This window comes from Mercenaria mercenaria, chromosome 4 (genome assembly GCF_021730395.1).
Source record: "Mercenaria mercenaria strain notata chromosome 4, MADL_Memer_1, whole genome shotgun sequence".
Taxonomy (NCBI): domain Eukaryota; kingdom Metazoa; phylum Mollusca; class Bivalvia; order Venerida; family Veneridae; genus Mercenaria; species Mercenaria mercenaria.
The window spans coordinates 95,008,692-95,080,780 of record NC_069364.1 but is presented as its reverse complement, the minus strand read 5'-3'; the positions used below and the strand labels follow the sequence as shown (position 1 = coordinate 95,080,780).

Below are 72,089 nucleotides of genomic sequence, written 5' to 3'. Positions count from 1 at the left end.
ATGGCCAGCTAAAAGACACCGAAAGTGCTAAAGAACACTTGAAATGTACCCATGTTCTCGCTGCCGCATTATTTTCCACTATTGTAGTGGGGAAAAAACTTGCACTGAATAATGTCTGACCTCCAGGGGGTCGTACTGTGGGAAAATAAATCATCTTGTACAGTAACAACTAAATCATAGGTTATTTCCTTAACTATTATCAGCATATATTTCAAGTTGCCTTGTTTTTGTAGCTTCTGGATTATAATCAAATGTGCCTTCAGAATAATTTTATGTACACATGACATTTTTGGTACTAAAATGTCTTTATTTTGGCTGTAATTGTTATGTATCTAAAAAGGTATTGGAACGAACTGCCAATTGTTTTTCACAGAAATGTTATAAAGCATTCTGTATGCAAGTGGATTAAAATGACAATGTTCTGTAGAAGTCCTAACCCTCTCTATTCACGGGCTCCTTTGTTTTTAAAGCCAAATATGTATGTAAAACATGCTAAGTGCCTTAGCTTCAAAACAAATAACAACTGAAAAATAAACTAAAAACGGAAAAAAGTAATAGTTTTCGTAAACCCTCCCCTTTTTTAGTGGGTTTAACGTCGCACCGACACAAAGATAGTTCATATGGCGACTTTCCAGCTTTGATGGTGGAGGAAGACCCCAGGTGCCCCTCCGTGCATTATTTCATTACGAGTGGGCACCTGGATAGATCCACCGACCTTTCGTAAGTCAGCTGGATGGCTTCCTCACATGACGAATTCAACGCTCCGAGTGAGGCTCGAACCCACATCGATGAGGGGCAAGTGATTTGAAGTCAGTGACCTTAACCACTCGGCAACGGAGGCCCCAAAATACTCCACTCACACTACGTAAGTGATTCATTCAGAATATAGCATTACAAGTATTATATCTCATTTACCAATTACTACGTTTTCTTAACTACCCTAAGGCAAGCAATGTATGTATATAACATCTAGATCCGATTTCCTTACTGAGTTTACGGATTGCGTTTCAATAATTTTGTACATGAACTTATTGCAGAGACTTTGCCATTTTTCTTTCGGATTTTGGTGATAGTACATGAAATACAATAAGTGTAACGGAGCGAAAAAAATCTCTTATAATTTATGCCCAATCCCGCATTCTGAATGCGAGTCATATCAAGTGCATTAAAAATGATAGTGATTATAACAGTGTCAATTGAATTCTAACACGGTATTTACAGCTGGAGCATACAATGATTTATCATGGACTTCTCGTGCTGCCTGTGCAGATATTAAGTATTTTAAGAATAGTCCGTACATGTGTATTATGTTTTAGTTGTTTTTGTCTTTGTAGGACCATTTTTTTGAAAAACTAAATGAAATACTCGCTTTAAATCTTTATATCACCAAAAGATGAAATAAAACCTTATAAAGACATGTGCAAGTGATACTAAAGTTCAACAAGACGTTTGATAATCGTCCCACTTAAAACCCATACATTTCTTTCTTGTTTACGGTATGTGCCCATTTCTGCGTAGGTCTGAGACTTTGGGTGGTTCATTGTCTAATTCCTTTCGAAGAGTGTATCTCACAAAAGATGAACGCATTTATAGCAATGTTGTTTTCTGTAATTAAACATCTTCTACACTTCATCTATGTGACAAGATACAAATACAGCATAAATACAATTCATGAAAAATCTCGAACTGTTTATAGGCATTTGGAACGAAAACCTATAAATCACTACGTTGGAGCCTCTTCAATATTATTAAATAAAATTGTTACAGTGCAAATCAGATGTTTTTACAAAACAATTTATTCTAAAGACGCTATTTGTTTAGACAGACAGTAAAATCCTGCTATAAAGAAGCCTATCGACGTGTACGGATCGATTGTATTTTTGATCGTTTTATGACCAATTGTATCTACGGCGAAGAAAAACATATTTCAAAAGATCTATGTAATACAGAATATCTTCGTGTTAAGTAAGACTGGAATTTCTATCAGACGAATGAAATTTGCATTGATTTAACGATAGGAAAATAAATGTGAAAGCATTTTAATACCTTATATTGGCACTGGAGATTTATTAGAAATAGTGGAATTGAAGTATAATGCAATTAATGCCCCTTTAGCCTTGGATATGATGTGCTATTTACCATAAAGCTAACTTTCCGAGGCGATAATTTTTTTTAGGTACAGAGTAGGAACCAGTATATTGTAACATTAATAAATATGTGGAAACAGTCATAAGCAGCTCACGTTTAAACAAATCAAACAAATATCTGTAATAACATAAAAGAAATAAAATTTTAAAGTGTTTATTTGAAATATCACATATATTCTTTTTCGAAATGAACTTTATATAGTTCCAGTTTGCTTCACTACCAGCGAAAGCTGAACATTATAACAACGACCTTTCCTAAGCTTGAATAAAACTGGCGGCGGTGAACATAAAATAAATATTTTTCAATCACAGCTACAACGTTTTGCTTAGTTATTGTGAAACCCTCTGCTCCATTTTAAGCCTCATATTCCACAGGAAAATGCCAAAATTAAGTAACTGTAGCATTTGTTTATGTTAAAGATTATCGTAGCAGTTTTAACCAAACGAATGGATTTTATCTATAGCAATGATATATTAAACGTTACATGATTTATATACTATTTGAAAAAGTATGTAAATCGTTGTTTCAGGGTAAAGGAAATAATCATAAAGGCATTTTGCTTCGAACTCAGGTATCTTATTATTTGCATTATCACTCAGGTAACAGATTTCAAGAAATATTTTCAAAACAGTAATTTAACAGAAAAGAAGCAATTTATTCGGAAAGATTGACTGCTTCTGTTTTCTAATATTTTTTTAAAACTGAAACTGAAACTGGTTTATTTGCTTAAACGCCTATTTCTACATTTAAAACATATTCAATGGCGTTTTACAATACAAGTTGAAATAAAATATTAAATATAAAATATTTTAAATAAGATTAATTAAAACGAATCAAAATAGCAATTATTAATTTAAAGTCAATGATAATACTATATTTTAAAATACTACTAACATACAATTATCACAGACAAACATTAAATTTCTATCACTGTCACCAGCATCATTGTTTAAAACTCAGTCAAAACTTAGAATAATGCAAAGTAGTCTCTGAAGAAATGCGTTTTCAACCTTTTCCTAAAGCAGTCAATTGAAGAACTTTGTCTGATGTTCAACGGCAAATTGTTCCACAACTTTGGCCCTATAGTACTAAAGCTTCTATCACTAAAAGTTTTTCGCTTGTTGAAAGGGACGATGTAACAGTCAACTGATGACTCCGAGGATCTGAGGGAGCGCTGGGGATTTTCGGTGTTAAAGAGTTCAATCAAATATGCAGGCGCATTTCCAACATGGCAATTGAACATGTACGTCAAGATCTTAAAGTTTATTCTGGCTTTGATCGGCAGCCATGGCAAATCGTAGAGTGCCTGCTTAGAACTGTCTCTTCTTCTACGATTCAGAACTAACTTCGCACACATATTTTGAATGCGTTGCAGTTTTGCGATGTCACAATCAGAAATACCGTATAAAATAACATTACAGTAGTCTAAATGCGAAATAACCAGCGATAGCACTAAGGTTTCAGTTGCATCCTGAGTCAAATATTTGCGAATGTTTTTGATTCGGAAAAAATTCAACATTGCCGTTCTACACTTTATTTTTATATGCTCTTTGAAAGTTAAAGTTTCGTCCAAATAGGCCCCCAAATATCTGATGTTACTCTGTCTCTTGATTTTATCACCACAAATATCTATCTCGTGAATGTTTATGTTATTCAACTGAGGGGCACTTCCAAAGGCAATATGTTCAGTTTTTGAGGAATTCATTTTTAGTTTGTTACTGTTCATCCACTCATTTGAATCTGTAGCAAACTCCTCTAGTTCACCAATGGATTTAGCCTCGATGGATGGTTCGGGCTTAAAACGTGTGCTTGCGGTGTGGTCGTCGGCAAAGCCAAAGACGGAAATGGACGGGGGAACAATGTCAAAAATCGTTCCTGCGTACGTGAGATAGAGCCACGGCCCTAAACAGCTTCCCTGGGGGACACTACACGTAAGCTCACGTGCTGATGACACTGTTTGATTCACACTCACGCGGCAGCTCCGTGGCCTCAGATATGAGTTCAACCAGTCCAATGCAACACCAGAGACACCATACTGACATTTCAAAACGTCCAAAAGAATATCGTGATCTACCGTATCAAAAGCTGCACTAAGGTCTAATGCTATCAATGCAGTCACTTCTTGATGTTCCATAGCGTCCAAGATGTCATTGATAAGTCTCAATAAAGCCGATTCGCACGAATGATGTTGCCTGTATGCGGACTGATTTTTCGGAAGGAGATTATGTTCATTTACATGTTTATTAAGTAAGTACAGTGCTGCTTTCTCTATCAATTTGGACAAGAATGATAAGTTGCTCACTGGCCTATAGTTTGAGAATATAAGTTCGAGACCAGCTTTCTTTAACAGAGGTCTAACTATTGCCTGTTTCCACTGCACTGGGAAGACTCCTTGAGTCAATGAAAGATTCACTAGTCTAGTTATAATTGGGAGGAGCTCGTTTAAATATGACTTCAACACTTTTGTTGGAATAACATCAATTTCACACGACTTTGTTTGTAACTGGTTAATGAGTTTTCTAACTTCATCCTCACTAAGTTCATAAAATTTTCCAAATTCCGGCACATTTCTCATTGATGGTTTATAGTTTTCAAAATCTTTTAAGCTGTCCCGTATTTTCTGAATCTTTTCCATGAAAAAGTCAGCAAATTTGTCAGCTAGCGTATTTTCATTTTCAACAACAGGCATTGGATTCTCCGACTTGCCGCCGGTGAGATCTGTCACAAATTTGTAAAGTTTTTTGGAATCACCTTTGTATTCGAGCACTTTTTGGCTAAGAGTTCTCTGTTTTTCTAGTTTCAGTTCATGGTGATATTTATTAAGAGCAGTCTTGAAAATTTCATAGTCCTGTGGATTTTGGTACCTCCTCCACAAACGTTCGGATTTGCGCAGAACTTGTTTTAAGTGGCGGATATCCTCATTAAACCACGGTTTCGGATTTCGACAAATAATAGTTTTCTCTTTTAAAGGAGCGTGCTTGTCATATGAAAAGGCATATTAGTAACAGCCTGATGACTTTTAAATGGCTTGCAATACTTCATGCATTTTTAAGTTTAGTATTTTTTATTTACAGAAGTACAATTAAAATCAGCTATCAGCGGTTCAAATTGTGTTGTGTTTAAATGTTTATAAGTTGATAACTTTCTGTAACCTATGCTTTTTTCTCATCCTTTTTCATAAAGCATTTTGTGTATGACATGATATTAATACAAATTATTTTACGTATACATGTATTAATGATAAACTAATGACATTCAATGATACCTTATATGGTTTTGTTTCCAGTATAGAAATAGAATGGACAAATGTATATTGATACCCATGATGAATTGTGTCTTGTTTAAGGTAAGAATCATTTAAAATTACAACTGTTTTGATTAGTTCGAAACAATAAATTCTATCTACATGGATTCCATGAAAAAAATCTAACAGTTCATTTGTACCAGTGCCACTTTAACTAAATGCAATGTAAAAGTGTATATTGTCTACTTACTGCGAATATATCTATGTGAAAATTCACTGTAAATTATATGGTATATTGTTTAGCGTTAAAACAGTACGCCAAAGCCAAAGACCCTGTTGCAAAAAGTTTTTTTCCAGAATCTTTTTCAAGTAATTACATTTCCTAAATAAGATAGCCGAGACTAATTTACCTATCCATTTTATGTTTATTATTAAGATTTACAGAAATAAATCTCCTATCCATTTTTCTCTGACATTTTCGAAATATGTCTCTGCTGGTTTTAAACATAGTTAACATCAATATGTACAGACAAATTGCTTGCTTTACTGAGTACATTTTGTAATTTTGAACGTCCTCAAACTCGTAAACGATATATATTTGTTTAATTTGGCCCAAAGAAATTTTATTGTCAGTGCAAGATATAAAAATGCGTAGGTTATTTTGATATGAAACAAATGAATTACGTTATTTTTGCTTAACAGACGTATCATTTTCTTTATTGGAGACAGTTCATACCGATTCGTCAACGTTTCCCTAACCAATGAAAATACAATACTTATGTAAACTAGATTTAAAGGCTATTTTGATGAAAAGTGCAAAACACAGAAAGGTCTGTATCCCCTTAACCTTTGGCCTGTGGCGGCAAGAGACCGACGCAGACCAAGGTCAGCCTGCACGGATGCATGGTCATGATCTGTACTGTTAGCTAATTAGTCAGAACATTTTCAGTGAACACCCCTTCGAATGATAAATGGTACTGGCCAAACTGAATGATGGACCAGACCAATTTTAGAAATTTAGCAGGGTAAAGGTTAAAAAACAAAAACAAATATGAACATTATTTAAAAAATGAATACTGACCTCCCTAAATGTAATTACCTGAGACGATTCGATTTTATTGTGTTAAAAGCCTCTTTGTAATGATGAAAAAGATTTAGTAATGGAAGTATGTTAATACCGATTGACTAATAAGAACCGCTCTGTGTTTGTTTTTACCCAGTAGTAGTATGCTGCATTTGTTCTATTTCTTAAATTCCATTTGTTAAGGAACAAGCCGTCAATATTACTCTGAAAATGTTGCAGATTTATTTTGCAGAAACTTGATTTTCACTTATTTCAACTTCCATTGCATTGGAAAAGTATGGTTTTGTTTGCATAACTCCACAAGACATGGCTGTCATACCAGGATATTTTAGACGGGGTGTGTGAGGGATTTATATCGGCATAGTGTTGCAGACATCATAAATGACAATCTTCCGGAAATTGCATTTCAATGCTATTCGCTCCTTAAACACGTTGCCGAGTTTGACTGGAGTAATTTCATATCTTAGACTAATGAGGGATTGTGATAAACAAGTATTTGTACAAAACAGTTATAATGAAGTCCAATGTCTGGGCAAAATATGATCAAAAGAACAATAAGAAGACAATTAAAAACAATAATGTAAAAAGCAGTTATTTGAAAGATAGGTTAACCACCTTTCCCATTTATATAATTACTCTAAAAATTCATTGGTGGCACGTGTGTTGTCCTTTTTCAGTCACAGTCAGTAGAATGAAACTATATGAAGACCAACGTCAAGATCGCTCGAAAGGAATCATTATTTTGCAGGTGTTTACAGGCCGGTTTAATTAAAGATCACCTAAAGCGCAGTAATATGTTTAAGATTTAAATCAAAATGAACCAAATAGTGACCTTACAAAAATTCGTCTCAACTTACAACATAGGACAGGTATCTATTTTCTAGAAATAGTGTTGCTGTACATTCTGGTCACATTGTGTCAATAACTTTCAAAGATGCATGAACAAATAGAGCATAAACGCCGCACTGTCTTACAGTAGAAATATTTGAAGCTGACGTAGTTAAGAAAAGATACTGAATAGGTTATATTCCTCTAAACATGTCTGAGCTTACCATACAAACTTGTTCGTTAAGGACGGACCAAACGAAAACGTCTATATGTTCAGTATCAAATTTTAAGATCGGCTGTAAAGGTAATTACTATATCCAACAAAAGTGTTATATAGGCATGGTTATGATATATAAACTTAACAAGAGGCAATGTTTTTAAAACATCTAAAATCATGAATTAGTAACGTCTTAATTACCATTTAATATGATATATATTCTATCGCGCTAACATTCGTCATTTGAACTTCTTTTACTGCGCGAGTAACGTAAATGAGGGTTATTTTAAAATATTTGAAATTCCTGAATTGCACTAAGCTTTTATTAAACAATATTGACTAGAACTTGCCCGTTTATTGTGACTTCATATTAATACAATTGGACAAAGTAGTAAACTACATAAATGGAATCATTTCTCTTTAAGGAAAGCCCCAGATATATTAAACAGAAAAATATATTTTCAAATACAAAATTAAATCTGTACAATTGTTAGATTACTTATACAATACAAATCGATATTATATCTAAGCACTTATTTAAACCTCCGATTACTGTAAAATCTTTTATTTTCATGTACACGTACTTGAGTTTTTATAGGGTATTTTTTTATTTCTACATATTTTTGCTAAAACGGCTACATTTTAATTTTTCTTGCGGAATTTGCAAAGTTAATTGAATGGGAATTTAACTTGTCCGTTGGAACTGAAATACTCCGGTTGACTTAGACATGAAATCCACGAAATTAATCTCCCGCAAATATTAATTATTTCATTACTCTATTTAATTTTTTAAGTATTTATAATTATCGATATTATCATACTAGAATTGAAATTAATTTATATAACAGTAAAGTTTTTGTGTAATCGGCTCTCGTTTCATATCATGTTTGTACTTGTACTACGATCAAAAACGATACACACTACTGTTAAGTACGATCAATTACGTTTAACTAAGATCAACTACGTTCAAACTACGGTCACAGTAGGGTCAAAACATCGTAGTTAATCGTAGTCAGATTTTGAACATGTCGAAATATTATTTGCTTACTACGGACAAATCATAAGTTCGAACTACGATCATTACTACGTTTGACTACGATTATCTACGTGTAACTACGCTTAGTACGATCAACTACGATCATTCCTTACTACGATTAACTACGTGTAGTGTGACCACGCCATAAAAATGGATTATATGTGTATATCTTTCAGACAGAACAAAATAAACATTTATTTGACAAAAGGGGAATGAATGTGAAAGCATTTAATAGCCTTGTGAATCTTATCCAATTCTGATTGAATATGCATCCGTTAATGATATTTTGTAACGCACGTAATCCGCGACAAAGTTCTGAATGTCTATGTCATAACCATACCTTTATTCTTCTTCTTTATAAAGATGTATATACTTAATATAAATAACTATCAACATAAGATAATAACATTTTTGCTTATAAGACAGTTAAGGCTTTCCATATTTAACACAACTGTAGATTATGGTGATGCCTGAAGTGTGCTCGTACAATGTATCATGTAAAATAACTGTTAAGTAGTTAGTTTTTATTCGTTATCCAGCTTATAAAAGTAACAGTTCTGGCATGAATTTACTTCAAAGGTCGTTCATTATACACCACTTACAGCAAGGATTGAGTTTTTCTAGCACCAGTAAAAACGTTTGAAACTCCCTTCCGCTTTGCAAGAAATACATATCCTTCAAGTGTAAGGTTCACTTTACTTGAATTAAAGTTTTCTAAATTATATGGTAACAGTCCTGTCGTATGAAGGGTATTGCGACGAATATCTTGATCAGAAAAGTTATGTTATCTCTTCAGCTCTTACAGCAAGCATACAAATTAACAAAAACGCAGCCACGTGAAATTGCGTTTTCCGTTATTGACGAAACATTAGATACTAGGGATGAAATTGTATTTGGCCTTTGCATGATTGTAAGAAACATATCATGTTGAATGCACTAACTTCCAATTTCCAGCTAATACGTCAACGTTCTTCAAATTAAAGTGCGTGATTTCTCATTTATCTTAGGTTTTGTTTCAAATATTTCTTGCTATTATAGTGTTAATTCTGATGAACACTGTATACTCTTTCAAAAGAAAGTGGACTATTTTGCGGCACAGATAATGTTCACATTGTATCAGCCACAAAAATCACGAGTTTAAATTTAATCAAGAAAGTTTTAATAATTTTAATGTTATCAAATAATGTCTTGTTTTTTTTTTTTTTTTTTTTTTTTTTTTTTTTTTTTTTTTTTTCTTTTTTTTTTTCTTTTTTTTTTTTTGTTTTTTTTTTCTCAGTATTTAAGTTTTTTGCATGATACTAAAATGGTTGATTCAAAACAATGTGTATTTTACTTTTATTTAAACTAACAAACAAATCGGTTTATCCGATAAGTATCGTTGCAAATATTGTTTTTTAATATATTGTAGATATATTTGCCATTTATACCACATACGTACTTAAAGACAAATTAATATAGTTTACATGTGTCTTATTAAGATGCAAATATAAACGTGCGGTAGATGTATCTTTAACAGGGCTGTGGTTCGAATATCTGGGCTGGATACATAGAATGGGTCGCCGCTACAATTTTATTTGGTTTTAGAAAACTGAACGCACATATTGTGTCACTATAGTGTAGAAAGACGCTCAATGACTTTAGCACTGAAAAAATGGATAATAATTTTTGGTTGGAAGCGCCGGCTAAAATGTAGTTCTGAAGAAGTTGATTAGATGTTTTGTAATTGTTATTATTTAATTTATGAAACTGATATAATAGTAGGAGCGGTTATTTTTGAAATCATGACGAATTAAAGCTATAGAGAAATGTGGTCAAACCGAGTCAGTTCTATTTCTATTTGGTTGCGTTCTATTCTTCCAAGTGATATTCTTATAGGTTGTAATAACGATCAGAGTAGCAGTCTTGAAGTGCCGTGTGGCGGCCGTTAAACATTCCCCGTACTAAGTATTTACTGGTCTTTTAAAATCATGTCGGATACAATTTACACATTTTATAGAATTCCGCTTAAGCCTATGCTAGGTGGTGAGAGAGAAAATTTATGAATTGATAAGTTATTAGAAAGTACTACAAATTCATGAGTACTTCCGCAATAGCTCTCATGAACCGACTTAATCAAATTCGAGTTTATTATTATCATGCCTGATTTATTTCACTTTGCAAGGACGCAGTATGATCAAATTGTCTGGCTTTTGCGGAAGTACTCATGAATTTTTATGTACTTTCTAGTAAACTTAAAAATTAATTGATATACGATAAATACATATTATTATTAATTAATGCCTACTGAAGTTAAATTTCAAATACTTAAATCAGAATATAATAAATTGCCCTCTAGCCCGTATTGTCGGGTCATTAAAAGCGTTTTACTTGATGTTCTGCTTTTAATGGGTAATGCGTATATGGTTAATTAGACTTGCATTATACAACTTGATACCAGCATGTCTTTGTGTTTTACATATTATACCTTCTGGTTCAATACACGTGTAAAGGATTCACATTGGAGGGATATTTTATATTTAGAATATCCCTTAGCTTTATCAAGAGTGAGAACTGGTAAACTGCTATCTGGTTTAAAGTCCCAAGTGGCATGTTCTAAGGTGGTGCAACACCAATTATTTTCTTTATTTGTTTCTTTTTGTCTTTGAAAGTCATTCTTAAAGAAACACTTTCCAACTGCATAAGTGGAACTTCAGTGCAACTCTTATTTCAAGAAAATGGTTAATTACATTGAAATGAAAGCTACCCATGCAAATATTTCTTCAAGTAGAATTTGCAAAAATGGTTGTTATATATAAATCAATGCACTTTGATATATTTGTTTTAATTGTCGATTAGTACAAACAGAGCTGAAAAGATGTCCCTATATACAATCAGGACCAAACTCTTCCAGGCAGGATCTACCTTTTTCATACAAATGTATGAGTCCCTCTGTTATTTTATGAAACTTAGTTTTAGATTCTCGATATTAATTCAGATCGAAAACATTTTGATTTTTTGCTACGAAAACCAAGTCCCCAGTTATTTCTTATGTGTAACGAATACTAAATTACTTTGCTGGCGTTATTCAGTGTATGATGAAACGCGTTTATTTTTTCGTCAATTGTCCATTTTCTCAGAAATTGCTTTATATACTATGATGAAGAATAAAGTGTCACTCGTGTTATTAAAGAAATGTAATAAAAACTTCTGTCTATGCAAAAATTGGATATATATTGTCTTTGTCGCGTCACACTGTTTGAGATTTCACAAGCCAATGTCATATTTACATTTTTACGAATTGGTGCTTGTATCTAATAACTCTACGAAAAAGAATCATTCAACTATTTTGAATTCATTTATTACTATGTTTGCAAATAATTGCAATTATTAAAAGAACTTCGTGAAGTCTACTTACCAGAACCTTCGATAATTTATTGGAGGTGAAATAAGTGTCATTACGATTAACCTCATTTTCGATAATTGTAGACTAAAAATAGCACTCAGGCACATACAACGACGAATATCTGTTTCAACGACTGTGTAGACATACATAGAAAACGCCACAAGATTGACAATCAAACTGAGTAAGACAATGGGTGTTCAATTTCCGGTAAAGACTATTTATGAACTAGGAATCGTCTTTGAGCATTGAGCATAGCGATTGCAACAAGAGCCATATCCAGCAAAGTAAGCACCCATAAAATTACTTTGTAAGTGAAAAAAACAGCAGCCCATTCACTTAACAAAGCAGTCGGCAAGATACATTTTTTTCGTAATATTTTTGTTTATAATTGTAGGTACTGGGAAAAAGGGAAAGATTGAGGGTAGGCGGCGCGTACGGCGAAAAACATACAAACTTGGGAAAATCATTTCAAACGGAACGAATAAAACACAAGTTGAAAGTAGGAACACCGCCTTGGAACGCTCAGTACATATGCAACGGGAGCTGGAGTTAAGGGAATTAAGGGAATACTAGTCTCACCTTTATAAATTATTCTAGATGCAACTTGATATAAAAAGATACAGTAAGTAAAGTAAATCCCAGCAGAGTTTAGTTCTAAGACTTCCAAATAAAAAATGTCAATCCGACGTAACAGTACACTAATGTCCCCAGTAATTTGTCAGAAGTCAAAGCACCAATAGCTTAAATGTTTATGACTCGACACGGCCATATGCAAGACAAATCTCAAGTAAAATGTTAACATAATACCAATACTCTGCTGTTTGTCATGCATTTTCGTGGTTTCACATTTGTTATCATCTAAAACAGCAGGTTCGAATGACAAATTTTAGTATAGCTCCTAAACTGTTCTGTCTCCGGCAAGCTGAAATCACGTAAATCAGTGTTTTCATATTGACAAGCACACCAATATACAAAAGAATAAATGATTTAGTAAAATCAAAGGAATATAAAAACGCCTCTTTTCCTCAGTTAAGATGAATTCTTAGACTCTCATGTTGACACTCCTATACAGTATCTTCAGAATGTGGTTATATATTATCATTCATACAAATATTAAAGAGTATTTTATCATGTTTTCAGTAAGTTCTATCAAAATACAAGAAACAACATCAAAGAATAATTTAATTGTATAGAAGTATTTTTGTACTTATTGTAAAGGCACCTATTTTCTCTGTTCAAAATGTGAAAATGAGTTTTAAGCGTTTACTACCAAGCCTCCTGCCTCTGATCTTCCTAACAGAAAAATATTGTTTGCGTATCAAGTCAAATGTGCAAATTATATACTACCAAGCCTCCTGTCTCTGATCTTCCTATCAGAAAAATATTGTTTGCGTATCAAGTCAAATGTGCAAATTATATCATTATTTTTCAAATAGTATCAAAATAAAACTCGCTAGTAATAGTAATAATAAATCTCTTATATTCTACGTGTGTGTATTAAGAACAGTGTCTACTATGTCCACTGTGATCACGCCATATATTTGTTACTTTGCATTACATTGTGACATGTAAAATACAGGCGTACAACATGTACAGAAATGATGCAATACAATCTAAGTCGGTTGTCTTATTGCTTCTTCGTTGCGTCAGAGACAAACCTCTAGATTATGTATCATAAAAGATATGTCATTATTATTAAGAATAATAATTATCATTAGAATATGTCTCAATCGTAAACACGTATTAATTTGTAATGTCCGATACTTTTGGGCGGTTTGGTTATTGCGGTACGCAAAAGCAATGTTTTGTTTTCTCTTGTTCACTAACGAAAATATCACAAAGAATAATATTCCGCATACATTTAGCACCGACTTAAAAGATACATTATGATTTACGTCATTGTTTTTACTTTTTGCTCAAAATTTCAAACAGTTGATAAAATACAGCACATGATTTAACTAAAATACTGCTCCTGACTTTAACGTAAATTTGAAGAAATTATTATTTTCATAATTATTATTATTATTATTATTATTATTATACCTGATTTATATAGCGCCCTTTTCATGATAAACACGTTCAAAGGCGCTTTACATATAGCAAACGCAGCCACACAGGGTGCGAAATTCATCGTTTACTAGTACAGAAACAGAGCGATCTGACCAGAGGGACAGAGTGAGATAAAGCCCCCAGAACAGATAGAGAGAAATCCTTTTTAGATACAGACTTGTCTGGCTAACTAGCATAGCTCTTTGCGAATAAACAGTCTGGTTCTTTAACGTACGCGGTGTAGAGCACCGATACACGCAAAGCCGTCTTTCCTGAGAAGAACCAGTACATGCCTCTAAGTTGGGTGGGAGACACTCAAGAGCATCTCAGAAATTTCCAGTGCCTGGACCGGGATTCGAACCCCAGACCTCTGGATTGACATTCAAGCGTATTACCACTAGACCACCAGCCCATTTTCATACCTCAACCTACAGTCGTAAACTATTCATTCTACAGAAAAAATAGAATGTCCCAAATTAATCAAACATTAGGTACTGTATTATTTTATTTTATTTTATCTTAAGTTTAGATAAATTAATGGCGGTATAAAATTATACCGATAATTAAATGTGAGTGGACAATGTGGAATTCTATGAAAATCTGCATACTAACAGAAAAAGCGAATGTGTGGTTTTGTTGCTATTGGCAATAATCATCTTATTGTACAAATTTAAAAGTTGGAAAGAGTCCGAATCATCTACAATGTGTGGAAGTCCTATTGTTGCAAAAGATCTGAATGTATACCTGTCATTAAAGCTAATTCTGCAAATCTTTAATCAAATATGATAGTAATTGATTATTTTCAAATGTTTCTCGAGTCGGTAAAATCGAAAGTAAGTTTTATCAAGTAAAGCAAAACGGACACAATATCTAAAAAATTAATGCAACATGATCCAGTGAACACTAAACAGAAAAGCTTTCAAAAATGTCATTTGGCATTAACGATACTCTAAATAAACGATGGTAATCTATTTCATGATGTAGAAAAGACAAGATTTCTTTTTTTTTTAAATTTCAATTTGTTTTAAGAAACTAAATCATCGATCGAAATTTAAAGAGCAGGAAAGCAAATCCTGACAAAGTATTTGATTGTGTTTAATATCTGATGTACCCAAAACTATATTTAACTCCTGCGTAATATGTTGAAGCTTTCTGCAATATTCTAAGGTTGTAGATGGTTTTTTGTTTGATGAAATATGAAAAACAATAAGAATTAAGTCATTACCAAAATATGAAAGCGATCTCTAGAACAAAGCCTTCTAAATTTCTTCATTTGTGTTTCTTTTTAGATTAAGATAAAAGACTTTCGAATTACGAACATGTTATGTGTTCACATCCGCATGCGAATTAAGTGCCCTTTGACGCCTAATCTATCATAAGTTAGTTGCATAGATATAGTACGCTTTTGACAAATTACTTGAAACCTAACAACTTTATAGACTAAACAATAAAAATGCAAATTCATGCATTTACGTACCTGTAATAAGTATAATAGCATCTGAAGTAAGTAAATGGTAAATTGATGTTGTCCTTACATGATTATTTCTAGAAAAAATTATGCAAATACATTCAAACGTTCCGGAAAAAATAATAGGAACACAAATTATCAGTTAAATGACCACTGTATGTAACTTGTTCTTTTATGGTCCGAAATTTTGTAATAAAACGTCTGGCCGACTTTTCAAGGAATGTTTCTTTCCGTTTTAAGACACTGAATACTCGTAGTATTAAAACGTTTAACAAAAGATTTTATATTCAATAACGTCTGTAAACATAAATGAACAGTACAGTTAAATTATTTAAAAAATAAGCCGCTATGATGTTGAGGCACATTCGTGGATTTCAGGTTTAGCACATAAATGAATTGAAATTTCAGAATTTATGTCTTAGGATTGCATTTCGTGTATTGATGTTACCACGAAATCCAAGAAAAAGAGTCCCCCGTGAATATCAATCATTTCACAGTAACGTTAAAACTTTTGTCCTTATGGTACATTTTTTTATTAAATGTATTTCACATCATAAAACAACTAAATTGAAGTCATTATGATATCAAGTATATCGAACAAAAACATACCATAAGATTTAAAGAACACTGGAAATGTTGCCATGTTCTCGCTGCCACATTATTTCACAATATTGTAGGAAAAATATATAGTTTGCACATAATAATGGTTGACCTCCAGAGGGAGGGAAATAAATCATCTAGTCGATTAGAACTAAATTATAGGTTATTTTCTTAACTGTTTTCAGCATACATCTCAAATTGTCTTGTTGTATTAGCTTCTGGGTAATAATCAAATGTGGCGTCAGAATAACTGAATGTATACGTTATGAAAGTATGTATCTCAGCCAACACAATGGAAGATATCTCATGTAAAATGGTAATTAAGAAATTATTAAGACGAAAAGAAATTCTGTCATCGGTGTTATTTAAATATAAGAAAGTTAGTTTTAAATATCAGATAGTATTTCTATTGACACAAAAATTGGTGTTTTCAAATGTCATGTTGACTAAATATCCAGTTTCATACTTAAAGAAATAATCGCATGTATTCCAAATTACGAAATGCCTGTCGGTCTTATTTGCTGCACATTGTGACGGGAAAACAACTAAACATGTATATGCGGTTTTTCAGTTGTTTTCCTTTTTGGGTATGAAGTATATTTGTTCAAGATAATCATATCCCCAACATATACATATACACTATAAAGCTTCTTAACTTTTCATTTCTCATTTATGAATTTATTTTATCAATAACAGTGCTAATGCATTGCGTTTTACGTGAAACAAAAATGTCCCTAAGAATTTAATAAAGTACTTTCAGCAAATTCTTACCTTGTAGTTTTAATAAACAAAAATATTTGTTTTACATCATCTGAAACTTAAAATCTATTATTCTATGACAAGGAGATTATATCAAAATTTAATACTAAATACCTGTTATGAACAAGCTCTATATACATAACGAAGGCTTATATAGAACGCATATCAGCCTGCCTGTCTGTCCGTCTACAGCCTGATTGTCTGTCTGTCTGTCTGTCTGTCTTGCTGTGTGTTGTTGTAATAAATCTCGTTTCAAATATGTTTAGTCGGATTTTTGTCAAGAAATGAATTTGTTTGAAATATTAACAACTGATCATTTACACTGAGCCGTGAGTGCCTAACACTCAATATGTTAGAATGCTGCAGTAAAATGTCAGGGAAGTGTTACCGTAATTTATTATGATTTTCTAATTTGAAAACTACAATGAAAACCTGCAGCATTATCTACCCATCACGCATTATTTACGTATGGAAAAATGCATCATCTTTACTAAATAAATAAACTTACTGGCTGAATTTAGAAAATTAGGTAAATGTATTTTAAGAGTCATTTCCAGCGATTTCAAGTTCTTGGTAATCATTTTTATACGTAACAAACACGAGATATGCTAAGAAGAAATGTTTAGATCTGATAGACTTAGTGGAAGCGCGGAATTACATTTCTTATGTTACATAAACCGGAAATTGCCTTTTGACAATACTCAAAATTGAGAAAATGTAGTAGTATGAATGTCATTTGTAAAAGTCTTTATTGGCTTGAATTATCGATATAGATAACGTATCAGGGATGAACTTCCATTGTTTTAATAACAAATTTATCTGCATTCGTATGCCAGTGACTATTCTTCAAAAATAGAGTCTAACCATCTTGTTTACTGGTCTTTTATTTCGAAGCAAATACTATGCAAATATATTACTATATTTCCCTATATTAAAATACTAGTTCGTTCTATTCAACTACTCTAAGATAAGCAATGTTATGTAATAATATCTAGATCATGCGATTTTCTCGATGAATTTATTTCTCTTCGCTATACAGATTCCGTTGCATGAATTTATTGCAATAGATTTTGCCTTTCCCCTTACGGATTTCGATAATAATACAAAAATATGGTGGAAAGAATAAAATCACTTAAAGTTAATGTCTACTCCCGCATTCTGAATATGAGTCATACTCAACTACATTGGAAAACAGATATGATTTTAGTCGCCTGTTTTAGAACGCCTGTTTAGCGATTGGCATAGATGACCCGCTACATATATATATATATATTATGTAAGACAAGCATGCGTCCATGCCTAATTCAACAAAGACGTTTTAATAATCGTCCTATTCATACTTTTCATTTTAAATGTTTTTGTATCTACCGGGTTCTAGCGTAGGTCAGAACTAAACTTTGTCATTATACTTTACTTCTGTCCCCGGACATTTTAACATTTTAGAACGGTACATTGTCTGTTCACCGAGGGGGTATCAACACAGGTGAAAGCTTTTATAGCAGTTGTCTTCTTTATTATCAAACAACGCTTTTTGTTTCTTTTTTCACTTTATCTAAGTAACAAGGTACAATTACAGCACGAATATAATTCATATCTATCAACAACAATTTTATAGGCATTTGTTGAAGGAATTTATGAAAATATAATTTACAAGTCATTATGTGGGAGCATCTTCAATATTAACAAATATAATCGTTACAGTGCAAATCACCTGTTTTTTTACAGATGTCAATATTTGTTAATTTATGTTTAGATACGTTTAGACAGTATGATTTGGCTATATATAATCATCTTGACGTGTACGAATCGATTAAACCTCTTTTTTTGTTCGTTTTATGGTCAAGCGTATCTGCGGCGAAGAAAAAACATATTTCAAAAGGCATGTATTGTATTATACAGAACATTATCGTGGTAATAGTGTAAGTGAGACTGAAATTTCCATTAAACGAATGAAATTTGCATTGATATAACGATAGGAAATTATTGTGAAAACACTATAATACCAAATACTGGCACTCTAAATGTATTAAAAATAGAGGAATTGAAGTATTGAGTCATTGGATATGATGTGAAGGCTATACTGACCGGAACGATAGCTTTTGAGAGTATAGAGTAGAAACCAATACATTGTTTTAACGCCTTTCCAGCTTTGGTGGTGGAGAAAGATCCCATGTGCCCCTCCGTGCATCATTTCATCATTACATGAAGAATTCAACGCACCGAGTGAGGCTCGAGCCCGCATCGGTGAGGGACAAAAGATTTGAAGTCAGCTACCTTAACCACTCGGCTTCATTTTTAAAAAAATACTTAGCATCAGTCATTAGCAACCCTCGTTTAAATATATAACAGTTGACAAATAAAACACTTGCCGGTAACATTAAAGAAATAACATTTCAAAATGTTTATTTGAAGTAGCACATATATGCTCTTTCGAAAGGCATTATATATAGCTTCATTTTGTTACACTACCAGCGAAAGCTGAACATTAATTTAACGAAGTTTTCGAACCTTGAATAAAACTGCCGAGCGGTGAACAGAAAATTGATATTTTTCCATTAACTTATTTGACGCACAGCTTTACTGGGAAGCAAACAGCTTTTTTCTTTTATACTTGAAACCCAACGCCCAATTTCCACAGGAAAAACTTGATCTAGTCAGTGACTATAGCATTTATTTCTGTTCAAGATGATCGTAATAGTTTTGAGAAATGGGGTGAATTTTATTTAGAGAAAATTTTGATAAATGGGTTTACAGGTCAGTAGGCATGATATATTTAACATTACTTTATTCAAGTATTAGTCTGTGTTTGGGAAGAAGGGGCAGTATTATAAAAGCATTTTGTTTCCAAGTCAGGTATCTGAACATAAGCATTATCATTGCAATATGTAATAAAATAGAAATTTGATTTAATTTGTACTCTGTACTCGAAAAAACATATTACATTTAAATTTAAGAGGAAATCTGCTGATAGAGTCATATCTTATTGCCACTCCCGATATTCAATTCCATTATCTCTGTCTGATCTACCTTTTCCGTAACAAGGGTTTTTCACATTTTTTAAAAATAATCTACGACACGACCATTAACGCTAAATAAATCATTATATGATAAGATTCGAAATTATTGTCATCAAACGATTTAAATGGATATTTTCAACTGTAAACAGCCATTTTTGACACCGAATCGTTTCAAATTTTTGACTTTATATGGATGGTTATAATACTTTTATCATATATAAGAGCACAGAAGCAAAATTTTCCATATAATAAGATTGTAAAGTTTTGAAACAAAATTTGTTTTCAATCTTATTCATGTGCCAGAACTACGAGGGCATCTGGTGTTTATTTATTGATTTATTTGCCAAATTTGCAGAAATAACGTGATTTTTTTTTCTTTCTTTGCCAGATAAAGAAAACAAAGCAAAATTCACATGCCCGCTTTATGTAAACGTACAGAGCAGAAATATTTTTGACCAAAGCATTAATAAATGTAATGATATCTAAAAAATTCAGAAAAGACACATCAACCAATACCGCCGGACACCTTTAAAACGATGTATAAATCATATCTGAAACTTGCATAATAATTATGCAATCAACAAAATCACCTGTTACGGATACATTTTTTGTGTATCAATAATGTTTTATGAACAAGAGGAGAACATTTTTATTAGAGAACACCAAAGATCCAGATAACATAATTCAGGAAATATTTTCTATTTCTTTATCAGAAACAATTTATTCGGAAAGATTCCCTTCTTTCTGTTACATTTTTATAAAAGGCATATTAGTAACATTCTGGTGACTTTTAAATGGATTACAGTGCATTATGTACTGTTTCCATACTTTTTAAATTACAGAAGTACAGTTCAAATTGGCTTTCGAGGTTTAAATTATGTTGTGGTTAAATGTTTAGCAGTTGGCAACTGTCAATACCAATGACGAATTGTAATCTAGTTTATGGTCAAAAACATTCAACATTTCAACTGTTTTGACTAGTTCGAAACAACGAATTGTTTCTACATGGATTCCATTAAAACATGTTACATTTCATTTGTATCAAATGCCACTTTTAACTAAATGCACTGCAAAAGTGAATGTAGTCTTCTTACTATCTATGTGCAAATTCACTGTAAAATATAGGGTATATTGTTTAGCTCTAAAACAGAAAGCATTTGATCATTATTAAGACCCTGCTGCAAAAAGCTCGTTTAAGAATTTTTTTCACGTAATAACATTTCTTTAATAAAATAGCCGAGACTAATATACCTATCCATTTTAAATCTATTATCAAGATTTAGAGAAATAAATCTCCTATTCATTTTTCTCTGATATTTTCGAAATATGTACCTGCTGGTTTTAAACATAGTTAACATCAATGCATACAGACAAATTGCCCGCTTTATTGAGTACATTTTTGTAATTTTGAACGTCATCAAACTCATAAACGCTATATATTTGTTTAATTTGGCCCATTGTTATTTCATTGTCAGTGCAAGATATAAAAATGCGGAGGTCATTTTGATACGAAACTAATGAAAAACGTTTTTATTTGTCTTGATCTACGTATCAATTTCTTTAATGGAGACAGTTCATAGTTCATACCGATTCGTACAGTGAAAATACAATGCTTATGTGAATTAGATTTAGAGGCAATTTGATGAAAAGTGCAAAACGTAGAAAGGTTTGTCTCCTTTAAAATTACAAATGCAAATATAGACAGTATTTAAAACGAATAATGACCTACCTAAATCTTCATTTCCCGAGAAGAGTCGATTTTATTGTGTTAATAGCCTCTTTATATGAGAATGATGAAAAACATCTATAAAGGTTCTAATGCTAAACTGAGGATACTGGCACAGACCTGTAAATGAAAAATAAAGACAGAGCAAGAACACGCAATTTTCAAGCAGACATTTGGAATGCATACTTTCGACAGCATAATTATGTTTTTATCATATTTTGCGCTACAGACATAATGAATGCTCTCGTATGTTTTATTTAGAATTGCCTGTTTACACATCTTTGTAGAGCAATATATTTCTATACACTGTAATGAGTACTGGGAGTATGTTATAATTACGAATTATTTGTAGTAAAAATATTGATGTGCAAATATTGATGATGCAGAAACCTTTTGTCACGAATATTATTAAAATATTCCCCTAACGGTTACTGGATGGTTGTCATCTATTTAAACCTCCAGTTTTATTTGCTTAACACCACAAAAGATGATAGGTAAGGGTTGATTTTTTCTCGGAAGCACATGTCTACCATTCAAGAATGTTTGTGACGGAGAAGGATTATATCGGCACAGTGTTCAAGACATCATAGTTGACAATCCTCATCATATCATCATCGTCATCATCATTATTATTATATGGTTAGGACTGAACTCAAACACAAAATCCATGAAATTAGTCCCCTGTGAATATTTCCCAGAATTACTAAGCCCGCAACAAATTCCGATTGCATTCGTTCAGCCCTCACCGATGTGGGTTCGAGCCTCATTCGGGTCCTTGAGTTCTTCATGTGAGGAAGCCAGCCAGCTTGTTTACGGAAGGTCGGTGGTTCTGGTGGAGGAAGACCCCAGGTGCCCCTCCGTGCATTATTTCATCATGAGCGGTCTTCCTCCACCATCAAAGCTGGAAAATCGACATTCGTTCAGTATTTGTGGTAAGTGACTTGCTCCAGCAATTTATGCCGGTTTGATTTATATGGGGAAGATGACGTTTTGATAACGTTAGTAAGACTGGGTTACAGATGAATGTCTATCAGGCAGAAGAAAATTTACATTTATTTGACAGTATGAGAATGAATGTTAAGCATTTAATAGTCGTTGAAGAAATATTTGTGAATCTTATCCATTTCTGATTGAATATGCCTCCTCCGTTATTGATATTTTGTACGTAGACGCGACAAAGTTCCGAATGTCTAGTTGTAATCATACCTATGTTCTTCTTCTTTAACACAACAACTGTGGGTTATGGTGATGCCTGAAGTGTACAATGTTTCATATACAATCAAAAGCGTTTAATGCAAAAGAGACTTGTGGCATTCATGATTTTGTCAGTAAAGCGTGTGAGGCGAAGCTAGAGAAAATGACAAAATATATTATTGACACTGATATAAGTATGTCATCATTATCAGCATCTTGTCAGCAATTCCAAAGTGCACCACAAGAACGTGTTTGGTATACATGTGGTCAAACGCCATAGAATGCATGTCTGAATGGTAAATAGTTATACAATTTTGATCCATTTAAGCAACTGAATACATAACATCCTTATCTGAGCGGTAACATCATTTTATCATCAGAAAGTATTTCTGCAATTTCTAAGACAACACACGAATATAGAAATTGCTTGAAAGCAACAACAGTAGTGAAAAAAGGAGGAAAGCAATTTAAAATTCTAAAAATAGGTTTTATCCAAAACATGGAACATTTACTTCAATTATTGTAATTTGAAAAATGCATACAATTTAAAATACAACCATCGCTATATTTTTAAAATCTAGGCATTGGAACTGAAAATACAAACTTCAAGTTGGCGCTATCTACTTTAGAAATATGTGTAGCTAACTGCATCAAAGTAAAACATTCTGAAAAAATATTTAAGATATCATTTTCTGAAAAAAGAGTTATTTGAGCTGAAAAAAATTATCCTGGGTAAAATATCTAGAAGAAAATGGAGACAATTCCGCTAAAACTTTATTGTAGGCGTTTATGTTTGTTCCGTTATCGCCGTTCTAACAAGATCATTTGTTTCCAGTATAACCTCGTTCTACACAACGTTCTTATGTAAGTCAAAGACAGAGGACGAAAGGACTGATCCTCCTCAGTCATTATGTAGGGCAAAAGTATCGTCAGAGATTTCAGCTAACCTGACTTCGTCACTAGAGTTCTCGTAGTCTAACTATTATGTGCACACATATCTACATTCTTTATCAATATTATTACAATATAATATTATTTTGTTCGATAATGATTTCATGGAATGTTGCTGGTGGTAGAACTTCCAATTAAGTTGTAAAATAGTAACAGAATTGAATTGGATTCTGAGGCTCAAAAACAGTCATTTAACCAGTTTGATTCTTCATCATTGAATACAAATTTCTGGGACAATGTACAACATTCTTTATTATCTACTAAATTAGTTTGGCTCAACTGAGATGAAAGTTTCAAGCTTACTGTTACCACTCTTAGGGTCAGCTTCAAAGTATTGACTTTAAACTTTGCATATAATTAGATTGTGATGAGACAATGTGCAGAATACGCAAACCACAGCTATTTCGTCTGTTAAAAAGAACTTTGATGTAATAAAACAATCGCTTATTCTTGAACTATTGAAAATTATGTGATATCTAACAGAAGAAGAGAATATTGACCAAGGCGATAAAAGGATGTAATCTGCCAAATGGGTATTACGGGGAATTTTGGCCACACATTTCTGTTCTTATTTTGTTACCATTAGTGTGTTAAGGGCTTGTTATATCAACGGGCATATACGCAGCACCACTAACTAACCTGAAACTGAAACAGTTGCCTTCTCTGGACTCCTCTACTAGCCAAGTCATTCCTTTATGGAAGGAATTTGTATTTACATGCGTCTAACTAATGCTTGACAATTCATGTCAGCAAACAAGAAACAACATAAAAGTTGTAACAAATGTCACTTTAACAAATTAAATACAATGTAATGTAAAGTGAGAGCAATCTACGAATGTTTACACATGTACAAATCATATAGAGAATGCAATAACTCGGATCTGTTGAGATCAAAACTTGTAAATTAGTTCTAATAGATTTACTCCGGAATTGCGTCACTGTTGTGTTTTTCCCACGCGCGATCACGTGATGTAGGTACAAACACACCGCAGCGTAAACAATGGAGAGGTTTTCTGGTAAATCGATACGTGAATTGCAGGATTACTTGAAAGTGAGAGGAGTTTATTTTAATAAAACTAGAAAAGCAGAAATAGTCGAATTATGTGAAATTGCGAACAGAATAAATATTGAAATTGACCCAGATGGACTTGTTGAAGACAGGACCGAAATATTGTCGGACATGCTAAGGATGGATAATGGCGAATTTCTAACGACACCTCAGTTAATGGATGGATCTGATGATATTTCCATAATACCTGCACTTTCTATCTATTTACAATTTCCTTGTCTCATTTAATGACTTTGATCATGCAAAACTTAGGAACTGTCATAAATTAGAAGGTTATACAATGTTTAAAGATGGCTATGTGATGGAAGTGAAATCAGTAGATTACATGAATGAATATGTTGGGCTGAAGAGCAAGGTTAAGCCACGGACATGTGCACCGCCAGTCTGGGTTCAGGATCCAGCCGTTCGCAACTGCATCAGCGAGTTGGTCAGGATCATGTGTTTCGCTTCAATGCCTTTGCAATAGAGAACGTTAGGAACAGCATGATCCTGCCAGACTGTTCGCAAAGCTCTATACATTATGTTGTTTTTTCATGCCGCCAAATCATTTACTTGATACATAGTTAACTTTGAACTAGCTTTATAACGAGTGGTGGATGTCCTGCCAGGTGGAGAGGTCCTGGATTTGATCTCGTCACGCCTGATAATATTTCAGCCGTTACATATAAACCCTTTTCAAATAAACATTTATTAACCTAAGAAAGTTAAAGATGATAGACTTAAGGTTCAGTGAAACATATGCGACTCAACTGGGGACTCAACTATGCTACTCTGCTGACCAGCACTATAAAGCTCCTTGGCTAGCACATTGAATAGCCATCATTTTCACTACATATGAATGCCAGTATTCTATATCTGTAAATACTAACTTCATCTGAGTCAACTGCGTCAGATCATATTTTTCCTTTATGATATTTAATTACTTTAGCAGGATGATGTGTCGCATGTATAGCGACATATTTGAGATCTGATTCCCTCAAGACTTGGCAAGAAGTTGTACGTCCCGAGCTGTAATTGGGTGTACTCCACAGCCAGTCAGTCAACAGACTGTCCCTGCAAGCCTCCAGTATCGAATTGAATACCTCATTTTGAAACAGGTACTTTTTGTCCTATGATAAATATAAAATGTTTTAAGTTTTATCAACTCTTAAAGGGGACTTGTGGTGAAGGGGATCAGGTGTTGACCAATAAACCTGGCGGTTGGGAGTTCCCAAACCACTGGTGTCACAACTCTGCATAAAGCAGCAAGTGACTGGATAATATTTATACTTTCTTCATCATTGAGTTTAAATTTTAATTAAGTATGAACTAATATAGTTAAATCCCATTCACAGTTTTAATATTATTAACCTTAAGCCTGCTAAATTTCTAAAATGAACCGGTCCATCATTCAATTTGGGCAGTACCATTTATTATTTGTAGGGGTGTTTACTAAAAGTTTACTGATCAAAAAGCAAACAGTGCAGACCATGATCTGACTGCACGGATGTGCATGCTGATCTTGGTCTGCACCGTGCAGTCTGATCATGGTCTGCACTGGTGGTAAAGGCAGAATCACTTGCCGGCAGCAGGCTAAAGGTTAAAATTGTTTAGCATTTTACAGTAAGATATGGTTAATACAGCACAGGTCTGGTTTAATAGAATTATGCCTTGTCTGTCATGGTCTCTTGGTCATGCTTATATCAGATGTAAAGTCTGGTTTAAACATCATGATCAAGCCATCCCCAAGGATGCATGAAAAGACAGGTTTTACAATATTTGTAAAGAAGTATACTTTATTAGTTGGATTCCATTTCCAGGGCTTTTAAATCAATGCAACCAACATTTTCTCTCATCACTAATTAATGCAGCTTATAATAAACATGTATTCTTTACTTTTCAGTTCAACTACAGCAAAACCCTGCAATTTTAAACCATTACCAGATTCCATCCAGAAACCAAATCCGGATTTGTTTCTGTCAAGAGCAAAAGTATTGTATCCAAAGGCATGTATCCTGGATACGAAATTTGAGAGAAGGGAGCAGGCCACTACAGCACCTACCCTAGAAGTAATGACCCCAATGGAAAAACTGTCATCATTTCTTGATTCACACACATGTATTGTTGAAAACTGTAAGTGTGGAAACATATTTATTAACTATAATTTATGCTATTCTGAGGAAGAACAAAAGCACACTGAACTTTCCACAAGAGGACAGGCTAACAACAACAACTGACACATAATGAGAAAAGGGCTTTTAACAGCTTCAAATTTCAAATTGTTTTGTTTATCAACCAACGAAACGAGAACTGGTGAAAATTTGCTGAATAACCGGTCTTCCAGTGGCAATTCAGTTTGGTAGGCGATATGAGGATAAGGCCAGAAATATGTATTTGAAATCACATAGGTTTAAACACAGACAGTGTCAGTTATCTATTCATGGTCTTGTTTTGTTTAACGAGGATGCCTATTCATTTTTGGGATGTTCACCAGATGGAATTGTAGACTGCAAAATTTGTGGGAAAGTTTTGATTGAAGTGAAATGTTCATATAAGTATAAAAGCTTTCATCCTAAGACTGCTTTAAAAATGGCTTCATGATCTATAAGTATAAAAATGGCTTAAAAATGGCTTCATGATCTAATTTCCAGATTTGTTTTACTTCACAACAGCGGGTGTTAAGTGCTTTGTGGCGGACGTAAAAAGTCGCCCCGACTTCATCTCAGTGTTGTTATATTTTCTGGTCCTTCGGGGTCATTGATTTCAACTCATTTAGATTTGAAGATTGAATACTGCTTAAGCCGGTGCTAGGGGGCGTGGGCAGTGTTGCATTTTTCATTACTGCTCATGAACAAACTCAATCAAACCGAGTCTGCAATTTTCACTGTTTGCATTGTTTTCGGTGCTTCCGAGGGATCTACTTTCCAGATTTTATTCAATTTGCCAAGAGGATGAAAATGGTAAATTAGATATTAAAAATACACTTTACCAAACACAGGGTCAGATGGCTGTTACTGAAATCAGGAAATCTGATTTTTTACAAGCACAAGGGAATTTGTACTGTTGATGTAGAATTTGATCAATACTTTTGGAAACAGTGCAAAGATAAACTGTTGCCATTTTATAGTAGCATTTACTTTCCACTCCTTAAGAGTGAAGAACAAAGTGAGATAGTGAATGAATAAATTCATGTATCAATTTTTTGCAAGGCTAAGCCTTAAAGACAGTTTCTTAATTAACTTGGGGTCTTTAATCTTTACACTGCATTTTTTTCTATGATGAACTTGTCCATCTGTCAATTTTGACAGTACCATTAACTGTTAAAGAGGATCTTACCAAAAAATACTGACTTAATAGCGAACAGTGTAGATTATGATAAGATTGCACGAATGTGCAGGCTGATCATAATCTACACTGATCGCAAAGGGTAGAATCAATTGTGTCCAGCATGATAAGGGTTAATTTACGTTGTCGTCATAATCAATAAAATCTGTAAAATGATCCTTTGGAAGCAAAGAATGCAACCAAGAAGAACAACAGCAGACTCAGTTTGATTGTGTCTGTTCATGAATGTAATGAAATGTGTAATTTAGACAGCCATCAGTAACTGCCATCTGACCCTGTATTACCACATGTTCTTTTATTTCTTGTTCTTTAATTACATAAAAAAAATATAAATAGTAAAGGCAAGAAAAATGTCATGAAAGTCAATGATTTTTTGTCTGGAAATTTTTAGGTCAGAGCACTGAATATTGAAAACAGTGTACCAAAAAGAAGAAAAATACATACTTAAAAATACACAATGCTAAGAAACTTTATTTTGACATAACATTTATCAGTTACAATAGTTTTAATGTAAAAAAAAAAATATAATATGCTTCTTTATCACATGTTTGACGCCGCGGGAGTGTAATAAAGCCATTACTTAGAAATAATAATACACTGGTGTAATAAAACTTTGACATCGGCGTCGTTTATAGTATAGGAGACGTTGGTCAAATTCACTTTTTATACAGTAAACGAAAGTACAATTTTTGATGTTTCTACAGGAAAAGCTAACATGTGATAAAAAAGAATATTACATTTGTGACTTTCCGCATTGAATTTATTGAACTTGTTGAATAAAATTGATAAAATGCTCGGCAGAGCCTCGCACTTTATTATTTTTATTCAACTTGTTTAATAAATTCAATATGAAAAGACATTCATGTAATATCCTCTATATATTCAATAATTGTTTTCAAGTTTATTTCTTCATGCCTGCTCTGTATGATGTGCAAATATATGAATAAAACTTATGTAAATTTACTTTGTGTCAATTTTTGGTGCAAATTATTTTCACAGTAGTTTTGAAATAAGTTAAACTGGTGTTGAAGACTACCTCTGAAGAAAGACCACGCTGAAAATACTAATGGCCAAAGGGACAAACCATGCCCTTTAATATGTAGTAGAAATATCTGCAAAGTACTTGTAAATTAGAATACAATGTACATGAAAAATACTACTTCTAAGTCTTGAGCTGCTTTCAATAAGTGTTCTGTGCTATGCTGGCATGCATTTTAATCTAACCCAGGTTGTAAGTTACACAGTACAGCAACAATTCTTGTTATTTGTGGCAGCAAATATCTTAATTTAATTGGAATAATTCCAGTTAAAATTTTAAATGTCTTCATTCGCCTAATTGCCCGCTCAACATGGATGCCGACACTTGCGATTTTTCTTGACCTGCTAACAGCTTTCGTAGATAGAACTTTTCCATGTGAAAATGCTGGTATGTTTAAAGTCGCCCTTTTAGATAACAATAAGTGTCTGATATTAAAACCTCTATCAGCCATAATGTCATCTCCGGGTTCTACTAAGTCAATGAACTGGGAAACTTTAACAATAGCAACATCAGACACAGATCCGCTATACAGATTTGAAGCAAAAGTGATAGTTCCAGTTGGTGAAATAGCGATCAGCTGTTTGAGTGTGTTTGCATGTTTATAATTAGACCATGTGAGCTTCTGTGCCACAGGCTTTATAGGCTTCTTCACAAAGTACTCTGTGCAATCAATGATAACTCTGGTATTTGGGTATTTGGAGAATTCACTTGGCAAGTTTGACTTTACTAACTCTTTTGTTGGCCAGATAAGCAAGTCTTTACAACACTGGTCTAATAAATTTACCCATGTAGAAAAAAATCTACAAACATGGCTTGCAGAAACATTAAACAGGTATGACAAGTGCTGTGAGCCATATCCATTGCGAATTTTCACAAGACATAAAATCAGTTCCTCAAAATGTTTGTTCCTCTTTCTTCCTCCCTTCCTACCAGGAATATATCGCCTGTGACCACCCCACAAGTTTGTGTTCTGAGCAGCTGGCAGAATCCATTCAAATAGCCATTTTAAAAGCTCAACAGTTGGCACTCCAGTGTAATGAAAACACAGTTTATCACTACTCAGAATATTTTCAATAAATGGATTGTTAAAGAGACTGTCAAAATGTGGTAGACTTATTTTTTAACATCTGAAAAGACCATGGAGCTTTGCACATTTTCAGAAGTGTCAGTTGTCAGTAAACAACGTTTAGATTCACAGTTGTTTCTCTCTGCTGGACGCTTTCTACTTGGTGTTGGTTTTTCAAAAGGGCTGACTGGAATAGGATCTAGTTGGCCAGGTACAAATGCTGAAGATATAAGTAAAAATATACCAAAGAGGTGATGAAGTAATTTAAAAGGGGAGGAGCATGAATATTTAAATCAGTATATGCAAGTCTTGAAGATCAAGATTATATACATTTGTAGACACTCTCAGTACTCATCTTTACATACAGGGATGTATGGGCAGTAGATTTAAACATGCAGGAATGGGTACACTGTGACAAAACATTAATAATGGAAATCTAAGCATTCTAAGAAGATTCAAGTAATATTATCCAGTAATATAAGAGACAGACCAATAAAAAGTATTTGTAAGCTTGAGAGTATATCTCTAATCTAAAATATTCAGGAATCTGTAAATTTATATGAAAAAGACAGGAATAAGTTGCACCCCACCCACCCTTGATCTAATATGATAGTACTGCACCCCTATGGTAAATAGATTAGAAATATGCACGAAGATCCAGAGGGAGAGGGGGCCCTCCAGGCCCCTCCTTCCATGGAATATCTTAAAAAGGGAAAGATAATGGCGTTCAAAAAGGCAGCATTAGGACTGCATTCAAAGTGTATGTGACTGCTGCTATTTATGTTTAGCCGCGGTACGATTTGGCGTTTGATTACCTACGACATGACTGGAAGAAAATTCGAAACGAGAGAATGCACGAGTAAACAAGGTTAGCATTGATGATTTTGACAACTGTGTTGCAAGAAGAACCATTAAAACTATGTATGCACCTACTAGGGGATGAGCGCAAATTTTAAAAACAAAATTACGGGTTCCAAGGCAAAGAAATCTTATCTAAGGAAGTTGATGAGAAAATTTGTTTTACATACTGCCGATGCGGAAGTACAGAAAGGAACGAACAGAAGTCGAGTGAAAAACTTGAAGTGTCTGAAGAAGCAGAGTAAAGCGGGTCGTGAAATGATCTGCTGTGACGCAACTGAAGTACACACACAACCACCATACTGTCACCAAGTGTTTGCAGATTGAATATCCTATTTTCTGAAGGTATGTGTAGGCATTATAGTAGTTAGAAAAGTTTGTCCGCACTTTAAAAATCTATTTTTATCATTTTGCCATGACGCGGCTCATATATAAATGCATGGTTCAGGTGAAAGGATAATTGTTCCTCATACCGGTGGTAAAAAATGGGTTCATCAATGGTGCGGAATGGGTTTTCAAGGACTGAATATCCTCGGTTGAATATCGTGACGAATTGTACACTTCATGGACGACTTCAGGAAGTGGCTTTCCGGACATTTCATCACACTCCATAGTTGTGACAAACAAGGCTGCCTGCCGTAATATGCAAAACGATCTATGTCTGGTATTGTCTAATTAAGATTTCATGGCTTTGAGAATCTTTGTTATCTTATTCGAATATTGTTTAAATCAAACATGCTACATTACAATTAACATACAATGGGTGGATAGAGAGAGCAAAAAAGGTAAATGTCCACTTTTGTAAGACTTATATATACAATTTTAGTGCAGTTGCCGCGCACTCAGGGAAATCACACGGTTTTCATGCAGAGGCTGCGCGGGGAAGATACGGTGACGGTGCAAGCCTGGACGGCAGTCTTGGTGCATAGCAATTCTTTGGGTCAGTCTATTCACCATCCCCCGAAACATGGGTGGGTCGATACTGAGGTAGGTTTTGAAGTCCCCATGCGATTTCCGCTTTAACTCCTGCATCAGGGTGTCGTAGTGTCCCAGGGTGACCCGTCACAGCAGCCAGGGCTTCACCCACACCGTCCACTCCCTGTGCCTCTGTCGGACCTGCTGCTCACCAAGGACGGCCAGGGTTGCAATCATTGCCTGTTCTCTTCTCTTGAACTGACTCAACTGTAACTGCAGGTATGCCGCTCTGTGTCTTAGTGGTACTATCATTTCTCTGAAGAGACGAATAATGAAAACATGCTGGAGGTGGTCAATATATATAACCATCTGAAAAATGTTTTGCCCATATCAAGGCCGCCGCACGGCAATGGTGCGGCTGCTGTAGGGTTGCCGCGCGATGTTTACTCAATATCCGTGCAATTTCACTGGTACTGCTCGTGGCAACCTTGCGGCAGCTGGGCGAAGTCCGTGCGAATGTCTTACGAGTCTACAATCTCCGTACGATTTCTTCTGGGCAGCATGTCAACGGAAAATCGTGCGTTGGCTGCACTATCAGCGCGCGGCCTCCTAACGATGCCCGTGCGGGGAATGTGCAATGAGACCTGCGACATGTCTACGGGCTACAGGGTTGCGATATTTTCAAATTTGTATAACTATTCGCTAAACAAATCGTAGAAGCTGCGGAGCCCGTGAATCCGTACTAAAATCGCACTGCCGCACGAAAGCCGCACAGAAAGGTGCGCCGCAGACGCATCGCAAATATGAACTAGGCATAACTATCGGAGACTATGGGAAACCATAATTTGACGATATTTTCGCGAGTCCTTTTCCAACAACTGATCAGGCAGACAAAACATGACCTACATTTGTTTAAAACTCTTTGTATTCAATATACAACATGCACACTCTTCTTATGGCTTACACTGACAATAAATTTTTATAAGTTGTGCTGAGGCCCTGCTAGAAAGTTTAGTAGTGCATCAAAATAAAATTAGAATAATGCATAAATTTTACGACATTAAATAGATAGATAGATAGACTGTACATATTCATGGCAATATAAATAACTACATACAGATAACAATGAACAAGTATGCATGTTAAATAAAGCCACGTTATATACATTATAACACAAAGGATGACACAAAAAAAAAAGATATAGAAATCATCTCCTATTTCCATTGTGCTCCTTGTGTAGTATAATATGGTATCACATGGGAAGACATATAACAGAAAAAAACGAAAGACTTGGGTGATGTGAAATTATAAAACAAAGCTAACATTATCACAATAGATGGATTAAAATAAGTATTATATATTATCATCTAATATATTATTCTATATAACTAAAATTGCTAAATTATCTGGTAAAATAAAGTAAAAAGTACAATTAAGAAACGTCACCTCAGAGATTTAAGTTTTGGCTTTTTAGCTAAAGTTATTTTTGTTCTCAATGATGATAACTTGCTTAACGCAAAATTTGATATATTAAAATGTAAAATATATATCCAACAATGAGAAATTACATGAAAGAGTTAAATTGGTATATTCGTAACAACATAGGAAGAGTGTTGTTATATTCATCATTTCATTTATAATCATTTTGAAAGTGTTTCTTACGCTTTACTGATTTTGAAGCATTTCTCTGACTGTTAAGGATTGCTTTGCTGCAAATGGTGCAACAGAAAAAGTTAATGTCATCAAATGTAATAACAACATTTTAAGGTAGTGGATCGGTAATGACTCTGCAGTTTCCGCATGATTATGTATATGTAACCAATTCGACATTCTCTGGACGGTAACTGTAGCTTAACACGAGGTCTCTGACTACAAATCATAATGTTGGTTTGAGCCTCACTCGGGGCGTTGAAGTCTTCATGTGCGGAAGCTATCAAGCTTGCTTGTGGAAGGTCGGTGGTTCTACCCAGGTGTCCGCCAGTGATGAAATAATGCACGGGGGGGGGCACCTGGGGTCCTCCTTTACCATCAAAGCTGGGAAGTCGCCATATGACCTATAATTGTGTCGGTGCAAAGTTATCATCGCCCCCCCCCCCACCCCCCACACACACACACACAAAGAAATGAAATACGATGTTGATGGGGCCTCTCATTTACAATTATATCAACAATTATCACCTGAACTGAGTGCTTTCATGAGTGGAAAATATTGATGATAAAATGTTTTAGGGGTTTGTTTGTAAAATCTTTAATAACTTCTTTCAAGTCAATTTTTGGTATGGTTTTGGTACCTTATGATAAAGAACATATCATTCTCTTTCGCTCTGATTTTTTTCAGGAGTTTTAGACGCTAGTCTTGGATTTTTAATTTACTAAAAGACAAAAGAAAGTTCAATATAGGCTCTTTCAAAGTGTTGAAAGCAGACTAAACTTACACTATACTCTATTGAATTTATTTAGCTGTGGAGACTTTTGATATAGACTATAATTTGGTAAATCCCCAAATCAATGAAAAACTGTCAATACAAAGATTTGTCCATTTTGATTCAGATATTTCTAGAAGGTCACTTTTAAATATCAAATATTTCTATTTTTACATATAGGGAGGAAACCCATAAATATATTTAGTAAACTGGTGCACTTAGCTATCATTTCACACTGAAAAAAACAACTGTAAAGGTGAAATTGAATTTTTCAGGTACCATCTCTATAAAATGTATTGGTATGCGTGCTTGTTTTTTTTATATATTAATAATTTTCCCGTAATTAAAGAGATTTCGCACATTTCAAACTGATTTTTACAGTAGACATAATTTGGAATTATCTAACATTTCCAACTTTTTATTAGATTCTATCATATTTTATCTTTAGAAAAATAGCGACGTTGCCGTTTTGATTAATGTATTTACTTACGGGTAACAGTTAATTCATACAATAATTTTCGTTTCCGTATGCCAAGTCCAGGCTTTATTCTATGTTATACGGATAAATGACGTTACGTCATCACGCGTGCAGAATCACCTTAACATAAAAGGACAAGCTTAATGGAGCTTTAAAGCGTATAACGTGTTTGATTATACACAGCATAAAAAATATGAGTCAAACGTATCATATTTTTTTTTTACTGAACAGCAAGTAAAGTTAGATATTAATACAGACTATAAAGAGAACACTTAAATTTATATTCACTGTAGTAGTATGCATCTTTCGTAGAATGAAATCGTGGTGTTTAACTGTTTGTACAATAATGTGCAAAATAAAAAGGATGTGTAAAATGTAAGATGTTTTTGCCAATACGGAAATTTAAAACCCCACCGTATGTACGACAAATAGTTTATTTCTTATTGTTCACCGAAGCGATACAGGAAGTCATTTTACAGACTGCTACATCTTAACAGAGGGATTATTTTAATCCAAACAATATTTGAAGGTATGTAAAATTTGCAGTCTTTCATGTAATAAGAATTTGTAAGCCACTTTGCCAAGCAGCCCGTTACGCAGTGACTTAAAGTAATAAGGTGAGTTTAGACTACACTTTGTTTTTACAATATAAGATAGATATTTTATTCAATGGTTTTCTATGGTTTTACATCTATCATGACTGAAAAAAAAAATATATGTGAGAGGAAAAAGTAGGTCACTAGGTCATGGTGGGTCTTTAAAGACCCACCACGACCTTGTGACCTACTTTTTTCACCCACAAAAAATCATTCTTATAATACAGGTAATATACAGTTTAGGCCCTTCCTGAACAATTTTCACAACTTCATCTGCAAACTTTTTCAGTCCAGAAATTTAACTAAATACACTAATTTCTTTACATTTTGCTACATTAATTCAATAAAAGGTTAAGAAACATGTCTTGGCCTAAAATTTATCACTGTAAATACTTGTATATCTCTTTTTTTCATGCAAATCAAGTATAATTAACATCATGTAAATACAAAAGAATACAGTTATTTTGTGGCGCGTTTTTAATTTCTAGTGCATTATTATTATTATTATTATTATAATTATACCAGATTTATACAGCGCCCTTTTCATGATCAATTTCACGTTCAAAGGCGCTTTACATAGTTCAAATGCAGCCACACAGGGCGCATAATTCATCCTCTACTAGTACAGACACAAAGCGATCTGACCAGAGGGACAGAGTGAGACAAAGCCCCCACGACAGAGAGATCAGAAATCAGATACAGGCTTGCCCGCCTAACTTAGCCTAGCGCGTTGCGAATGGACAGCCTGGTTCTTTAACTGCCCAGTGTATAGCACTGATACACGCAAGGATTGCCTGGGTTCCTGACCAGTACACCTCTAGCATGTAGGGAGCTATTTATTATTTACACCGTGGAAATGGGGAAGAAATAAACAAAACTTTGACGCATTAGAAAAAGTGACAGTTATATACGCAGGCTATTTTCATTAAAGACCCATCAGAACCTAGTGACCTACTTTTTTTCTCCCACATGAACTTCCTGAAAATCTTTCTGGTAATAATGGTATGATACAGCTATATTGATGACAGATTGAGAGTTTAGGCCATCCCTGAATAAAAAGTGTTTTTCACAACTTCTGCAAATTTATTCAGTCAGTCTCTTTTCAGCATAGATTTAAAAACATAGAATAATAACTATCTTACTGTAGAAACAAAGTATGGTCTAAGCTCACGTTAATACACCAAGCACTGTGCATACTTCTGTATTAATTTAATAATATACTTAGACATTAGACACATTGTCTTGGCCTTGTATGTGGCCCTGTCAATTTGAAACTAGCCAATTGTATATCTCTATTTTTTTTTTCATGCAAATCGTGTATTATTGCCTTCAGGGAAATTCAAAAGAATGCAGTTATTTTGTGGCGCGTCTTTAACATGGCTGAGGCCACTTATGTCAAAGGGCCTGTTGCGCTTAAGGTAGTTCTGCACGTTTGATGAACTGAGAGTAATGGCGTAACTTCATTTATCCGCATGTCGTAGAATAAAACCTGGACTCGGTAACGGAATTTTAAATATTTTTAATGGCAACCCGTGAATAAGTTCTTGAAAACGGAAACGTTTCTGTCTCTCTAACAATAAAATATGATATTGAAATGTTGGACATGTTAACGAATGCCAAGACATGTCTTAAAATCAGCGCGTAGTGTGCTGTTATCATGGGCAAAAATCTTTTTATTTCACTGTTTTATAGGCCACAGGTTTATTTATGTCTGTGAGATGATACATTAAATCTACATTATAGAAACATTATATGCGCGAAAATGTTACCAAAATTTTTATTTTCCTATGGGCGTCTATTATGAAGACTTTTGTGAGCTCAAATTTTAAGATCAGTTTAGCAAAAAAAAAATAAGTACACGACACTATCTTTATTATGTGCCGAATTTTCTAAGTATACTAAATGGTAACTTTTCAAGTTGATTATAACGACGTGTACGATGGTAAAATTCAACAACGACACGTGAATATTTATCTTTATTTTCTAAGTATATTCTGAAATTTGGAAAAAAGTGATATTTAATCAAAGTTTACTTTATAGAAAAAAAAACTCGAACATGCAGAACTCCCTTAAAATTCCAGCGACACTAATCTTTAAATGAACTGAATAATATATATGTCACTCTTATGACAGTTTGCAGGTGTTTAAGGAAATTAATGTCTGGTTTGAAATTCCGAGACCTTGAAGATTTTTGCCGTAAAGGTCGACCTAAGACATCGTTGTTTCTAATAATATTGATGCTGTCAAATATGTGGAGATATTCTGTTGAAGAGATAGCTAGTAGGGTGAGGATTCAAGAAGACATAGTTCACAGTATTCTGGCAAAGCTCTTATGTCTTAGAAAGGTCTGAGCTAGGTGGATCTCTTTTGTGTTGGCCCCTGATAAGAAGAATGCTAGATTACAATTTTCAATAAACTTGCTTAAGCAAATAGAAAATTGCGACGGTAGAAAACTGTGTAAATCCGTGCTAGGTGGACCCCTCTAATATGGAAAACAACCAGTAAACAACAAAGCGTAAGAAAAGCGCAAAAAGTTAAGTTTTGTATACAATTTTAATACGTTGTCTGGGCGATGATATGGCAGTAACAGTGTCCCTAAATGCGCAATCTATCAGTGCTTGAAACCGATACCAAGGGTAGACTACTTTTTCGCTAAACAAAATTGCATTTCTGTAAAGGGGGGATACTTTGAGGAGTTGGCATAGATGGTATTTAGGTGGATTTTCTCGTTTGCATTTTAGGGCCTAGTAACAGGACTTTCTGAAGCAGCCTCACATATGAGACTGCGTTATTCGATATCCTCATATCTTGAGAAATTCTCTTTCAACCTTTGAAGTTATTTCAAACAGACTATCTATTTCAAAGGTAATTATCGATCGCACATCCCTTTCAGAAACTCAGAGTATGTATTACTTTTCGTGTCAGATCGGAATATAATTATCGTGATAATACAAAATCGGTTGATCGCTGGCGGAAAAAGTTCTAGGTACATTTTTTATTAATTCCATATATTTGTTCTTTATTTATATCTCTTCCATGTGCATTTACAAGCATATTACCAATATCATAAAGTCGATAAAAGTACATTGCCGTTTAATTTTATATCAGGGTTATTGGACACTCTTACAAACACCTGTTATAAATCGTAGTTTACCATGTCTTACAATAATTTTAACCCAGATTTTATCTGTAACGTGATCAGGTCAGGCTGATTTATAACCAACATGTTTTGCTTATCTTTAGCACTAAAACACCTTCCTAGAGAGGCATAATATAATCTTATTGATTATGAGCAGATCCATTTCTATGTACATGGCCGTATATCTCTACAAATCCTCAACTGGTACTAAAGTTACAAAACAATGCACATTTTTAGAAAAAAAAACTGTTGGCATTTCACATCGAACGAATTAATCAATTCAGGAACTGATCCAATAAAAATACAAATCAGTATTACGAACTTTTTTTGAATTTTGATAAAATTGATATCGATTATGATGTAATATTTAATTAAAGAAAAGGTGCTGAAAATATATTTGTAAATTGATAGGCAAACCATATTCCGCGTAATTTAGGCATAACAATGGCCCTTGCCATCATAAACTGGAAAGAATATTAACAAATATAAAATTATATTTTGATTAATAATAGTTTCATCTAAGTACACACATTCAATGTATGTATGTTTAAAATACGTTTAATTCAGGCATAATAATGGCTCTTGCCATCATGAAATGGAAAGAATATTAACAATATAAATTTTGATTAATAGTTTCATCTAAGTACACACATTCAATGTATGTATGTTTAAAATACGTTTAATTCAGGCATAATAATGGCTCTTGCCATCATGAAATGGAAAGAATATTAACAAATATATATTTTGATTAATAGTTTCATCTAAGTAAAGGAGAAAAGCCGAAAACTGTCCATTATGTGAAAGAATGGACAAATCGAGGCGCAACATAATGGATAGTTTGAGGCTTTTCTCTGACTTAAAACACGGTCCTCACGAAAAAATCAAGATTGTCGTGATATTATATAATGTCTCTAATATTGTCCTCTTTGAGGCAAAGACAATTCATTGATTTGTGTCTCTGTGCTAAGTAAAAATACCAAGTCAAATAGATCTGAAATTACATTGCATATAAATATTTATTGCAATTAAAAGTTTTTTAAACACTAATGATATTCAGTGCTGATTCTTAGGAAAGTTTTGAACATATCTCGTTTTGTCATATTTATGAATGATTTGAGGTGCCTTTACAAAAAGTAAAATTTAACTTGGCCGTATGATGTATGTATCAATAGTTGTCCATGCTTTGTTCGTGCTGAGTTTGCAGTGTATATAAATGACGGGCCCAGGAGAAGACATTCTAAAATGTATGTATGTATAATGTATCGAAAAAATTTATAATTTTCAGCCCCCCTGAAAATTGCAGTCAAAGTATCATTATTGTAAAACAATCGTTCTTATCTCGTAATTACGAGATATTCTATCAATTTTATTAGAAGAAAATTACCCGTATTACATTAGATCTTTACTAGTTATGACTCGTATCTCGTTATTACGAGAAAATATTTTGTTATTACAATAAATAACATCGTCATTGCCAAAAAATTGTATTGTAAAATTAATTTAAAAGCCAAATTTTCTGGTAATACCGAAATATTGAAACGTGCAGTAAAACTTTAGGGAACTTGACGTTTTTCTTTTTTTAGTTTGTTTGTCCTCGTAGTAGAAAGGTGAAATTACACATTTCTGTGTAGGACTGCAACAAATGTCAGTTATGGCCAAAAATAAACCAATTTTACACGGAAAACTGCATGAGAAAAATAGGGCTGCAGCATTTGAAAAAGAAAGGAAAATTGTATTTTCTTTAGCTCGACTATTCAAAGCTATTGGACTCAAGTTTGTTTAATTTTGCCCGTTGTTTTCTCGTTTAGGATCCATCCATTATTTTATCCGGGGACCATACGCCGCTCTTCATGGAATCGCTATCTGTGCATCATTGAAGGTTCCATGTGCACCGCCGTATAAGTACATCTGCGGATGTCTCTAAAATACATTTTGGTACTTATAACATGTGGAAATGTTGAGTTCTGCTCAACCCGGGGCTAGATGGCGTGGACGGTAGCTTGCACTTCCGCTACCGTTCATGAACAAACCGAGCCTGCAACATTTTCGTTAATGACATGTTGGGCGACCTGTGGTTTTCCACTTTTTTTAATTTCATCTATGAGTCTGCGTCCCTATTTGGTTAAGGTTCATCAACAGTGTTTGGAGACCATTCTTCAGATGAATACTACTTTCTGAAATTTATATCTCATAGACCATTACCATTTATAATAAATATACTGAATTGTTCAGAGGAAGTAGGAAATACTTTATTCAAAGGTAAAATATCAAACTTCTTTTTCAAACGTATTTTTCTTTAATTTTGTTTTGGTTGTGTGTGCAAAATATTTATCTGGGTACTCCCCAGTAATGAAATATGGTTAACTTACATATTTTCTTGAACATAGCAGTACTTTGCTTATTTTGACAGCTCTACTTTCACTTTCACTTTCATTTTGCAATTTTTGCAACGTTTTGAAATGTGCATGTTTTTAACATTTTCAACACTGGGAGTACCTGGAGAAATATGTTAGGCACACAATATGTATAGACATAATGTCAATATATTTTTGAAAAAGAAGTTTGATATTTTCTACAAAACAGAATGTGGACGAGCAAAGTACATGTGATATAAGAGAAAATTGATTATTCAAACATAACACTTCTCTTAAAAGACACTTCTACACTACTCTGAACAGTTTGGTATACATTTTATGAAAAACAAAGGCTTATGATGGCTAAAAAACATAAAACAAAAATTCCCCTGAGGGGCAGTTTCAAAACATAACATAACATAATAACATAACATATACTTTATTTGGCATAAAATGACAAATACACATTTATAGCCAATACAGTTACAACAATCATGTAATGTAAGAACATATGACTCACAGCTTATTAAGTGATAGTGTTTTACATAGAAAGTATTTACGTATTCACAGTTTACAAAGTAATAATGTTCTACTGATAAAATAATTACGTAAAATAATGTAGATGATGAGCGTAAAAATGCTTTTAATCATTGTTTCGTTCTTTAAATGCAAAATACAAAAATTTAGACAAATTGTTCAATATCTGAGTATTTGATGCAGACATTAAATTTTGAAACTTTTGTACTGTTGGCCAACGACAGTAATATGGTTTCAAATATTTGCGACGTAGATTGTAATACTTCGGGCAAACTAACAAAAAGTGGAATTTATTTTCTACTACATTTAAATTGCATTTTGTACAAAGTCTGTTTTCACGTGTAACATTCTCGTATCGTCCGGTTTCTATTGCTAAATTATGTGACGATAATCTAAGTTTTGTAAGTGAAATTCGAAATTTGTTAATGTTAACTTTTTTAAGATAGTCTTCTGTTTCAAAAGAATGTTTATAAATACTGTATGTTGATAGTCTACTAGAATTACTAACGCTACCGTACCACTCTTGCTTATAAATGTAGAGTATTCTACTTTTTATTTGCAGAAAATTTACTGTTACATGTTCTTGATTAATCCACAGATTTGTCATTCCAATTTCATTTAAATTTTGTTTTATTTGAAATGCCCAATTATTTCCACCATAAGAAAGACCATTTTCTGCATCAAGTTTTAAGACGTTATACATTCGTTTCAGCAAGCAGTCATTACTCAAAGAGAGTATTTTCAACCAATATTTTATCATAATTAATTTTCGTTGTATTCGCTTGGGATGTCTCCCAGTTTCACCATAAAGTCCATCAAGATGTGTTGTCTTTTTTACGCATAAGATTTTTCTAAGAAATTTACACTGTATCATTTCTATATTTTTCCCTTCATGATAACCAAAAATTTCAGCACCGTAGTTTAAAACTGAACCAACAATGCTATCAAAAAGTTTAAATTTGTCAGTTATAGATAATTCTAACTGGTTAAATACTGTAAATAAATTGTGTAATGAAAACAGGGAATGTTGGGCTAGTTTCTTTTGTGTTCGGTAGCACTGACCATTTTTGAACAAATTTATTCCAAGATATTTAAATATTTTCACATTTTCCAGCGCTATATCATCATATATAAAATTGTGTTGAGTATGTCGGCCTTTTTCAAAAGTCATAATTTTTGTTTTATTGGTATTTACTTTAAGTCCCCATCTTTGGCAATATGCATGTAAATCATTTAACATAGACTGAAGTGCTGTAGGTGTATGCGCAAATAAAACTGCGTCATCAGCGAATAGCAAAATAAATATTTTGACGTCATCAATTGTAAAAAGACCGTCTATATTAGAATTTATGTTTTGTAATATGTCATTTACAAAGAATAAAAATAGTAGAGTGGAGATGGGGTCGCCTTGTTTTGCCCCCATATTTGAATCAAAGAACGGCGAAATTGTGTTGTTATATCTTACAGCTGCTTTAACTGATGCATACATGCTTTGAAGCTATAAATTTTGAGCTAACGTTTTCTGTAAACAACTTTTGAAAAATAAAAGATAGATCTAGTTTGTCGAAACATTTCTCGAAATCTAGAAAACAGCAGTAAACCTTCTGACCCTGTGACAGTGACTTAGCGGTTATTGAGTGTAGCAAAAATATGCAGTCTATCGTGGATTTTCTTTTCTGAAAGCCAAACTGATTGTCAATAATTTTACTATGCTTAACAGACCATTTGGTCAAACGGTTAAGCAATATTTGGGAATAAATTTTTGCAATAACGTTTATCAAAGTAATTCCTCTATAGTTCTTAGAATCTTCAACGTTCCCTCCTTTAAAAATTGGGACAATAATACCTTCTCCCCATTTCTTTGGATATTCCCCCTTTTCAAAAATTCTATTATAAATTGCCAATAAAAAGGGCGAAATAACGTCTAAAGAATGCTTATATATTTCCGCAATAATAGTATCGATACCTGCGCTTTTATTATTGTTTTGTGAGAAAACTGCATCTTTAATTTCTGCGATAGTTATAGCTCCATCTAAATCGTCATCTGTAATCAAAGGTTGGTTAGTTATTTGTTCCCTGTCATTCGTTTCAGAGCTAGATAAGTTTTTAAAATGGGTAAATAACTCAGAATTATTTAATTCATTAGCTTTTACGGGATTTTTAGCATACTGCTTTTTAACTTTTTTTCCAAAATTTACGTGGTTGCGATTTACTTAATTTTGTGAGGGTTTTAGCTTCGCTCCTCTTATATTTTTTCTTACTATTTTGTAACGTTTGATTGTAACTGTTTTTAGAACGTAAATAATCTTGTCTTAAATTATGTCTCCCCCAAGAAACATATTGTTTTTGCTCTGTCCGTCCGTCCGTCCGTCACACTTCATTTTCGAGCAATAACTGGAGAACCATTTGACCTAGAAGCTTCAAACTTCATAGGGTTGTAAGGCTGCTGGAGTAGACGATCCCTATTGTTTTTGGGGTCACTCCATCAAAGGTCAAGGTCACAGGGGCCTGAATATTGAAAACCATTTCTGATCAATAACTAGAGAACTACTTGATCCAGAATGTTGAAACTTCATAAGATGATTGGTCATGAAGAGTAGATGACTCCTATTGATTTTGGGGTCACTCCGTCGAAGGTCAAGGTCACAGGGGCCTGAACATTGAAAACCATTTCCAATCAATAATTAGAGAACCACCTGACCCAGAATGTCGAAGCTTGACAGGATGATTGGTCATAAAGCGTAGACGACCTCTGTTGTTTTTGGGGTCACTCCGTCAAAGGTCAAGGTCACAGGGGCCTGAACATTGAAAACCATTTCTGATCAATAACTAGAGAACCACTTGACCCAGAATGTTGAAACTTCATAGGATGATTGTACATGCAAAGTAGATGACTCCTATCAATTTTAAGGTCACTCCATTAAAGGTCAAGGTCACAGGGGCCTGAACATTGAAAATCATTTCCGGTCAGTAACTTGAGAACCACTTGACCTAGAATGTTGAAACTTAATAGGATGATTGGTCATAAAGAGTAAATGACCCCTAACGATTTTGAGGTCACTTTGTGAAAGGTCAATGTCACAGGGGCCCGAACATTGAAAACCATTTCCGGTCAGTAACTTGAGAACCACTTGACCCAGAATGATGAAACTTCGTAGAATGATTGGTCATGCAGAGTGGATGAATCCTAACGATTTTAGGTTCACTTTGTTAAAGGTAAAGGCCACAGGGGCCTGAACATGGAAAACCATTCCCAATCAATAACTTGAGAACCTCTCGACCCAGAATGTTGAAACTTCATAGAATGATTGTTCATGCAGAGTAAATGATCCTTATTGTTTTTGGGGTCACTCCGTTAAAGGTCAAGGTCACAGGGGCCTGAACATTGATAACCAGTTCCGATCAATAACTTGAAAACCACTTGATCCAGAATGTTGAAACTTCATAGGATGATTGAACATGCAGCGTAGATGACCCCTATTGATTTTGGGGTCAGTCTATTAAAGGTCAAGGTCACAGTGGCCTGTTCATGTAAAATCATTTTTTGGAAATAACTTGAGAACCACTTGACCTACAATGTTGAAACTTAATAGGATGATTGGACATGCAGAGTAGATGACCCCTATTTATTTTGAGGTCACTTGATCAAAGGTCAAGGTCACAGGAGCCTGAACAGTGACTTGAGAATCACTAAGCCACTAGTGTTGAAATTTAGCGGGATGACTGGACATGCCAAGTAGATGATCCTTATTGCAGCCAACCATTACTGTCTCTTTGACTTTCGCTCCTGACCCTATTGACTTCGTGCCTATAGGACTTTGCATTGGGGGAGACATGCGCTTTTTTACAAAAGCATTTTCTAGTTGACATTTGTTTTATCATTTAAGAATAAATTCCTAGCTGTCTTAAATTGGGCTCTCATAGTAAAACAGTTGGCATCGAACCAAGGCTTTTTACTCGTAGTGGATTTAAAAAATTCTGATTTAAAGATTTCCCGCTCTTTACCAAAAAAGATTTTGAGCAGAATACTTTCAAGTATCAACAAATATATCTGTTACTTCATCAATATTTTCATTATTGTATATTCGTTCTGTAAGGGTTGAAAATGTATTTACATTCCTTAATAATAATTGCTTAAACTCTGTTAATTTATCATCGTCCCATTTTAATATGGTTTCTTTTTTTAATTCTTCGTCATATGGTTGGACAGATTGTTTACTTAAGATATTAAAGGAAATCCCCGAATGATCAGAAAACTCGTTAGGTTGTAAAACTTTAAAATCTGAGACACAATCAAAGTCATGAATATTCAATAGCAAGTAATCAACGACACTTGACCCATTCATTGAATGGTATGTAAATTCGCCTATACCATAATCTTCATACAATCTACCGTTACCTATGATGTAGGACGTTGATTGGCAAAGCTCAATCAAGCGCCTCCCATTTCTATCAAGTACCCTATCGCGAGATTCTCGAGTAGGAATAAACGGATGGTTTGACAACATGTCGTCTACATCAATGTACATGTCATAATCTAGGATATCAGAAATATCAGAAGTGCGACTATTAAAATCACCTGTAACAAAGCATTTACCCTGCAGTCTATACTTCTCTAAACCAGTTTCAATTACCTCAAAAAATCAAAATCGTACAAGTACAAGTACAAGGTTATTTGGCGTTAAATACGTATTACATATATAAACAAAACACTTTATATGATCCTTATTCACTGTGATAAATTGACTTACACTGCACAGGTCCAGTAACTCTATTTTGCGTTTGCGTATGCCCCTTTAATGACTTAGACATTTTTGACTGAGGTTTTATATGTAAGTAGGTATTTCAGTTTCTACTAATGGAAATGGATTGAATCGTCACACACTTGTTCACTATTCTGATCTGATCTGATCACTATTTCCAAATTTATGCCATTTTTTTCGACTAAGCAGTCGTTGGTTAAATTTTTGTAGGTAAGGTGGTATCTCAGTACCCTCTAATGGGAAAGAAGTTAAACTTGCACAATTGTCCCTGTCATGAGCTGATATGCATTGCACAGGTTCCATAATTCTTTTTGCAATTTTACAAAATTATGACCCCCTTTTCGACTTTAATATTCATTCAGTTGACAAAACTGTTGAATAGTCAAGCGTTGCTGTCTTCCGACAGCTCTTGTTTTTACATTACGTTGCCTATTTTCATCTATTTTCGACTGAAAATGCCATACCAGGTTTATATCTGCGATACTTCTCTATTGCGATTCAGGAGTACACAAAGAGAACTTTACTACTTCCGGTTGAAGATTTTAACTAACATTCAGTAATTACTTATGGCACATTGTTTGATTTTCATTTGACTGGTAATTTGTGGTGCGATTTTGGTTAAAATCATACGACCCACTTCAGCGGTTTTCTTTAATGCAGCTACAAATTCTGAAAGAAAATCGTTGCAGTTTATATTTCGAAACTTTCGAATTTCATAGGTTGATGTACTCGCACCTCTCAGCGTACAAGGTTGTTACTATACCTGTCCATTATTAACCTGTACCTGTCCATTCTTAAAGTATCCATTATTTTAAGGATGGACAGTTACAGGTTAAGAATGGACAGGTATAGAAAAATAATCGTGTAAAATAAGCGGTATCGGTACAATAACCTATACAAGTCAAATGGTTTATCGCGGCCAGAAAGTTGTACAAACCGGACAGAAGTTGCGATATTGTCATTTGTGCAGGAAAGAAGCGTTTACCATAATGTCCAGTACTGGACAGGTATAGTGACATACGTTTAAGATATCATGCTTTCTGTTTATGCAGGTAAACTTGTGTTTGATTAAATTTCAACAGAGCACAGTTGTCTGAACAGTGTACAAACTCATTACTGTTTTTTCAGGCAAGGGTGGAAAAAAGTGGTAGACAATGAAAGTAGTAACATTTTTATTAAAAAAAAAAAAACAATGAGACAAACATTTCCAACATCTTTGGACGGTTCAAAAATCCCATGTTAAACATACGATAAAGCCCGAAACGCGTGAAAATGTTCCGAATGTAAATCGGGTGAAGTAGGCGCTCTATGTATAGAGTTAGATTATGCGTCTTGATACTGTACCAGAGGGGTCGGTCAATTGTGGGTTATTGATTACACTGGGCGAATCTACTTACTTATTACTTGAGGATGAAAAAAAAACGTGTTTTTAAATGTTGCTCTTAAACAAGGGTGGCGGCTGAACTACAAAAAGTACAACAACAGTTAATTCACAACAAATCGTACGGTATGTTTTATAATCAGTAGAAGCTAGTCGTATTTACGCTTATGAGACCTGTTTCACCCATAAGTAAAGAATTCACAGGTCCATCATTAAATATTTTCCCCAGCGCGCGATCAATAATGGACAAAACTAACAAAGGATTACATCACAACCGTGTTTTAAGTACACACATTCAATGTATGTATGTTTAAAATACGTTTAAATAGCTAGAAAGGCAGTACACAGACACTAAATACATTACAGTCATAAAAAAGAGCTACCACAATCACTTAAAGCTACTCGCCCATAGTTTGGGTGAAATTTTTCGACATGTTCATTTCCACAAACTTTGGCATAGAATGTATATATGACATTCTAGCATAAAACAGCTGTTCTTGTCACTTTTCACGGGTGTTTTAACAGAAGAGAAAACGTGTGTTAACAGAGAGATTCTCGCGCTCACGCGCTGTTAAAACACCTTTTTGTATATGGGCGTTCCGTGGCAAAGCGTAAACGTATAACAGCCCTAAAACGGATAATTCAAAAGGAAATGACGTCAACGTGAAAAAACAACTTGGAAATTCTCGCGCATTTCATGGTAATTCAATGACGTTGAGGGACAATGTATTCATTTATTAGTGTTTATGCGTTTTATGCAAGAATAGCGTTAGCGCATGTTTATTTCGTGTTACAACATCTTCGGAATCCCTCGGCATCTTCGGGCACCAACCAATCCCTCGGGATTCTGCAGATGTTATAACACGAAAAAACATGAGTTATCCCTCCACTAAAAAGTAATGAAGTTGGTGAAAATAAAAGTCAGATATTGGTTATAATGCAAGATGAGTGTAAATTTTCTGCATAATTTCAAGTGTTGCATCTGCACAATATATTTGGTTATTTGTAAAAATCATATTTCAAAAATCTTATGTCAGTAAGTTTGTACCGCTAGTCACTTTCAGAGTACTAACATTTTATGGATTTTTGAGAGAAATTATTTTTCGCCTAAAATGTATGGGCTAGTCCCTTTAATCACAGTGAAGTATATAACCATGACATTACTGCTAAGCGATGTATAAAATTTATACAAAACAAAAATGTGGTGAAGTAAAAGGTTTAAACAAGCTATGAAAAATGTTTTTAAAAATAGGATAGGACCTGGGTAAACCTGAAGATGACGAATTTAGCAACTATCTCATGTAATAAGGCCTAAAAAATTCTTTGTTTCCGATAACATGCTAAACAAATAGGGTAGGTAGGTCGGATTTATTTTTTATTTGTTTTTTTTTTTTTTGGATTTTTTTAATTAAGTGAGACTTTTCGGAAATTATTTTTGTGTCAAAAATGAATACAAATAACGGGGTTATGCCTTTAGAGCATCAGTAAGTTGTTTTCTAACATCACTGATCATGTTTAAAGCATAAAAAGTGTAGTTTTGCAACGTTTTGTTAAAAAGTCGGGCCAGAAATTTAGGGTAGGTCGGGATACTACCGGAAACAAACGATGTTTTTACGCCTAATAAAAATACTACACAGATTAAGACTATGTATTGGCAATATTTTCATAGATTACACATTTTTCTACTTGAAAAACAATAGCAGGTTTTGGCGCTTATTCTAACACTCAGGTGATCATTGAGTATTTTTTTTCAGATAAAGTACACGAGACGGGTTAAACTATTTTACGTTGGTACGTTACGCTTTTAGTTTCGACTGTATATGGCAGAGCTGGTGGAGGATTTTTTCGTTCTAGGCAGTTTTCTAAACTCTTTTTTATATCTGTCTTCTAGCTTTCATTGTGTTTCTCTTGATGATCTGACTTCTGTAACGGCATTGAATACATGCGTGTATGGTTTTTAGGCTTGCTTTTTACATAAATTAACACTTTTGTGTTTCAATTAAATTGTCTTCTGTTACTGTTTTGTGTGTTGGCTTGGATTACTTTAAGTTAAACTGTCGTGTAACTTTTATCACTGTAGAACATGGTATGGTTTAATAGAGAGTTAAGGTGCGCATCACTAGCCTGTTTAAGTATCCTAGCGCTGTTGGGATTGTTTTGGCCATTGATCGCCTTGTGTTAATCATGTATAATCCAAATATAAGCTTATTTCTTGAAGCGTGATCTTTCTTAATGGATTAAAGGGAATTCCTATAGTTTTTTATGCGCATCTTTCTGCGCAGCAGACACTTTCTATGGAAAACTGAACTGAAGTCAACATTTGTTGAAACACGTTACAGACAATCTTAAATATGAGGAATCTTGAATGAAGTAACATTTTGATAAGTTTTATCAGTAGTCAAATGTTGATACTGGTTTATGTTGTATTGACAAGTATCAAGCCTGACAGATATCTTGCTATTTTTGTGGTTGTGTTTTCGCATTTTCGGTTGTGATCGCATTTTAGTACAAAGACAGTGTTGTTCATATAATGTAAGATAATTGACATAGTACTGACAAGAAAATATCACCTTTCAGATTATTTGGTTTAAACAATATTTATTAATCAAATAGCATATAATTACAATACATATTTACAAAAACTAGGGATCGAGTAGAAAGCTGATAACCTTTTTTAGAAACTCTTTCCCGAAAACATGTATATATTAAGTTACAGTGACAACAATTCAATGTAAAATTCATGCATGCCTGCAGACAATTCTTTTCAAGTTTTAAATATTTTAATAGTTCTAAATTTAAAGTTAACTATATACTAGTCGATTGTCGACATGAAATAGAAAAAGTGGTACTTCTAAATGTAATGCGTTAGGACTATTAGGAAATAGCCGATGAATGTTAAAATTATATGAACAAAGAGAGAGAGAGAGAGAGAGAGAGAGAGAGAGGATGTTTGGTTGCTTTTGGGATAGGGTTACTTGTGGGATTTCTAGGCTTGGTGTATGTAGGTCTTAAATGAATCTCCTGGTTTGATGTATGTATTCTTGAACTTGAGTGAAGACAGATGTGTTGATTTGGGGACTATTTGCATCACCAAATAGGAGGAGTGGTAATGTAATATTTGTGATAGGACTAATTTTATCTTGTAACTGTGTTCGCTGCCTGTGGTATCGAGGGCATTTGAGAAAGTAATGGTGCGTCGTTTCAACCTTCCCGCATAGACAAAGAGAGCTGTCCATATTGTTTTTTGAAAAGAGGTGCTCATTTAATGAGCTAAAGTGTGTCCTTAATCTGGTATGGAGAATTTGGGATTTTCGATCACCCAAGTAGTAATGACATGGTACCTTTTTGACATCCGTATTAAGTTTACCTTTAAAGCTATTGAGACTGGAAGCTTCTCTATGTTCACTGGATAATTGGTTCCAGTCAGATATTGTTTGAGGCAAAAATGAATTAGAATAGAGTTGTGTGTTACAATGTATAGGTCTAAGGTCCTGAGCATTTCTAAGGTTGTAAGCAGTCGTGTTCCCAACGAGATTAGGTACTAATAACGATAGATAAGATGGAGTGAGATTGTTTGTCATTTTATAGAAAAGAGTCAGCCTTTGTTTCCTTCTTCGTTCTTTTAAAGGTTGGAAGCAAGTCTCTTTGTACAGATTGTGGATGGAGACTAATTTGGTTGTCCCTGATATGATTCGAAGGGCTTCCAGTTGTATCTTTTCTTGCTCGAATTCATCCTGGGTAGTTATGTTGTCCCAGAAAACATTTGAGTACTCGAGAAGGGGTCTAATGAAAGCAGTATAGATTGTTACCAGTGATTTTCAACCAGAACAAATTTAAAGCTTCTCATGATGTTTACCCTTTGCCATGCCTTTATCTTGATGTTTTCGATATGCTCTTGCCAGGATCCATCGTTCGCAAAAGTGACACCAAGGTGTTTATAAGATTGTACCACTTGAATTGGAATGTCATTCATGGTAAGTGGTGGATGAAAAGGTTTGTTAGCTTTACGAGATAGTAATAGAGATTCTGTTTTAGACGGGTTGAAATCTACAAGCCGGGTACTCGCCCAGTTGGAAATTTTGTCAAGATCAGAGTTTATGTGACTGCAGAGTTATATGGGTTGTCAACGATGATGTAAAGACTGGTATCGTCTGCAAAGAGGCGGATAGTAGAGTTAATATCATGGACAATGTCATTGATATATACAAGGAAGAGTAGAGGACCAAGAATCGAACCTTGAGGGACACCAGCGTTTACAGGTAGAGTATCAGAAAAGACACCAGAGAGGACCACTCTTTGCTTTCTCCCAGAGAGATAATCTAAGAACCAATTCAATAAGGGGCCAGATATACCTGTGGCTTCCAATTTATGAAGGAGACCGCGATGCCAGACGCGGTCAAAGGCTTTAGAGATGTCACAGAAGACTGCGCGTACCTCCTTTCCTTCATCTAGAGCCTGACAAAATGTATCATAGATGGAGATGAGCTGATTTGTAGTGGAATCATTGGGAACAAAGCCAGTTTGAAGAGATGTAATAGTGTTGTTTGCAATATAAAAGTTGAAAACATGTTTGTGTATAATTCGTTCAAGAGTTTTACTGATAGTGCTTAGAAGAGAAATTGGTCTGTAGTTTGAAACTATGGTAGGGTCGTTTTTCTTGAAGACTGCACAGACGTGTGCTAGTTTCCACTGGGAAGGTACTTTTCCAGTTTGTAATGATTTGTTGAAGAGATGACTGAGAGGATGTGCTAGTTCTTGCGAACGTTCTTTTAATATTCTGTTGTTTATTGAGTCTGAACCCGATGCCTTACCAGTAGGTAGTGATTTTAGTACTGATGCTACTTCTTGTGGTGTTATTTCAATGTTGTTTACCTGTGGTGTGTCTATATTTCTATTTGCGTTTGGAAGGGGTTTATTGTTATCATTAAGTTCTGTCTGCGAGTGAAAGAAGTTGTTCAATAAATTTGTTTTGTCTGTGTCTGAAGTTACATATGTCCCATGTCATTAAGTATTTGTATGCCAGTGTTTTTTGTTGTTTTTAATCTAAACTGTTTGAGTGTTTTCCAGAAGTCTGTTGGAGTTAAACCCTCTGTTTTTAGTTTGTCTGCGAGTTTCACAGTTAAGTTATGTTTGGCGTTTCTTAGTAGAGTTGTTGTTTTATTTCTGATTTGGTTGTATGTTTGCCAGTGGTGTGGGTTATTTGATTTTTTTGCTTTGTCGTATGCTCTTTTGCGTTTTCTGATTTGTTTTCTTATCTCGTTGTGGAACCATGGTGGTGATGACTGTCTTATTGTGACTATTTTATTAGGAATATGTTCTTTAGTTATTTTGTTGATTGTATCTGTAATGTTGCTAGCGTATGTGTCAATGTTGTCGTGTTGAAGGGTTTCCCAGGGAAAGCAGGCAGTTTCACGTCTGAGGCCATTGTAATCTCCGCGGTTAAACTGCCAAATCATTCTCTTATATGTTCTAAGGTGTGGTTTCGTAAGATCAATGCAACAGAAAATTGGACAGTGATACCTCGTGTTCTGGTCCAAAAAAGGTTCTCCAACACCGGTAAGGGCCACCTTGCATGAAGAAGAGACAAGGAACAGATCTATGAGTGAGTTTGATGTTTCAGTGAAATGTGTGGGTTCTTGTATTGTTTCAGACATGTTATACTGTGAGGTTATATTTAATACCTTTGCTGAAGTGAGAGGTTTAAGCATGTCGAGATTGAAATCACCGGCCACAACTATGTCTGAAATGTTGGTATCAAATGCGAGTCCAATAGAGTTTTCTATTTGAGTAAGAACATATGGAGCAGAATTTGGAGGACGATAGAAAGTTCCATAGAGAAGTTTTTTCGTTTTAAATTGAAGTTCAATCCATATACTTTCAATTCCATGTACTTCCAAATCAGGTCTCCTTATGGCCGGTATTTGATTGTTCACATAGACGAGGATACCACCATGATTATCAGTACCCCTATCTTTACGAAAGGGAGGCGAGTAGTTTTGAAACAGTAGAGCGTCAGAGTCTGTAGTAGCTGCTAGCCAGGTTTCCGTGAGAGATATGATGTCAAAGAGATCCAGCTCACCTTCTATGATGTCCTTTTTTCTCAGAAAGCTTTGGACATTATAGTGGACAAAGGACAAAGTTTTCGAAAAGTCATTTATCATTGTGAATGAGGAGTCAGAAGAAGAAGTAGGCCTTTCGGGGCTAGGGCCAGGATTTGTATGTATATCACCTCCAAGGAGAAGAATCATTGCCATCCAGGATACGAGTTCAAAGCTATCGAATCGTTTGGTTCCTTTCATTTTATGCTGAACTGAACAGAACAATCCCACGGTCACCCTGTATAATTGTATGTCAATCGACATTATGTTATAGCAGTATGAAAGCAGTGTAAGGGTGGGGTAACCCGTGTCCCTAAGCAACCAAAAAGACAAAGAGATAGTTCAGGTTGAGAATGAAAACAGAAAGAGAGGACATAGTGAGAGATTTCTTTAAACCCCATATGGAGATTAACAAAATTTTCTCCATATGAGATTATTTAGTATTCAATTATAGAAAGAATTATGAATTTTTAATTTTTTGAACTTCTAACACACATACATGTAATCAATTTGGCCAGGTTCGCACCACTTTCCGTCCGAACAGGTGTTGTATTCTAGCGGTCTCAACATAAAATTTAGCCTGGTGACCAATATATTTTAGCCATTTTTATGCCCACAATACAATTATCTATACACAAGAAAAAACAGGGGAAAAATCTATGAAAGAGTTTTTTCAAAATTAAAAAAAAAATTATTCTTCACTATGGGTACTTTTCATTGAAAAAAGTTCACAAAAGTAAATATGAAACATTTTTTTTTTCATTTGTACCAATTATTGTAAGGATAGAGTATTGCAAATATGACTATGATATCAAATAAGTATATGATAAAATCTGTAAAAAGAAAAAGAAACCTTATTGTGCTGTCTTGATGTATATTTTGGTTGGTATTTATAAAAAAGCAGAAAATTATGAAAATGTTGAAAAATCGCTGGCAGTTTCAACAACAGTGGGTGTGTTCAAAACAATTTTTCACAAAAACAAGCCTAGTGACCTATTGTTTTTATTTGTTAATTGTTTTCAGCACAAAATTCCTATCATATATGTAAATTTAAAATAAAAACTGTGAAAGGAAAAAAACTATAGGAATTTTCTTTAATGGATATTCCGCCTTGTTTTTGTTTTTATATTTTTTTTATATTTTTAATTCCCATTTCTTGCTATGCCAATTTGTTTATGAAAAGAAGTGGAACCACTGTGTTACTTTTCATGGTCGTAGGAGGGGACTAATAGTGTCTTTGTACCTTTGTGATTCTGGTAGATATAAAAGTTTTGATTCCATACATTTTAATTTCTTATAGTCCTGTGTTTGCGCATGTAGCATATACTATGTTGGTGCGCCGTAAGACCCAGATTGAAATCAAATTCTGTTATTTTTGTTGTTGTTGTTTTGCCAGAAATATACCATCATATCAAGTAGTTTAGCAGAATATTTCTTTGTGTGAAATTGACATTAACGTTGTTCCACGATCAGCTTATCACGCCTTTAGGCCACGACCCGTATTTGGGCTCCACACCAACAGCCACTAATAAGTTAAGCGCTGTGACTTGGAGAAAGTACATGTTTAAATAGCGTTGGCTTAAAAATACAAACCGTTCCTACTTTTTTCAATCTTTGCAATTAATACTGTCTGGTTTATCTATTATTTTTTTAATTTACTTTCTGTTTCGTAAGTTAACATACTTAAATATTCATCTAACGTTTGCAGTGTTTTGCTATACACTGAAGTTATAAAAAATCGGTTACAAAATACAATGACGGGTTCATTTAAATGTATAACGTTTAAACCAACTGACTCATAGTGATATTTCTCTTTCTTTAAACAGAGTTGTCCCTACAATGGATGATAAACAACCGATCGTTGACTCACAACCGGATGAGTACCAGCAGGCACAACCTGCTTACCAATTAACACCGCCTGTTGGGCACCAACAAGGACATGTGGTAACAGTGCAAGCACAGCCCGTCGAGTTCCAGCAAGGAACTGTGATAACGGTTCAACCAGGGTTTGGTACCGACCAGGGGAAGCTTCTTATTCCTTTGGCTGGTAACAGAGCCTGGTCGTCTGGTCTCTTTGACTGTTTCGAGGACATATCCAACTGTAAGTGATTGTTAGAGCGTCTGTTCATCTGTGTTGCGAATATTACAAATTCTAACACGATCCGATTCATTTTCCTGTTAAACAAAGAAGGCAGAAAACAGTGAATTATCATACAACAAATCACTGTTCTGACGTCACAATTATTACGTCATGGCGTCAAACGGCATAGCGGCGCGCTGGAAAGGAAACCGATTGAAAACGGGCAAATATTTAATGAATGTCGTCAAGGATGTACTTAAAAATCATTGGTAACGTGTTAGAATCGAAATAATATATCTCATTTAGTGATTTACTCTTGAAGAAATCATTGTTTGTCGTTCAGATGCGTAGGCCTATTATTATATCACGAGGGCTGCGCCCTCGTGATATAATTCCTTCGCATCTGAACTCCAAACAATGATTTATTTAACGACAAATCACTTGGTGAGAAAAAAGAACACAAAGACATTGAATATTCAAGAAATGAATAAATACGACTTTACTGTAAAAGGTGGTGGATACTGTAAGAACAAATTAAATCAAGAACACTATATGTTTTGAAAGTGTTTTTACAAAATGAAATTTAAACTGATTTTCGGTCTTTTGTCATTCTTGTGAGTAAAATGACAAATACAGACGTATGTGTATTTCGTAGAATCGTTTAGTTTTAATCGGCTTCAAAAACTGAAGTTTTCTAATATCTTGATACTTATGTCAGTTAAAGACAGTTGGCCTAATTTTAAGCCTTTCATGTATTTTCTCTTATTCTTGCATACCTGGGGCCGTATTCATAAAGCATCTTAAGTATAAGTTTTGACTTAAGTTGAAGATTTTACTTAAGTTTGTGGTGATTTCAGCTTAAATCTAAGTAAAAAACTTAAGTCCTATTCATAAAACAGCTTAAACTTAAGATACGTAAGAAATGACTTAAGTCAGAAAACAAAATGGCGTCGTGAGTACGATTAAAGTGTTGTTTTTCAGATAAAAGCACTTTAAACATAATTGTGCATGTTGTATCTGTCTGAAGTTAATGTTGTTTTTAGCTCGACTATTCGAAGAATAGTCTAGCTATTCTACTCACCCTGGCGTCGGCGTCGGTATCGACGTCGGCGTCCGCGTCACACCTTGGTTAAGTTTTTGCATGCAAGTACATACAGCCATCAATTAAAGGCATATAGCTTTGAAACTTATTTTTTCTTTTTCTAGGTCAATTACCAACCACTCTGGGTCAAGTCCCATAACTCTGACATGTATTTTGAGCAAATTATGCCCCCTTTTAGACTTAGAAAATTTTGGTTAAAGTTTTACATGCAAGTTATTATCTCCAAAACTAATGCAGATATTGATTTGAAACTTCACGTGTGTCTTCGGGGTTATAAATCTAGTTGATAGAAGCAAGTCCCATAACTCTGACCTTCATTTTGGCCAAATTATGCCCCCTTTTGGACTTAGAAAATTCTGGTTAAAGTTTTGCGTGCAAGTACATACAGCTATTTCTAAAAGGCATATAGATTTGAAACTTATTTTTTCTTTTTCTAGATCAATTACCAACCTCACTGGGTCAAGTCCCATAACTTTGACATGTTTTTTGAGCAAATTATGCCCCCTTTTAGACTTAGAAAATTTTGGTTAAAGTTTTACATGCAAGTTACTATCTCCAAAACTAATGCAGATATTGATTTGAAACTTCACATGTGTCTTCGGGGTTATAAATCTAGTTGATAGCAGCAAGTCCCATAACTCTGACCTTCATTTTGGCCAAATTATGCCCCCTTTTGGACTTAGAAAATTCTGGTTAAAGTTTTGCGTGCAAGTACATACAGCTATTTCTAAAAGGCATATAGATTTGAAACTTATTTTTTCTTTTTCTAGATCAATTACCAACCGCACTGGGTTAAGTCCCATTACTCTGACATGTTTTTTAAGCAAATTATGCCCCCTTTTAGACTTAGAAAATTTTGGTTAAAGTTTTACATGCAAGTTATTATCTCCAAAACTAATGCAGATATTGATTTGAAACTTCACATGTGTCTTCGGGTTATAAAACTAGTTGATATCAGCAAGTCCCATAACTCTGACCTTCATTTTGGCCAAATTATGTCCCCTTTTGGAATTTGCAAATTCTGGTTAAAGTTTTGCATGCAAGTACATACAGCTATTACTAAAACGCATAATAACAGATTTGAAACTTATTTTTTCTTTTTCTAGATCAATTACCAACCACTCTGGGTCAAGTCCCATAACTCTGACATGTATTTTGAGCAAATTATGCCCCATTTTAGACTTAGAAAATTTTGGTTAAAGTTTTACATGCAAGTTATTATCTCCAAAACTAATGCAGATATTGATTTGAAACTTCACGTGTGTCTTCGGGGTTATAAATCTAGTTGATAGCAGCAAGTCCCATAACTCTGACCTTCATTTTGGCCAAATTATGCCCCCTTTTGGACTTAGAAAATTCTGGTTAAAGTTTTGCGTGCAAGTACATACAGCTATTTCTAAAAGGCATATAGATTTGAAACTTATTTTTTCTTTTTCTAGATCAATTACCAACCTCACTGGGTCAAGTCCCATAACTCTGACATGTTTTTTGAGCAAATTATGCCCCCTTTTAGACTTAGAAAATTTTGGTTAAAGTTTTACATGCAAGTTACTATCTCCAAAACTAATGCAGATATTGATTTGAAACTTCACATGTGTCTTCGGGGTTATAAATCTAGTTGATAGCAGCAAGTCCCTTAACTCTGACCTTCATTTTGGCCAAATTATGCCCCCTTTTGGACTTAGAAAATTCTGGTTAAAGTTTTGCGTGCAAGTACATACAGCTATTTCTAAAAGGCATATAGATTTGAAACTTATTTTTTCTTTTTCTAGATCAATTACCAACCTCACTGGGTTAAGTCCCATTACTCTGACATGTTTTTTAAGCAAATTATGCCCCCTTTTAGACTTAGAAAATTTTGGTTAAAGTTTTACATGCAAGTTATTATCTCCAAAACTAATGCAGATATTGATTTGAAACTTCACATGTGTCTTCGGGTTATAAAACTAGTTGATATCAGCAAGTCCCATAACTCTGACCTTCATTTTGGCCAAATTATGTCCCCTTTTGGAATTTGCAAATTCTGGTTAAAGTTTTGCATGCAAGTACATACAGCTATTACTAAAACGCATAATAACAGATTTGAAACTTATTTTTTCTTTTTCTAGATCAATTACTAACCTCGCTGGATCAAGTCCCATAACTCTGGCATGTATTTTGGGCAAATTATGCCCCGTTTTGGACTTCGAAAATTCTGGTTAAAGTTTTACATGCAAGTTTCTATCTCCAAAACTAATGCAGATATTGAATTGAAACTATACATGTGGCTTCGGGGTTATAAAACTAGTTGATAGCAGCAAGTCCCGTAACTGATATGCATTTTGGTCAAATTATTCCCCCTTTTGAACTTAAAACTCTTTTGATATTTAACCTTTTTGGGTAATATTTTCCTGCTTGTGGGACAATATTTCGAAAAATCAAGCTTGGCTGTCTTACGGACAGCTCTTGTTGTTAATGTTTTCGTCCACAATAAAAGCCAAGAATTACTTATTAAGTTGTTTAATGAATAACAAATATACTTAAGTAAAATAAATTTCTTACCTAACTAATACTTAAGTAAATAATCAATTTCTTATACTTATACTTAAGATGCTTTATAAATACGGCCCCAGACTGGATTTTCCGGTGATTTGACCGGTGCTGGAAAACACCCTCTTACACCCCAGGGTGTAAGATGATTCGGCAGAGCCCCGTTACCGCCTAAACAGTTACCCTCGAGCCGGATATTCCCATCTGCACTTACAGCCGGTGAAAGAATGCTATATTCTGTTATGCAAACTTAATTGTTCACCTCACTATAACGTTTGTCCCCTTTTTCAGGTTTATTTATTGCATTCTGCACACCCTGTGCACAGAGCCAGATTGCCAGTCGTATGGGCGAGAATTGTTGTGTAACATGTTGTGTCCCCGGTGCCATGATAGCACTTAGGCAAAAATTGCGGACGCTTGGTGGAATACAAGTAGGAACTATAAATTGTTTGTTGTAAATCAGAATTCATATATGTATCAAAAAATCACAGTGTCTGTCGTTGAATTCATCAAATTAGCTATGTAACAACGGTAGATGATCTCTTGTTCTAAATGGATTCAGAGCTATCATGTTGACAAATGATATCCACCTGTAAGAAAACCTGACATTTTCTACTTACCTATCTAATTACCATTTCTATATTTTTCAGGGTACACTTTTTAATGACTGCTTAGTGCTTTCATGCTGCGGCCAATGTGCTTTGTGTCAGATGAAGAGAGAAATGAATATCATGGGGATCATGTAACTGTTGTGTTATACCAGAGAACCAATGTAGAGGGTTTACCGGTGGAATTAAATAAAATCTTTGCTTTATGATTAAGATAATTGTGTGATATACTTCATTTCTGAAAAATCCTCAGTGAAAGAAGAAACTAACATAAATAATAATACAAATGTAGATACAAGAACTTCATACCACATGAAGTAAGTCAACAAGCACTAATTTTCTGGCCAGGAATTGTCGATTTTCAATTTTCAGACAACCAGTTCTACACTTTACCTACAATATAGAAGTGGCATCTAATTCTGTATACCATTTGTGGCATTCAGTTTCTAAGGAACACAAATGTCATTGTTTGACTTTTGGTTACCGCTTTTATGTGAAAAGAAATTGTTACCTTACAAATGTATATTTTATCGCACAGAAAATTAGATATCTTGTCGTCTCATTTTATATTCACCTGTACCAGTAACTGGTCCTGCGTCTGTCAACAACTCCCTGTAATCACTAAAATAAATACAATCAATCTCGGTCTGTAGTAACTGGCATGTCCCTTTTTCAAGATCTATGTGACTATATGTAGGGTTCTAGCTAGAAGTAGAAAAAAGTCTTTAAAGAACATTTTCTCATGAACCGTTTAATAAATCTTCACCAAACTTAAGTTGGTAAGCAGTATCCTGGCGTTTGTTCGAAGGGTTTCGCTTGATAGTACTTAAGCGACAGAGCTAACATAATATAAATACATTTCCACAACTTGGTCTGACTAACCACTGAATTTAACTAATGGCATTGAACTGGTCAATGGCATCGTTGGGTGGATCTGTTTATATATTTAGGGTACGAGCTAGAAGTAAAAAAGGAGTCTTTAAAGAACTTTTTCACATGAATCGTTTAATAAATCTTCACCAAACTAATTTCTGATGGGGTCCGTTCAATATTTGTGTAATAGAGTTCCGCTTAAGCCGGTGCTGGGGTGGGGGGAGGGGGGTGCGGGGAGCGTTAAAGGTGTTGCACATTTCATTATCTCTCATAAACAGACTCCATCAAACCGAGTCTGCTATTATTCTGCTTGGTTGCATTCTATGCTTCCAAGGGATCTTTTTACAGATTTTATTAACTACCACAACAGCAATCCTTAAGTGCCGTGTGGCGGCTGTAAAAAATCTCCACGTACTTGGATTCAGTGTTCCTATATTTCCTGGTCCCTTGGGATCATGGAGTCCATTCAATATTTGTGTAATAGAATTCCGCTTAAGCAGGCGCTAGGGAGCGTGAGAGGTATTGCAAATTCCATTACCTCTCATGAACAGACTCCATCAAACGGAGTCAATAATACAGTTATTCTGCTTGGTTGCATTCTATGCTTCAAAGGGATCTTTTTACAGATTTTATTAAGTTGTTATGCAGCATCCTGGCGTTTGTTCGAAGGGTTTCGCTTGATAGTACTTAAGCGACAGAGCTAACATAATATGAATACATTTCCACAACTTGGTCTGACTGACACTGAATCTAACCAATGGCATTGAACTGGTCAATGGCATCTTGATAGGATCTATCTAATGGTTCTGCTTTACTGAAATAACGGACGCCAAGGCAAAATTAAATAGAAAAAAAATCTTTAAACAAGTTTTCATTCTAAACAGATTAACGGATGCTCAAAATCTCTCCTTATGCAACGCTCTAAATCTATCAGCAGTATGTTAAAATGGTTTCGCTTGAATGGACTTAGGACAGCCTGAGTTACACATTTAAAACCATTTGAACGACTTCTTTTCAGAAATCGCTTGCTGACTGCTTAACAAACCTGGTCAAAATACCTTTTCTTATGATTATTAATCCAGAATAATCGTCTTTTCTACGAGGCTCGCAGAATAAAACCCATGTCTCATCACCTGTCACTGTTTCAAATATTCGCCAATGGTATATGAGTAGCAGATCTTGGACAATTTTAAGTGTTTGTCAGTTTCACCCTGGAATAACAATGGGGGTACCCAGCACGCACATATCTTACAAAGCCCGAGATTTCGCTTTAAAATACAAAAAAAAAACTTATTCCACATCTATCTGGAATTTATTGCACAGTGTATCGGGCATATTTTGACGAAATTGATGTCTTTTTCATTAAAAGCCGAAAAAGGACGTCCTTATCTTTGGTTATCTTCAAGGGATGATCAACCCTGCTTTAATCGTTGTGCCAGCATATAATAAGGCGGTTTTTCCACAACTAACAACCTAGTCTGCCTTGATTCTGTTCGGGGATATTTAAGTAATTTGTTGATTTTGATACACGCTCTCACGTCTTCAACCGACATAATAGCTTGTTAATTAATAAGATATATACTAAATATCTTAAATCCCATGCCTTGTTTAAGGCATTATTTAATCGTATTATCATGATTCCCATGCGCAGTTTGTATATCAATCGACTCGGAGAGGATTACCCTTTTCATTCATGTATACAAAGTGTAGTTTTGTCGAAATATGTACGCTTTTCGCAAAGATATCGCACAAATTGCAAACCTTTAACAATGCCCCTCTTATGTTGTCTTGCATATTATTTGTGTTATCCCTCCTCACCCCCTTCTTACGTCTTCAATCCACACCCGTAACACCACCACCTCCTTTGTTGTTTTTATGGGGTTTTGAAGCACTCTGTCAAATATATCCTTCAAATATAGTTTCTTGTTATGGACGGTTTGCTTGCGATGTGTGGATCTGGCTGCGTTTGCCGCTGTGCTTTATGCACCTTTGGGTTCTCATCTTACTTTTTTTTTTTTTTTTTTTGTAAGATATTCTTACCTGTAAAATTCTTCTGGGACAACTCGTGTGATAATTGTCAGATATATTTTCCTTTGCAAAATATTTTGCAAGAGTCTTCCGAAGGTGGGGTAGAATAGGAATTACGCATAAACACAATGAAATAACTAGCATTAGTTTTTATTTACATAATGACGAATCTTACTTAGAATATGTCAAATTTAACAGACATGCAGAAAATGTGTACTATACAGTGCGAAATCAAACGAAACATATCTCCTTCAAAGTCCTTACATTCACAGAGGATCTGATGCAAATTAAGTCAAATGAAACCATCGAAATACTGGTACATATTTAATCGGATAGCTGATCCCTTTCCACAAACTATAAATGCATATGTTTTGTAGGTTGGTTTTCTCTGGTTGCCAACTCTTAAAATAACACAGGATACTTGAAAACATTATATTTCAAATCATATAAATGAGAAATGTATTTAAACAGAAACACGTGAGTTATTTTCTGTTAAAAATGACATTTTGATTAGTGAAAAAGTTTGAATTAAATAACGTACATGACTCGTCTTTGTTGCGAATTAAATGCAGTTTTAAAGAAAAAAGTTCGGGCGTAGGAATTGAACTCTTTTCCTTGACTTGATTTGAGGTTTCAGAGAAAAGGGGCTTTTTAAAAATATTTTGGTATACGGTAAAAGAAATAAAATTTATTAAAGAGTTTTTATTTTAATATACCTTGTAAGACTAGGGTGGTATGGAAGGCCGGCAAATTGCCATATGCTAAATGCGAAAAAATACTAAATGCTTAATGGAAAATATTGACTGACACAATTTCAGTACCATAATCTCCCACTAGGCCAATAGAATAGTATGCTATTTTCAAAGAACATTTTGTATTTCCAAATAATCGAATGTCAAAGTTGAAAAGCTCCAAAAGTTAAAGAAATTACTTAATGTTTAATGCTGCGTACAAGATGCTTTATGTCATATACTAATTGCTAAATCCCAAATGCTAAATGCCCAAATAGCTAACGCTAAGTGCTAAATGATAAATGCTAATCGTATTCTTTTATAATTCTATGAGTTATTGATTTCTATCTCTTAACCTAATGAATGTAACTTTTAATTATTTTAGACATATAATATTCTGCCAGTCTGACTTGAAACAATAACATTTTCTACCAGTCATAAGAACATTGGCCCGAAGCGGTTTACTCTTAAAATGTTTAGAAAAAAAGTTTTTTATAGAGACAAGGTTATGTAACAAAGATCAATGACTATTTAACGGTTGCATTCATACTTTGATATATTCAGCTCTTTTTCAGTAAGCACTTAGCAATAAGCATTTGGCATTTCTCAATTAACAATTTGCATTTATCGTTTGTCAATTACCGTTTGGCAGTCCATATTTGACATTTAGCATTTGGCAAATACCATTTTGCATTAACTGTTTGTCATTTAGCATTTAGCAATTAGCATGGTGCACTGGCCTTCCATACTACCAGTCTTACATAGAAGTTAATGATTTGCGTAACATACATGTAATTGATTTATTTCAATGGATTTTGAGACTTGTTATTTGAAATATTACATCAAAGTTTAGAAACCTGTGATACATAATATGCATCGAAATGCATCTAAAATGTTATTTCAAAGTTATTATGCGTCAGAATATAATACAAAAAGCTCGGACTACACAATCATAAACTTCTAAAAACCCTTTTACATTAAAAATGATGAAAGACGCTGAATGCATTTAGAAATAACTCTTGCATATAATGTAATGTTAAGTATCCCGGAAAATATAATGAAACACGTTTATTCCAATTTAGGTGCCTGTAGCGGCATACAGATTTCGCTGTGTAATAACTTACACCATAATGTTATATATCTTTTGAAGGACATTGGAATATTCTTAACATTTTTGGTACAAACTGGGACATGCTGATTAAAAACATGTAAATATACATGTCACAAATTGTAAAGCGGTGTTATTATCCCATTCAAATATTATGTTTCTGATATTTTACGTATTTTAGAAGTGATTTCGAGATGCAATCTTGATCATAGGAAACATTTTACCATGAACATCCTTCCGCATATCTCATAAACTAAATACTCAATTCCATGATATTCGTTGAATGTATTAAAATACTTCTGAAAAATCTACAGCCTTGGCGAAAGTATTGTTGCATAGATCAGTTAACACTCCCAGCTTATATTATATTTCAACTGGCATATCATAGTAGGTTGTTCCCCTTGAAAGTAACCCGATAATCAATATTGGTTTCCCGATTGAACAAACTTTGAGCAATAGATTTTATAGAAAAACTATTTTCAATGGATAAATATTAAATATTTCTTTACATTTGTGAATGTTTTAGCAGATATGACATTATACATCAATGTCTCATCTTCAATTTGATATAAAAATATTAATTCTAACTGAATATCTTCTTGCTTCCAATTTTGTTTTAAAAGTATCACCATAACTTACATTGAACATATTATAGTGAAAATCACTAAAATTTATAATTATTTCACTTTAGAGACAAATAAATCAAGTTTGTCCAAATATGACAACTTATTATAACATATGTAGGTGTTCTCGACTTTGTTGATTTACAGAGCTACAAATACCAACAATTGACAATTCTATCCAGGGATATGAAATGATAACTTTCATAACAATGAGGAAAGGGAACAGAATATAACATATTGGTACAGAACAGAACAGAAGAGAGCTTTTATTTATTCCAGCTGTTTTAGGAAAATACGACCATGGGGTTTAAGAACAATACGAATAATCACGAATTAGTTCGGACAAAACAGTTAGATATTTTAGTGTGTTTGAGGATAGGAGAAAGAAAAAGATCAATAAGAGTCAGATTATGGAAAAGAGTGTTTAATGTCTTATTTGTAATTTTGGCAAATAGTAAAAAGTTATGGGTGGGGAGCGGAATTGGTACATTTATCTAAATAAAAGATACATCGTGAATTCCACAGATGTACAAATCAGGGGAAAATAACAAACAAGCAATACCATGCCCATTTTAGCTAGGAAAAACCAAAATTGAAAAACAAAATAAAAGCATGCTTTCCACGAGTGTGTACAGTGGGCTTGGCTAGACCTTAGTGCGACTTTCATTTTTCTCACGGTTTTTCTTCGTGAAAAGCATGCACAACAGTCACCATTATAGCTCAGGTAAATTTTATTTCATGATTTACTGCAAAATTTGCGCAAACAGGAATGGCACTTTAGATTTGCTTTTTGACAAACTTTCACACTAACAAAAAGTAGACAGAATGAATCAGAACAATTTTTTATAACTCAATGACATGTTCTAAAGTTTTATGATTATCAGATACCAATAGATTCATTAATTGAACAGTTTCCTTCTTTCCTCTTTTTTATGTAAAACCTGTCTGGCAACAGAAAGGATCAAGTCCAGTTAAAATTGGTAATCAGTCAAATGTGTGTGCGTGTTTTACTAACATGCCTGTGTAATCAAGTTTTTTTTTCAAACCGCGCGAAATTTATAAATATGTCAGATACCGTATTGCTTAGTTTACAACCTTTTTCATGTTTTTAAAGAGAAAACCTCTAGGCATGAGAAGTTACATAAAAATACCGCTATATAGACAAGAGCATGCAAACAAATAGGAATACATTGTATCTTTATATTAGTCCCGTTTTGATCAAGGAGGAAACTTACTTAACATGTTCTTTTTTCGAAATATTTCTCCTTATGGTGGACTTTAAAGTTTCAAAACAAAAGGTCTTTTTCAACATTTTTTTCAGTGATATAAACGACGGTGTCTACTTGTAGCAGTGAGCACAATGCCCAGCTTTATAGTACTGCCTCACTGGAATATCACGCCGTAGACACTTGTCATGATACCCCACCCAGTCACATTATACTGACACCGGGCTAACCAGTCCTAGCACTATCCTCTTAAAGCCCTGCTCCGCTGCTATTCAAATTCTTTTGTGTGTATGCAACCCATGATTACAATAGGTAACAGTTAACGGCCACGTGCCACACTGTAGCTCGCAAAACCACAGGTATTTCATATAGAATTATATATAAAATAGACTCTATTTTGACAGGCGTTACTGTTCATAGTCAGGATTTTCATGCTTTTTCAGTTACAATTCAAGGTTAAAAGGTAGGACGGGAGCAGGGCTTTAATACTGAGCGCCAAGCGAGGAAGCTACTAGTACCATTGTTTACGTCTTTGGTATGACGCGGCCGGGGATCGAACCCACCACCTCCCGCACTCGAAGCGGACGCTCTACCAATAGGCTACCTAGGCAGTCAAACAAAAGGATACAAAATTATCTTTATATATTTATTTTCTGTTACATGAAAACACGAAATCCGTAATATCGTAAACTAACATACTGTTTTTATATGTCTTTTACTGAAATGTTTTATGTTTTTACAGAGATGATCTTTCTATTGGCCAGTTTTTAAACTCTAGCTCTAAGAAAGGCTTAAACTAGTATTAGTTAAGCCATCACTCAACCTTGTTTTCTAACGGATACTCGGCGGGAATATTTGCGATGTATTAGCTAAGCCTTGGGTATACACTATGAACATGTAGATACAGTCATCGGACCGTTTCGCTGTATTTTACATATAAAAAAACGTGTTTCTTTGGTGATTTACTACTTTCGAAAAAGAAATTCTCATAGAAATCATAGAAAAATACAAAGACAAATTAAGACACAAACGCACTAGCGCCCGTCTAATGAATAAAAAAAACTTGCTGGGAAAAGGTGAATTTCATTCAAGGTAAGACTACAAGCATTCCTATGTTTGCTCATTGTCATTGTTTTTATTATTCCTAAATGTTCCACCTTTCATGTACAAAACACGTGCAATAAGCACTTGTAATTAGGAATGCATTTGTAAATTTAAATAAATAGTATAGGTACTCAAACTGCACTGGCAAATGCATGAATTTCAAAATCCACACGTCATTGACAGGAGACGTATATATGTAGACGTGCGTATCTTTATATATGTTCAACTGCATATTTTTGCGTTACGTGTAATCATAATTAATTACATGCACTTATGTATTTATGCTTGCACGAAAATTTTGAAACGTGTACAAACGTAGCGAATTTAGTAAAGTTAAAGTTGAAGAGTTTAATCTGTTACATTTTAAGCTCGGCTTTTCGAATAAAAAATAGAGCTTTTGCACTCGCCCTAGCGTCAGCATCGGCGTCGCCGTTGGTGTAAGTTTTTTTATAAAGTAAAACATCTCTAATACTAGCTTTACTGAGACGAAATCTATCCAAAATTCCAAATCGTCGTACATAACGAAAGGGTTTGCTCAGTCCCGTATCATTCCCTCCCTCCTCAACATTTCTGCTTAGTTTAAACATAGTTTATTTCAAACAAAATTGCAATATTTACAATTCATGATACATGGTACATAAGATAATGCCTGGAAAAGGATCAGAGCCGAAAGCAACAGCTAATAGAGTCCTTCTCCTACAGAAACATATTGTTGTAGGTACAGTACGGCAGTGTTTATGATCTTGTCTGAAATATTATCTTTAAGCAATATAATAAATCTTAGCGATTAGTTAAAGAACTGTATATAAGAACATTATCAATAAAGGGGTACGAAGTGAAACAAGCACCCATGGCTAATGAGTGTATAAGTTTAAAGTGAGATAAGCAGAGAAAGAAAGAGAATGCATCAAAGTATAAAGATTCATTCGGATTGTAAAATTTTTGCTTTAACTTCATGCTGGAAATTTAAATCCATGTCTAAATATTCCGAGTTCCGAATATGAGTAATTTCAGGATCCAGATTTACGAACAGACAGATGGTGAGCATTCCTATAGTCCCCTCTTGTGTTCCGCCGGTAGGGGAATAATTAACTGCGGCGGCGTACGAAGAAGATGCATCTCGCGCCCAGTGATCGACCTCACCCCCCCCCCCCCCCCCCCACATCATAGATCTGCGCTCTCCCTATCGACCTAAGTGGGCAGACCTTGTTTGGAAACAACTCCATGTGGATTTCACGGTATACAGGTTTAATTATAGCTGCGAGCTGTGGTGTCCTAATGGATAAGGCACCTACCCTGCAATCGGGAGGTCGAAGGTTCGAGCCCTGTCAGAGAGTACTGAAGAGAGACCGGTTGGTGAGTCGCCAGCTAGTTAAATAATGGTTACCGATTGCCTACCTGCCTGGTACATGGCATTAAAAATGGAAATCGGGAAGTAACGCTGTTTAATGTATATAAGTGTCTCATAAGCCAATTTGGCTGGCCCTTTTAGTAGGGGTTGCACTATAAGAAACAATCCACTTACTTACCTTTACTTTTATAAATGTTTTCACAACCCAATCTAATTACATTGGTTACTGACCGAGTGCTACAAGTTCTATTTGAGTTACATGGGACGTTGCCATATTAACATCACAAGTGAGACTCGATAATCCATCAGACCAAATGAAATACGCATTAATTTGGACGTGAACGAATGTAAAAACTTTTGATAGTCATCGGTGATTTATTAAAAAGCTCTGTAGCGTAAGTACATGGAAACTGTTCATTAATGTGTGTTTATTCAACAGTACCTCATCCATTTCCGAATGAGTATATCTAGGTGTAATGTCATGTCATACCAGTAATACAGCGAGGAACATTGAATTTGCGAATATCTAATCATATACATACCGTCATCATTCTTAACACAACAGACAGTGGAGATCTATACAGGGTATACTGTTTCAAGTTAAGCTATATCTGTTTTGTTCAAAGGACACAAGTCCGACAATAGAATCTGAGGAATTCAAATAGAATTTGCATTATTGCAACTAAACTCGCTTCTAACTGTCTCGATAGCGTCCGTTTCCAGTGCAGGAGGTCGCGGGTTCAATCCACAGCCGCGTCATACATCAGAGACTGCATCAGACATAAAAAAAAATGATACCTGTAGCTCTCTTCCTTGGTGTCCAGCATTAAAAGCGAAACTGGTTTTCTTTGTCTCATAGTCTTGTGGCGATGGATTTCATCAGGAATGAAGCTTCGAAAGTGATTAATATAAGTTGTAGAACTCGCTTCACACTTGACTTAAGACAGATTAGTATAAATATTGCAACTAAAATCACAGTCATTATTACACTGATGGTAAGATATTATTGCGGTTTCAAATCATGAGATTTATTAAATCACATGTATTAACCTAAGACAATTTGATTGCAATGAGATAATGAACTTCTTTCTAACGTCCTACTTTCATAGTATATAATGGATGATTGTTTTCGTTTGACATAACGGTGAATTATCACTGGTTAATTTGTAACGCCTAATTCACATTTGATCCGTGCGATAAATTAGTCTACGATTTTCCTTGCGGTTGGCTACGGGCTACGGCGTATGTGTTCACATTATATACGAGCATCGTGGCATTTTTGTACAGGCTCTCGGAGGAAGGCCGTGCGGACGCTGCGCGGAAATTATACGGAATTGTGCAATTTCAGTGCAGTTGCCGTGCAGTCTCCACACGATTCCCATGGAAATTGTACGAAGCCCGTACGGCTTCTGTGCAGAGGCTGCGCGGAGAAGATACGGTGACGGTGCAGCCAGGGCTTCACCCACACCGTGCTGTCCCTGTGCCTCTGTCGGGCTGCTGCTTCTCAAGGACGACCAGGGTTGTAACCATTGCCTGCTCATTTTTCCTGACCTGCCTCAACTGCAATCACATGTATGCCACTCTGAGTCTTAGTGGTACTTTCATTTCTCTGAAGAGACGGATAATAAAAAACATGCAGGAGACAGACAATATATCCATAACCATCTGAAAAATGTTTTGCCAGTATCAAGTCCCCCGCACGGTAATGGTGCGGCCGCTATAGGGTTGCCGCGCGATGATTGCTCAATATCTGTAGCCATTTCACGATTTATGTACTGGCAGCAAGCGGCATCCTTGTGGCATCTGTGTGAGGGCCGTGCGGAGGTCCCACGAGTATACAATCTCTGTACGATTTCTTTTGGGCATCATGTCTACGTAAATTCGTGCGATAACTGCAAGATAAGCGCGCGGTTCCTAACGATGTCCATGCGGGGATTGTACAATCCCACCTGCGACATGTCTACGGGCTACGGGCTTACGGTTTTTTCAAATTAGAGTAACTTTTCCCCAAACAAAATCGCAGAGGCAGCGGACCCCGTGAATCCGTACGAAAATCGCACTGCCTCTTCTTGCCTCCGCATGGAGGCCGAACGGAAAAGAGGATACGGGCAGTCTACGGGCTCCTCAGACGCATCGCAGGTCAAATGTGAACTAGGTTATATGCTAGTATATATTTCAAGCTTAACATTTTTAACTTTTACTCTGCTTATTTTCAAAAATGGACTGGTCCGTCATTAATTTGGGCAATACCACTTCTTATTCAAAGGGGTGTTCACTGAAAATGTACTGACTGAATAACGAACAGTGCAGACCATGATCGGCCTGCACAATCGCAAAGGCAAAAGCAATTACCGCCAGCAGGCTAAATGCTAAAATGTCTCCAATAATGGTTTTCAGCAAACCAAGAATGTGTGTAGCATGTAATCCGTTTTATTTGGCTTTTAGATGTTGTATTCGACTTACGCTTTTCCGACTGATTAAGCTGTGCTGTAAAGATATTGGTAAATGTTTTTTACTAAATTACAAGACAAAGCAGTTTGAATTCATGTCTACTCCCTGACTTGGCGGCATTCGTGTCACATTTAAAAAGAAATTAGTTTTGCATGTAAAACTATTGCGCCGAAACTTTCGGCGTTTGTTGGTCTATGCATTCCGAATTAAATATTTTTTTTAGTTTGGAACTGCTTAATAAACTTTGTTTTTAATTGAAATAATGTAAATTCAATTAGTCATTAGCCTACAAGTCCGTTACTTTAACATGCCAAGTTACGCATGTCAACAATACGCAACACAAAACAAGCAAAATTTTAGTGTAAATCTGGTATAATAATAATAATAATGATAATAATAATAATGATAATAGTAATAATGCTAATGATTAAACTATTTATTTTCTAATCACGTTATATCAAATTTGTCACTTGTCTATATCAGCAATATATGGTAATGTTGTGGCAGTAACAACTCCCATGTGAAAAATATG

At 34.5% G+C, this 72,089-nt stretch overlaps 2 protein-coding genes across 4 annotated transcripts; one reads left to right on the top strand and one right to left on the bottom strand.

Annotated features, from left to right (window-relative positions):
• Positions 1–35,244: 35,244 nt before the first annotated feature.
• On the top strand, positions 35,245–60,609 carry LOC123553589 (placenta-specific gene 8 protein-like). 3 transcript variants are annotated; one of them, XM_053541992.1, is made up of 5 exons: positions 35,387–35,404; positions 49,400–49,436; positions 55,570–55,844; positions 59,746–59,885; positions 60,105–60,609. In XM_053541992.1, the coding sequence occupies exons 3-5, from the start codon at positions 55,583–55,585 to the stop codon at positions 60,198–60,200; spliced, it is 498 nt and encodes a 165-aa protein (XP_053397967.1). In that variant the 5' UTR covers positions 35,387–35,404; positions 49,400–49,436; positions 55,570–55,582; the 3' UTR covers positions 60,201–60,609. The 3 variants fall into 3 exon arrangements, with proteins under 3 accessions (XP_045199215.2, XP_053397967.1, XP_045199217.2); XM_045343280.2 differs by lacking the exon at positions 49,400–49,436 and having other exon boundaries at positions 35,245–35,404; XM_045343282.2 differs by lacking the exon at positions 49,400–49,436 and having other exon boundaries at positions 35,391–35,492.
• Positions 52,631–54,007, bottom strand: LOC128556710 (uncharacterized). The gene has a single exon (XM_053542352.1). The coding sequence runs from the start codon at positions 54,005–54,007 to the stop codon at positions 52,631–52,633; it is 1,377 nt and encodes a 458-aa protein (XP_053398327.1).
• Positions 60,610–72,089: the final 11,480 nt, after the last annotated feature.

Bases quoted from the DNA above. Each gene is read 5' to 3' on its own strand.
- LOC128556710 (XM_053542352.1), bottom strand. From the start codon at position 54,007: ATGTCGATTGACATACAATTATACAGGGTGACCGTGGGATTGTTCTGT.
- LOC123553589 (XM_045343280.2), top strand. From the start codon at position 55,583: ATGGATGATAAACAACCGATCGTTGACTCACAACCGGATGAGTACCAG. The intron at 55,845-59,745 runs GTAAGTGATTGT...CCCCTTTTTCAG, and splicing joins TTTCGAGGACATATCCAACT to GTTTATTTATTGCATTCTGC. The intron at 59,886-60,104 runs GTAGGAACTATA...TATATTTTTCAG, and splicing joins GGACGCTTGGTGGAATACAA to GGTACACTTTTTAATGACTG.